Source organism: Amphiura filiformis, chromosome 18 (assembly GCF_039555335.1).
Source record: "Amphiura filiformis chromosome 18, Afil_fr2py, whole genome shotgun sequence".
Lineage (NCBI taxonomy): Eukaryota > Metazoa > Echinodermata > Ophiuroidea > Amphilepidida > Amphiuridae > Amphiura > Amphiura filiformis.
In genome coordinates this window covers 31,937,001-32,009,089 of record NC_092645.1, presented here as the reverse complement: position 1 = coordinate 32,009,089, position 72,089 = coordinate 31,937,001, and the positions used below count along the sequence as shown (strand labels likewise).

At 37.7% G+C, this 72,089-nt stretch overlaps 3 protein-coding genes across 3 annotated transcripts; 1 reads left to right on the top strand and 2 right to left on the bottom strand.

Annotated features, from left to right (window-relative positions):
• Positions 1–8,185: 8,185 nt before the first annotated feature.
• On the bottom strand, positions 8,186–13,042 carry LOC140140126 (uncharacterized). Its single transcript, XM_072161963.1, has 3 exons — positions 12,953–13,042; positions 12,334–12,533; positions 8,186–11,430 (listed from the first exon to the last, which is right to left on the bottom strand). The coding sequence occupies exons 2-3, from the start codon at positions 12,425–12,427 to the stop codon at positions 10,346–10,348; spliced, it is 1,179 nt and encodes a 392-aa protein (XP_072018064.1). The 5' UTR covers positions 12,428–12,533; positions 12,953–13,042; the 3' UTR covers positions 8,186–10,345.
• Positions 13,043–21,457: 8,415 nt separating this feature from the next.
• On the bottom strand, positions 21,458–37,657 carry LOC140139097 (uncharacterized). The gene is made up of 6 exons (XM_072160878.1): positions 37,409–37,657; positions 28,430–28,615; positions 27,148–27,391; positions 25,389–25,603; positions 24,319–24,435; positions 21,458–21,567 (listed from the first exon to the last, which is right to left on the bottom strand). Exons 1-6 carry the CDS (start codon positions 37,530–37,532, stop codon positions 21,458–21,460), a joined length of 996 nt encoding a protein of 331 aa, XP_072016979.1. The 5' UTR covers positions 37,533–37,657.
• Positions 37,658–37,742: 85 nt separating this feature from the next.
• Positions 37,743–63,464, top strand: LOC140139096 (ribonucleases P/MRP protein subunit POP1-like). The gene is made up of 10 exons (XM_072160877.1): positions 37,743–37,838; positions 44,213–44,372; positions 45,257–45,450; positions 46,269–46,498; positions 46,848–46,963; positions 47,513–47,749; positions 50,308–50,480; positions 53,095–53,272; positions 54,695–56,115; positions 62,414–63,464. The coding sequence occupies exons 2-10, from the start codon at positions 44,249–44,251 to the stop codon at positions 63,113–63,115; spliced, it is 3,375 nt and encodes a 1,124-aa protein (XP_072016978.1). The 5' UTR covers positions 37,743–37,838; positions 44,213–44,248; the 3' UTR covers positions 63,116–63,464.
• The last annotated feature ends 8,625 nt before the right edge of the window (positions 63,465–72,089 follow it).

Below are 72,089 nucleotides of genomic sequence, written 5' to 3'. Positions count from 1 at the left end.
TCAAAATTGAAGAGCGATATCAATGCTTTTTAATACTTGGAGATATCTCGCTAGTTTTGCCATCAATTTTAGAACAGTTCTCAATATTGGCTATCTGTTGATTACAGGGCTGACATTGTAATAAGTCTGCTTTACAACAGGCTGACATTTGGTATCATATGAAGTAAGTCTGCCATTTCTACAAGGCTTCATAATTTTCTTGAGATGCATATACTATGGTTACTTGTCTACATAAGCTCAGCTTCTTGCCACCTTTGCTACTGTTGCCATTTTTATATCTACACGCATGGCTTACTGCATATTTTTTTTGTTTTCTCAAAAGAAAGAAATGTTACATACAAACATAACTAATACTAGTATGGCACAGGAATTAATCCAAGACAGAATGAATCACAATCGGGAACAAAATAAATACATAAAAGGCATAAAATTCAACTCTAAAAATTCCTCGTCAAATTATTCCGTACTACATTTTACGAAAAAACAAACATATACAAATCCAATGACTTTGTACACTTTTTCGCCTGAATACATTACAATATGGACACCGATTCACTTGGTGCGTATGGTTCCCTGTGTCTCTAAACTTGTAAGTCTGAGCTTCTTTGGAGCTACAAGGCACAAGGTACCACCTTGCTCACTGGCAGTGCTGTGACAACTATGTACCCACGAGCTCTAACTAAGAGTATGTATATTTATGCTATTTCGATACTCAGAAAGTGGTATTTGAAACCTTCATTCATCTACATGTAATGTTACAGTTTTCAAATCACCATGAAATTGACATCTTCTCCGTTTATTTCAGACCAAAAATAAATTGGGCGCAAGTTTCCTATACTCTTAGCTAGCATACCCTGAGCTGTCTACATACTACATGATGCAACAAGTACATTTCACAATGGCATTAATTGTAATTGGTGTTGATTGTGCCAGCATTTGTTTAAAAACAAATCACAGTACCTGAAAACCTTGGAAGTACAGTCTACATGAATAAACTTGTACAACCTGAATTAACAATGCTTGATTTTCACCCGGGGGGGTACTCAAGTTTGGTTTTGGTAGGGACGTGCCGCTGAGATTTTGGAAGAGGACCCATAAATATACCAATTTTTCAAGAAAATTAGTTTTTACAAATTTTCCCAAAATTTTGGGAAAATTTTGAAAATTTTGGCTATATTAAGGAAAAATTGGGCTGTTTTCCAAAAAAATTGAGAAAATTTTGAAAAAAGGACCCATTCATATACCAAAATAGGCTTTGAAAAAGGGGTCATTGATACACCAGAAGGCTGAAAATGCTACCCATGTTTGCGGCACGTCCCGTATGGTCATTCGTGCGAGTACCCCGGATTTTCACTGACATACAATCAATCTTTCACCTCATGTGCGAGGGATATGAATATCAACCTGATACAGAAATTTGTATTAAAAATACACAGTTTCCACTACCATAAAATTTGGGATATTCCAGTTGAAATCCACACCCCCTATGGAAGACATGACCTTAATCTCCCACACAAGGGGTGTACAAATGTAGATTTCAAATGGAAGTCACCCATTAAGGTAACATTCTCATTCCCTGTGTGAAAGATCAAGGTTGTTTCTTCCATAGGGGGTATGGATTTTGACTGGAAAAGCCAATTGATCCTAAACCTCGTGTGAGAGGATTATAAAGAATACCAACCCATGATTTTCACTTTGAATATCACGCAAGACTTTTCAGACCATATCGACAAACCAATACCATTTGATTAATGTTACGACATGTACTCACATTCTATACATCACTTCCAATTAAAAACTAATTAAGAAAAAACCTTGAGTGAAGGAATCTGAGTGGATTATAAGACATAGGATTTGACTTTGGTTGCTACAGCTTGGTCACAATCATTGTGCGATTTATGTACAAACATTTCATTTAACACTTGATGCACGAATAGCCATGTGAATGTAAGAAGGACATATAAAACTAGTGAACATGTTGTGTGGTTGGAATATATTCTGTGCATTTTGGGGTAGTGGAATGCAAGGCATGCTGCACCCAAATCTATAGCTGATGGTTTCACTGGCTCAGGGTCGTAGCCAACTAGCCATTGAAGGAAACATGTGGCCACATCCTCTGCAGCCGTAGGATAAGGCGCAGGATGAGTATGTTGAATATGGTTAATAATCACAGAAAAACATATTTTTTCAAAAAAGGAGGAACCCAGGAAAAAGTGAACCCATCTTTGAATCAAACCCTGGACCTCATGTTTGCAAGACCTGCATTAAAAAAACATAAGGCCTGAACAACCGACCCTACTTGAAAGGTCTGTCCACCATAGAACATGTTTTTTTTTTGTCACCTTAGTAATTTCCTTTTTTTTTCCGTTCATTGCCAGAGATCAATAAATGTGACTTTCAAATTCTTATTTATGAAAGAAACAGTGTGACATGGAAAACAAGGGATCAATTTCACTATTATTTCACCCATTGTATCTAAAGCAACTTATTATTGTTCAGTTATTAGCACCCGTCACCAATCAAAACTTTACGGGATGGCTACGATGCATAGTTGCATACCAATTGTAATTTTCGTAAATGCAACTTACAACATCATAACTTCTTATGCATCGTAAAAATGAGAAGAAACGCCCCATTTGCACAGCATACCAGAGTTAAGACCCATGACCTTTGTTCACCTTTACAACACACCATATGACCTTGTTGCAATCACATGGCATTCTGTCCCTTGCATTGACAACACACAAGGCAATTTGTATACCAAATATGAGGTAGGATATATCTCCTGAATAAAATGTCTCATCACCACAAGACAGCCAGCTCATTACATTAAATTATTGTCTTAAAATTGAAGAGAGATCTACTAATTGCAAATCAAATGAACACTACACTTACAAACTATAGAGAGTGTACTTATAAAATGCATCCATATATAGTCAAAATTGATTAATCAAAGCTGATTTTGCAGACGCTTCAACTACAAAAATGTTGCACATCTCACTAAAATAAAACATATGCCCTTCAAATTATGTAGATAAGCTGCTTGGTCTACAATGTATGTGAGCAACAGTTCTGTGGTTACTTGATCATGTTCCTTTACATCGTTGTTGTGCAGGAAAAACCTCCTATGTGCTTGTGGCCCTGAACATGTTTAAAACAAAAACTGCCAACCAGTTGCATAGGAGGTTTTGCTTTAAACATGTTCAGGGGCCAATGACACATTAAGTTTATCCTGCCAAACGACGAAGTGTTGTTCTATCAAAGCTGAGCTTATCCAAGGAGTATTAAAGGTAATGATTCTCAGAAATCTACACTATTGATTTCATTCTGATTATTTGACCATGGCTCAACTTCAAAGCAAAGTAGCATGAGCAAAAAGAACTGGCAGCAGCGAGAAGTGATACACTTCAATTATGAATTACTCTTATAAACATCAGATTCTATTGTTTCCATAGCAACAAATTGAAATGACTAAAAATAGCCTACACAGATTTGCAATTAGTAAGTCCCTCTCCACAATTCCAAAACACAACACCTCGTTAAATGTTGCATGAAGTCCACCGATAATACTACTAATAAATACAACACAATGTACTGGCTTATCTTGACTCCATCTAGGCTACATTAGTAATGATACACTCTACAAAAAATGATGTGGCAAAATCCTGATTACGATACAATTACACAACATAAAATTTACACCAAGGGTTATAGGCCATATATAAAGATCCCTTTTCCTGATGCTTCGTTTTGCCATTTAAATAGTCAAACCACTGACAAATTGTTTGTTGCAATTATCACAATTATATCTACCTGAAAACGAGTCCTGAATACAATAGTAAATTAGATCTAAAAATATTGCTGGTACTTTTAAAAACAAATGGAGAATTTGTGGAAATTCAACAAGCGCTATCATACAATTTGAAAACAGCAAAAGCCAAGGCTACAATGTAGTTTAAATAGGCAAGCAACATAAAACCACCTTTTTACTGATTTTTTTTGGCAAACCCTGCTTATTTCACACTTTTTGAAAACAGGGATCTCCACTTTTTAATGAATCACAACAACTAATTTAGATTAAAATTTCTTAATGTCATGATCAAAAATAGTAGCCTGTTCATAATATACATGTAGGTCGTAACGACCACAGCAATAGCGTGGATCCCCAGGGGGGCCACTCATATAAAAAGTTGTAAGCATGCGTGTGAACAAAAACGCGGAATATGGGCGGTTTTTTCTACTGCAACACGGGCCCGCACGGGCCCGTGTTAAGGGTCTCAAAATCATTGATTATAGCAAATAAGGGTGTCATTTTTGACACCATGTGTCCGTGCTAAGGGTAGTTAAATCTAATCACATTCCTACCCCTACAATCGTCATAATAAAATATACTGCCCTAATAATGCAGGCGATAATTATGTTGAATAATGATAACTGAGTAGGCCTAAGCCTACTAAATCCAGTTAGGAAGTATCCAACATAGAGTATAATAATAAAGGAAATAAGAAACCTTGAAAGTTGATGTCTTTTACTTTTTTCTTCAAAATTGATCATGCATCCTTGCTAAGGGTTGGATTTAATACCCGGATTTAATCCACTTGTAACTTTGTCCTTGTTAAGGGTATGGTTAACAAACTATTATCCTTGTTAAGGGTCATTTTGAAGACACAATGGTTGTCCTTGTTAAGGGTGCTTTTCTGAAGTGCATTCACACGCATGCTTACAACTTTTATATATGAGTGGCCCCCCTGGGCGTGGATCCTCATAAGTTGCGTTTATGCAACCTTAGCAGCCACTTTAATGCTACACCATGATGCGCAAATTAAGTAAGCTTACGGGCCATACAATAAATATATATCAAAATATATATAGTTAACACTATGGCAAAAAGTTAAGCATTTTTACAGGGTAAATATTCAATAATGCTTGCCATAAAAAATTTGATCGTCATCTTTTTTTACTACAGAGATTACACATAATGAGGTCTTCTAATTAAGCAATTTACAAAATGTTGTAATCAAATACAGATACAGTAAGCCGTAAAGAAAACAGGTCTTTGTTATTTCTTAAAGTAAATGTGATGTGCACACACTGGTATTATATATCAAGTATTGGTTTCTACATTTATATACCATTCACACTTCACAGACCATGAGTTCAAGGTTTGTCAGCTACATACACGTAGTCGCAACTAATTGTCATAGCCGCACATTTTGACTATGACCATCTGGTGACTGAATATTTTTTGACAGAGACGTCAAAGTTGCAAAAACATTCTGAACTATTCAAGAATTGAAATTTACTGTTTCTTATACTTTTATACAAGCGAGAACAGACAAAAACTCCAAATCAAGGTTAATTTCTTGAAAGTTGGCAAATTTTGCAAACAAATCAATTAGAAGACCTCACTTTTTGATCACCCTGTACAGTTTAAAACCACAACCAGCTTACAACATTATATGCAATGCAAGCAGGTTCCTTATAGGTCTACAGATACTAAAACATTACTGTCTTCATTTAGAGCTTGAATTAGCATTTTTTTCTTACGCATATCAACATGAATATTTCAGAGAAGGAACACACTGCTCTACAGTGATTTATACTCAACCTTTTTGCAGATACAATATTATTACAATTATCAACAAAGTCATCTTTTTGTCTTTGTTCATTCAAAGAACAATGCCAGCTCTTTGCGTTTCATTCACAACTATAGCAATTGAGTTTCTGTATAGCTATCCATATTTTTGATTAAAGGGAATAACATATTTATTCAAATTTTAAATAAAGTTACTTTTTCAAAGTCTTTGTAGCCTGCGATGCCATTGCAGCATTTTAAATCAGCGTTATGTTAAGGGAAGGGGTATGAACGTTTGGACAGTATTTATTGTGGGACATTAGAGCACATCAGACATATCGAATTGCATTCTGAATACAAAGAATGTCCTTCTGATATCAAATAAATTTTGATTTTTGAAATTCGCAATGTAATACACATTTTATGGCAAATCATTAAAAATTGATATTTTTGATATTTAACAGTACTTGAAGTAAACTTTATAAATCTGATGATTTATACTTAAAGTGTATGTAGGTGGGATGAAAAGTTGACGATCAATTGAAAATTTGACCTTTCGTATTGAAGATATGGATTTTTTTCACAAAACACCAAAAAAAAAAAGGTCTTTTTGTGAAAAAAATCCATATCTTCAATATAAAAGGTCAAAATTTTCAATTGATCGTCGGCTTTTCCTCCCAGCTACATACACTTTTTAAAGAATATATCATTAGATTTATAAAATTTATTTCGAGGATTGTTATATGTCAAAAATTTGAAAAATATCAAATTTTAATAATTTGTCATAAAATTTGTATTATATTGTGAATTATTTGATATCAGAAAGACATGCTTCGTATTCAGAATGCAATTCGATATGTCTGAGGTGCTCTCATGTCCCACAAAAAATACTGTCGAAACGCCATAAACGCTCATTCTAGATCCCTTAATGCACATCAAAGACTCTGAAAAGGTAACTCTATGTGAATGTCAAAAGACAGAGTCCAACAGTCAACACACTGATCATTTAAAGTTGGCAATTTACCCAGTTATATTGGCCATTGAATACTGATATTGTAGCAAGGATTATGACTTGTTGTTTTAAAAGCAATATTGTTTGTTTTTAGTTTCACTTAATATCAAATTTTAAAATATCATTATAGACACATTTTAATCTACATGTACCATTTGTGCATGGTATTAACCACAACCTAAGTGGGGAGCAAAATCTCAAAATTACACAATAAATTAAAAATGAGTTTTTGGTTGGGTTTTGTTACCCCATTTTACAATGTATGGTATTTCTTATTACTTATAATTACCAAAAAACGATTGCTTGAATGTAAAAGAAGAAGTATATTAATAAAAAAGAAGAATTTGGATTTATAACATGTGAATCATCCAATAACTGGATCTCAATATAAAGGCTTTGTTGCAGAATATAATTTAATTCAGATTTACTTTAAACTCACTATGGAGAACTGGATGTACCAGACAATAATCAAAGTTTACCTGGGGAAAAAGGCAGTAAAATATGAATAACTTAACTGAAGTCAATTGCTATAGATAGGAATAGTTTCAATAACTACATTAACACATTTGAGATGTTTAAATCTTTGCAAGCTGGGCAGAGGATTTTTATGCTGTTATTTTTGAAAATGGTTTCACTGATGAATTTTGAGAATGGACGTGTGGAGATAACAATACACACTTATATGCATGTAATTTATAGTATATAGAGTTACGTTCATGTAGCTAGGTTCAGTGAAATAAACAACTTGCCAACATTTCTTAAAACATGTCTGTTAGTGTACACGCCAAAAACATCGTATACTGTAACACTTCTTTATCTCTTGGCTGAATAACTACATGTATACTTGAATACAGCAAAACACACTTTATAATTACTATCATTTCAATTATATTTCTTTTAAAAATATCCCCTTTTAGGTATAGTTTTATAACATAACTGTAGTTATGAACAAGTTTGACCAATCCAATTTCTTTGACAAGTGAAAGCTTTTGAGTTAGGCTTTTACAACCCCTTGAATTATGCAAGATATTTCACATAAAATTGGTGCTATATTAAGGTTTAATAAGTTTTCTGTGCCAAGTGCTATGTGGAGTACTTTATCATCTGATGACTCTTAGTATACAGACTATTCATGCTATATGCTGAAGTTACAGCACCAGGAACTTGCTCCCAATTTACCGTATAGTAAGCATCTGATTTCACTACTTTACGATTTGAATAGGACTCCTCATAGCCCTGCACACAGAAACCTCTATGTTGTACAACACATGCACAGGATGTGTTGTTTGTAATGGTGTAACCATCTGTTCCAAAACATAATACACATAGAATACATACAAAGCTGCAATGTTGTGGTAAGCTAGCTAAACACATCAAAAGAAATAAGTCCCCCTCTGAACATGTCGTCATAACATTGTAAAGTTTCGTTTTGTACCATTAAAACTAACTTTGAAATAATTATATGACTGTTTACTAAGTGATGTGTGAAAATGAGAGATTTCCATGACTTCAGGGCTGAATGAGCCTAAATTGAAGGCAAAAACTGCCCTTTTCAAAAGTCACAAAGTAGGCCTATGCTTGTCACAAAAGTTGATTCATGGCTTGTTACTAATGGAAAACCCCATGTGTTTGAGTGCAGTTTAAAATCCTCACCAAGTGAACATTTACTGTAATGTGTATCGATTCTTGATCATTCAGCCATGCAAATCCCCTTGGTGCAGAGTTCAGCACAGCACTTTGTGACTTTTGGAAAGAGCAGTTTTTGTCTTCAATTTGGGTTAATTCAGCCATGAAGTCATGGACATCTTTCATTTTCACAAAACACTTAGTAAACAATCATAGTTTTATTGGTACAAAGTTTTACTTTACGATGTTATGACGAAATTTTCAGAGGGGGACTTATTTCTTTTGAGGTGTCTATAAGGGTGAGGCCATATCTTTCACACTGTATGCATGTTTCTGCATCTTGAGATTAGCAAAGGCGCAACAGTAGAAGGATCTGATAAAATAAACGCCTTATTTTCCTTCTGTTTTTATATATATGTCTTTGTACACATTATGTCCCAACATCGCAAGCAGGCATTGCTTCAATCTAAAACTTATGCAGTACTATTATGTAAGCGATTCTTGAAGCGATTTGTTCAGTATGTTTGATTTACAAGTTGTGAATGAACACAATATACAGTAGAAAATTGAGGTAGATTTCAACAAACTATACATATGCAATGTAAATGCCCGCTTCATTCTGAGTAGTAGTTAGTAATTTCTAATAAGTTTGCTTATGGTTGTTGATGCTGTCATAATTTGCTGTGCCCAAGTACCAAGATCCACAAACAATATATGGCCTACACACAAAGCATGTTATTGTTTTATAATTGGCATAACCAAAAAAAACTACAACAATGCTTTCTTTAATACGCCATATCTACATGTACAGCCCACAGACTGGTTAAAATATAATGGCATCTACTATAAGCATTGTCAAATTTGCAAAATTACAATTTAGCAAAAAACAGGTTCATAGAAGGGGCTCAGATGCGATACAGCAATATATGCATCTAAGCCTTTCACATGTTATGGTACATATTCCCCATCCAATGAGCAGCAATTGCGCTTGCATTACATTATCTTTATTTGCCTATCTATAGCATTTTTGCAAGCGGAATAATTACAGCGCTTTGTTTCTTCAATCAATACATTTCATGGCGTTTTCATGGCAAGTGTAGCTGTATTCAAACTTCTACTCAAAATATTATCCACCATGGCTTATGTTATTATAGATTCTAGTTGATTGTGTGGCACTTTTGTGAAATGTTTTGAACTTTGAACCATGACCATGACCTAAACGAGTCATTGTGGTTCTCATACATTGATCAGATTAGTTTTCCTATGTGGATGCATTAGGTGACATCAATTTGATATCATTTAATGGCTCTGGTAACAATGTTTGCACAACGACATAACATCATGCATTCCCATAACACGTCCACACACGAAAAGCTAACCTTGCATTAAGTGGCTACACATTAAAAGAAGGGACCATCCCACATATACATCCCAAATATTATGAGCCCTTTATGCAACCACTGAAAAGTATTCCACAATTAATTAGAATGTATAATAAACTTTTGTAAACTTCTTTCATTGGCATTGCCAAATCATCAATTACCCATGGCATGACATTATCACACAAACGTGGTGTTCAAGTACAAGCTTCACATAAGTAGATTTAACACTTTCCCATTACAAGGGGATTGCAAACAGTATTACAATCCAATCCGGCATACATTTGTACTTTCATAACAGTTGATCGAAAAGGCCATGGATGTTTCGCCAAAGCAGAGGTAATGATGGGTATTATAGCCACCGAAACCAGTCAGCCACATAATCATTGCTCCCATACTCTGCAGGCATATGAAATACCAGCACATGTAATAAACTAGGTTTGCAGAGTTTAAACTCCATGATACCCAGGGCCTTTTTTTTGGCTTGTATTAACTTCTTTTGAACTTCGTGCATTTTGATGCAATATCACATGTACCTACAATGAAGCACATGACATGGCGAACCAACTCGATTCATGGATTCATTACCTTTGTAAAATCAGACCACAAACCTTTCTTTCCGTGCCAGATTGGATTGCAAAAAGCAGGATTTTTTTACGCAGAAATATAAAAACAAGCAACAAATTTGCGGTACACAAATACTTTTTGCCACCATTTTTAAACCAATTTCATTACATACCTGATTTTTTTTAATTACTCATCTACACTCCGCCGTTGCTGGATTTTTTTCATCATCATCAACTTCTCCGTAATACTGCTAATATTCCTACGCTTCTTCCCCGAGTTCCCCGTCGTTTCCTCGGACTTTGTCGCGGCTACCCTGAGGTCCAACGAGCCGTCGTCGTCTCCCATCAGCTCCTGATCCTGAAGACCCCCGTTTTCTGGTGACAGAGGTGCGGCCGCTGTCAAATGCACAGGCAATGGCGAGGTTGGTTGCGGTTGCACTGTTAAAGTGTCGCCGTTTTCTATCAGCTGTTGCTGGTTTACTTGGATCCCGTTTTCTGGCATGATGGTTTGCACTCCTGCTGCTGTCAACTGCACAGGCAAGGGCGACGTTGGCTGAGGCTGTATGGTTATGGTGTTCAGAGCATCACTGGCACCGACACCAGGACTTAATATGAACTGATTGTCTTTCAGGCTGAGATTGGTGGCATTTTGATCAATCTGATCCATACCACCGGCCGGATTGACGACGATCCTCTGCATCAGATTGGATTGCGCGAACGTGGTGATCGGCTGCGAGATGATGGCGCCCGGATTGAAGTTGTACGCTAACGACACTTGCGGCTGCGATACCATGTTGATCAGTCCTGCAGCCGAATTGGGCGGGTTTTGCTGAAGCACAAAACATGTCTTGCCTCCCGGTACCCCCTGCAATATGTTCAGTGGCTGCGTGATGATACCTGCGGTGTTCTGCGGCATATTTTTAAGCAAGGACCACGATTTAACAATCAGAGGCATCCCAGAACTCCCTTTGGCATTTGTGACGCCTCCGTTGTCAAGTAATGGCTGCTGCATGTTGATGATGTTGTTCGCTGCAGCTGTGATATTATTACCCTGTGCGTTTGTGAAATTTGGCGTGAACTTGTACGCTGCGACCGGCACTGCTGATGTGACCACTTGTGAGGCTATAGGAATGGACTGAGAGATGGCGGCTTGTTGCCTGATCGATTGAGTGACCACTTTTGGAACTTTGATCTTTTCCTTCTTGATTTGCCTGGCTAGGACTATCTTGTTCTTGTCCAAGAAGTTGTGATGGTGTTTCATTGTGCCCTTAGCTGATTGGGGAAAAAATAAAACAGTGGAAAGTGTCAATAACTTCAACAGGAATAATATCAAACATATTTTATGTAAACTTACTCCTGACAAGATGATGTCTTGTAGGTTGATTCTCAAATTTATCTAACTCACTTGGTGGATACTGATGACAGGGACTGCCTTTTCAGGAGTGTCAGAGCAATCGCTCTCTAAAGTACTGCTCTCCTTAAATCTGATATAGGAGAGTGATTTTTAGCTCTCCTTAGTTGATCATTCTCTCCTTACATTCAATTGTAAATGCTCCTTGAAGGCTCCAGAAGAGCAATTTAATGCTCTCCAGCAAATTCAAAAGACAGTCTGTGATGTGGCAATTTATAATGCAATTAATTTTAAATAACACAAGTTGGGTGTTGGCAAACTTCTAATTTTGAGATACAATATGCAATCTCACTTGTTCTGTTATTAAAGCGACCAAAAGTGTTCATATTTCAGAAACTACTGCACTAAATTTCCAACACAGTTCAGTACCAGGTGAACCCTCACACTACTGTAAAGTGGAAATTTTCATATGATTAATTTTGTCGCACTTTGCCAATTTTGAACCGTTTCCGTTGTTTTTAAATTCCTGATTCTAAGTTTCCCTACATTGACCTAAACACAGAAGGAATATATTTGTGTGTTGTTATTTTCACGGTAGCAGCTTGGAACGTGAAAAGCCTGAAAATAAATGTAGCATAAAAATTTCCACTTTTACAATATGTGTCTATTATTTTCAATTTTATAAAGTTTTGTCCACAAATCACTGATTGGTAGGTTCTCTGCCTCTTCTGTGTTTGCGATACCGAACACAGCCCTAGAATCCGCAACTAACTTCCTTTATGGAAAAAAATGATATTAAAGCAAATGAGAAACAAGTGGATTACCTCTGATTTGATCATTAAGTGCGGCTGCTTTTTTGTGCACCCTGTTTGCCCATGTAGCGCTGATATCCTTGATGTGCGGACCAAAGCGTATCATCTGCGGGTGTGGCGGAGGATGGGTATGTCTCCCCTGTGTTACAATCACTCGACCCGTATCAATTAAGACAACCGCCCTCGCTCTACATGATGCGCGGAATTGACACCTGATGACAAAATAAATATATATAAAGACATGAAAAAATGATATAATTTATTAACACATAAAATTAATATTGATATACCCAATCCTAAAAATCAACAGAGGTTATCTGTGTTCTACATTGTACAAGCTGCATATCCTATCAGCGACTGCTATAACTTGTTTAGGACTTTCAAAAGAAGAACCTGCATGTGCAACCATGACTGTTTCAAAATAGCCCGCCAAAGTCATGCAGGTAACTCCGAGGTCGTGCATCAAATTGGTTTGAATGAGGAATACTACGGAAACCAGCGCCTTTTGTTAGAAGTCACATATGAGTAAAGTAGATAATAGACATTATGGTTTTAAGGTATTTCTTTGTCATACACCTCCCTCACCCCTGCAATAACACCCTCTATATGTACACCAGCAATTCAGACTTACCTGAGAAATATTTTACCATTGCAGTCCCTATTCTTAATATAGATGTACTCCCTAATGTAATACCCATTGCCTCGTCTCAATCCGACTTCTTTGTATTATACAGTACACCACCCTCACCCCTGCAATAACACCCTCTATGTACACCAGCAATTCAGACTTACCTGAGAAATATTTTACCATTGCAGTCCCTATTCTTAATATAGATGTACTCCCTAATGTAATACCCATTGCCTCGTCTCAATCCGACTTCTTTGTATTATACAGTACACCTCCCTCATCCCTGCAATAACACCCTCTATATGTACACCAGTAATTCAGACTTACCTGAGAAATATTTTACCATTGCAGTCCCTATACTTGATATAGATGTACTCTCTTCTGTAATACCCATTGCCTCGTCTCAATCCGACTTCTTTGTATTCGACCGTACACCACCCTCACCCCTGCAATAACACCCTCTATATGTACACCAGCAATTCAGACTTACCTGAGAAATATTTTACCATTGCAGTCCCTATTCTTAATATAGATGTACTCCCTAATGTAATACCCATTGCCTCGTCTCAATCCGACTTCTTTGTATTATACAGTACACCTCCCTCAGTCCCTATACTTGATATAGATGTACTCTCTTCTGTAATACCCATTGCCTCGTCTCAATCCGACTTCTTTGTATTCGACCGTACACCACCCTCACCCCTGCAATAACACCCTCTATATGTACACCAGCAATTCAGACTTACCTGAGAAATATTTTACCATTGCAGTCTCTATTCTTGATATAGATATAGATGTACTCCCTAATGTAATACCCATTGCCTCGTCAATCCGACTTCTTTGTATTCTACCATACACCACCCCTCATCCCTGCAACACCCCCCCTATATGTACACCAGCAATTCAGACTTACCTGAGAAATATTTTACCATTGCAGTCTCTATTCTTGATATAGATGTACTCCCTAATGTAATACCCATTGTCTCGTCTCAATTCAACTTCTTTGTATTCTACCGTACACCTATCTCACCCCTGCAATAACACCCTCTATATGTACACCAGTAATTCAGACTTACCTGAGAAATATTTTACCATTGCAGTCCCTATACTTGATATAGATGTACTCCCTAATGCAATAACCATTGCCTCGTCGCAATCCGACTTCTTTGTATTCTATCATTCACCACCCTCACCCCTGCAATAACAACCTCTAAATGTACACCAACAATTCAGACTTACCTGAGAAATATTTTAACATTGCAGTCCCTATACTTGATATAGATGTACTCCCTAATGTAATACCCATTGCCTCGTCTCAAATCCGACTCCTTTGTATTCTGCCGTACACCACCCTCACCCCTGCAATAACACCCTCTATATGTACACCAGCAATTCAGACTTACCTGAGAAATATTTTACCATTGCAGTCCCTATTCTTAATATAGATGTACTCCCTAATGTAATACCCATTGCCTCGTCTCAATCCGACTTCTTTGTATTATACAGTACACCTCCCTCATCCCTGCAATAACACCCTCTATATGTACACCAGTAATTCAGACTTACCTGAGAAATATTTTACCATTGCAGTCCCTATACTTGATATAGATGTACTCTCTTCTGTAATACCCATTGCCTCGCCTCAATCCGACTTCTTTGTATTCACCGTACACCACCCTCACCCCTGCAATAACACCCTCTATATGTACACCAGCAATTCAGACTTACCTGAGAAATATTTTACCATTGCAGTCTCTATTCTTGATATAGATATAGATGTACTCCCTAATGTAATACCCATTGCCTCGTCGCAATCCGACTTCTTTGTATTCTACCATACACCACCCTCATCCCTGCAACACCCCCCCCCCTATATGTACACCAGCAATTCAGACTTACCTGAGAAATATTTTACCATTGCAGTCTCTATTCTTGATATAGATGTACTCCCTAATGTAATACCCATTGCCTCGTCTCAATTCAACTTCTTTGTATTCTACCGTACACCTATCTCACCCCTGCAATAACACCCTCTATATGTACACCAGTAATTCAGACTTACCTGAGAAATATTTTACCATTGCAGTCCCTATACTTGATATAGATGTACTCCCTAATGCAATAACCATTGCCTCGTCTCAATCCGACTTCTTTGTATTCTATCATTCACCACCCTCACCCCTGCAATAACAACCTCTAAATGTACACCAACAATTCAGACTTACCTGAGAAATATTTTACCATTGCAGTCCCTATACTTGATATAGATGTACTCCCTAATGTAATACCCATTGCCTCGTCTCAAATCCGACTTCTTTGTATTCGACCGCACACCACCCTCACCCCTGCAATAACACCTCTCTATATGTACACCAGTAATTCAGACTTACCTGAGAAATATTTTACCATTGCAGTCTCTATTCTTGATATAGATGTACTCCCTAATGTAATACCCATTGCCTCGTCGCAATCCGACTTCTTTGTATTCGACCGTACACCACCCTCACCCCTGCAATAACACCCTCTATATGTACACCAGTAATTCAGACTTACCTGAGAAATATTTTACCATTGCAGTCTCTATTCTTGATATAGATGTACTCCCTAATGTAATACCCATTGCCTCGTCGCAATCCGACTTCTTTGTATTCGACCGTACACCACCCTCACCCCTGCAATAACACCCTCTATATGTACACCAGTAATTCAGACTTACCTGAGAAATATTTTACCATTGCAGTCTCTATTCTTGATATAGATGTACTCCCTAATGTAATACCCATTGCCTCGTCTCAATCTCACTTCTTTGTATTCAGCTGTAAGAGGTAGTTCGTCCTTAGTTATGGAGGATGACGTTATCGTCGATGGAGAACTTGGGGGTGCTGGGAGTAAATAATATTATAAAGTAAACAATAAGTAATTCTATAGTAATTGCCTAAAGATTCTTTTTCACTTGGGACAACAAGAAAGTACCAACATGTACTATTTATGCTAATAATACAGTACTACAGGCAACAAAGAAAAGATGCTAAGCTGTATTTATTTAATGCAACTTGTATAAATATGAGAAGAAAGTTGCATAATTGTGTTAAAGTACAATATCAGCAAGGTATTGCATTCATATAAGTTATGGGCAAAAAACCAACATTGAGTCTTTGTACATGCAGTACCAAGACCAAGTTCAAAATAATCAATGGCCATCATGCTATATAAATGATCAATGGCTGCCATGCTAAGGGTGTGTGTCGTACCCACCAGGATAAATCACTATACTTTTACCTTTGCTTGACTTATCACTGTTACACATTTGCTTGCATCCTTTTGTGTTTATTTGTTAATAATAATTTTGATTTATCTGATTTTTATTGCACATTATTGATCCGGTATTTGAATCTCGTCGACCAATCAGGTCGTCCATCGATCAGATAGAAGGATCAAATTCAGAGGGACCTGGAAATGACCACACAGGAAGCAGATACACTAACAGCAGACAGAAATGAATGGAGGACACAATTGTCTTATCCAGCCAAGTCAATTTGAATTCATGCTTCCGGCTGCATGCAGCCAGATTATGGAGGAACTGGTCCATCCAAAAGACAAGCGAGACCCTCAAAACACCACTCAGGCAGTGTATAAAATACCCTGCAAGAACTGTAACTTGTCTTATATTGGTGAAACAGGAAGAAAATTTGGCACACGCTTGGAAGAACACAAAAGTGAAGTGGAGAAAGTCAGCAACACAGTGGTCACTAGAGCAGGGAGAAAAGAGTCGTTAACTGCCACACATAAGTCGGCTATAACAGATCACGTTGTTGACAAGAATCACATCATTGGGTGGGGGGACGCTAAGGTAATTGGCATGGAGCAAGATAGATTCAAACGCTGGATTAAGGAAGCTGTAGAAATTAGAAAGACAGGCCGTACGACTATGAACAGAGACGAGGGGGCAGTACCAGCTTTCTCACATTTTCGATGAGTTTCTGCAGCAGGGACCAAGAAAATCCCGAAAAGGAAAACCAACTGGCAACCCAAAAATCACGCTGGAAATCCTCTAGCGTCGGTTGTCAGTAACTGCAGTAATTCCTCATCAAGTGTTGACAAAGGCAACAGTGGTTGTTGAAACGTTCACAAGTAAGTGTATAATTGGATCAGATACAAGGAACTTTATTTACTGAGTTTACTCTACGTACCTATCCTGATGAATTTGTTCAATCATTTTGTTCAATCATATGGAGGACAATGGTATACCATGGACAAGTACATTTGAACAGTCTATTGCATCAATCGATGTGGTCAAGCTAAATAAAATGTTATGCAAAATGGACACTGATATCAAAACATGTTTTGATGGCTTATCGCGTCAGCTAGATGTGATGTACAGGAGGAAATTAAAACAATAAAACATGATGTATAGGAACTTGATAGAAGATTGAAATATTCATATGAGTATATAACAGAGCTGAATAAAGATACCGTGTCCAAGATAAAAAAAGAACTGATGGAGAAGATCAATGAATTGCATAAATGTAGACTTGACACAAAACTGTACAGTATATTAAAGCAAATCTACTGTTCTTCAACATCCTACAGATAACAAAGTCAGAGGATGCTGAGCAAGTCCCCGGTGAGATGTATTGTCCAAAACCGATATCCCATTCCCCAGGCAACAAGAGAGTCATCTTTTAATGTTCACTGACTACCAACTTGAGCTCGCGATACTAACAACAGCAAACCCATAATTGCCAAGTTTGTACAGATTTGAGACTGTGACATGGTTCTGAATAGAATAACGCAAGTTGATGTCACCACCATGCAAAGGGGAAAGGTAATTCTGCCCCCACCTTCCAGCACCTATGCAGCAGGAAAGAAAGCACCTGATGCCCATTCATTAGAATCTAAAGCGCAGTTCTGGGCAATCATGGCAAGATATGTGTGACCAGGACAAAGATACAAGGAGGATAAAGGGAGCACGGTGGCCGAGCGGAACGGGCTAGGACTCATAATTGGAAGGTTGCGGGTTCGAGCCCCGGCGACCCCATCGTGTTGTGCCCTTGAGTAAGGCACTTTATCTCGATTTACTCCTCTCCACCCAGGTGTGAATTGGGGAGCTGTTATGAATACTGTCCATTGAGCGCCGCCCAAAGGTATGAGCATGCCTTGGGCATTGTCTGGCAGCTGACATATTCTAATGACGGCGGAATAAATGTAAAGCGCTTTGGTACATGTTCACATGTGAAAGGCGCTGTATAAATACCAACATTTATTTTTATTTATTTATACTCATCTTGTGAATAGAACATCATTCACAACGTGTATGCTTCACTTGCAAGTTGTATGGTGTATCCAGCTTTCTTTTATCCCAATATTTTTAATGTTGTATTATTCTTTGAAGAAAAACAACATTATGTGTGTATCTATCGTTTTTATACACTCCAATTCATTCAGCTCCCATTTGTCCTTACAATTTTAATTTTTTAGGACTTTGAAAATTGCAGAATTACAGGTATTAGTTAGTTACCTTCATATAAGCATTCAAAGTTAGCCTACATGTAGCATATCACAGGGATTATACAGATTAGACAGGGATTATACTGCTTACGGAATAAAGCTGTCTAATCCCTCAATAATTCTTGACAATAGGCTAATTTTGTGTATGTTTACATCGAGGAAGAATCATGTAAATTGCTTCACTCCATTGCTCACTTTATCAACAGCTGGTTAGCAGTGTTGCCAGACTTACTATTTGGTAGCCCAATTGGGGCAAATTTTGAAGATTTTCCCAACAACGTTTGACAATTTCCTATCCCATAGAAACCAATGATTATAAAGAAAAAAAATGGGTGAATTTTCAACGCTAGCTCCCGCAAGTTCTATGCCCTGGAAAAGTTCTGTTTCATGACGCAGCAAGTACCATCCAATTAAAAGAATTTGATGCGCTGCGGTCAGCGATATCTCCTGGAACACTGTATTCATCACAGATACACACTACAATGACTTCTGCATGTGAGTGAGTATACGTAATGTGTTGTGATAACCTGAGACGAAATTCGTCTCAGGTGATAACGGACACTCCCACACGATGCTATTGTGCTTCTAGGATAGACTAAACATGGAATGCCATTTTTTAATAGTTGAAAATGTCAGATATGGCTGTTATGAATGACAACAATAACTTTGCACCATCTATTTCAATTTCATTTTGTGAGATTGTCGGGTATTGTTTTGGGTCTTGACAAAATACCTCTGCCCAAAACGAAGCTCTCTCTGATTCCACCCAATGACCTCAAAAATAGGTTGTGCGCAATATTGTCTAATCACTGCATACAGTCCAGTACCGGTCCCACAGCAGCTAGAGGAGTATCCCATCATGCACTACAGTCTATCTGCTTGCTCCATAGCAAATACATACAAAATACAAGTAAGAGCCGCTTAAATATTGAGAGCTATGGATAGTTTCACAATACTTTAGAGATCAAATTTTTTCAAACAAAAGTCTAAGCTCCCCTGATTATAAGCAAGTAATTGAACGTTAAAGTGAGGGATTTTGTGTACACTTTCTATGGCATTATGGTACTGCAGAGCATGATGGGATACACCTATCAGCTGCTGTGGTCCAGTACTTTCCCAATTGAACTTGACTGCACAACCAGGATTGATTGGTGTACGCCTCACCCAAAATTTTCATTTGTACCAACTCTTGACGCATTATTTTAGTGTAAAGGATACTGCATTATTACCATTTATTTCTTAAATACCCTATGCAGGAATAAGATAGCCCATAATAAATACACAATATTAGTTTTATTGGTACAAACAGAAATAAGCAAAGTTTGGGATACATAACAAATACAGCACAAAAAAATGTAGGTTTAGTTCATGTACATAGAGTTAAAATATTGATTGTTAATGACAATGACAGCTGCAATGTGAATGCAAACAAAGAAACAATGCACATTTACATACATGAGTTAACACTTAACACATGATTAAACATTACATAAATATGCCTGGATCTCATCAGACCAAAATGCAAGCTGCCTATAAGGCGGGTAAGTGTGAAATTGAGGTCCAGTTAAAAATTGTGAGCAAAGCACACAAAAATACAAAATCAACTTGGCATTGTAAAAGCTCACCAAAGTATGACAGCTAGGATTTAGGCCAAAAAAAAAAGATGTTTGCTTGCCCTCAACCGATCGACCCTAATTTTGGAAATCGGAAAAAAAAATTTTTTTCTTCTATTTACTGTACAAAAGAACACCGACCCTATTTTTGGAAATTTCTTAAAAAGTTTTTTTTTCTTTTCAAATTTTTGCATTCTGAAGATGTAAAAAAAATGCAGGAAAGAAAATGTTAAGACCACAAACTGAAATTGATCAGTTATGCAACAAGAAAAGGAAAAAAAACTGTTCTAAGGGCCCAACTGGCACAAATTTTAAGAAATTTGGCCAAAAAGTTTTCTTGTACAGATGAATGCCAACCCATTTTTTTTTTTTTTTTCAAAATAATTACAGATTTTCAAGGTCATTTCCAAAAAAACCCCAACCAACGGACCCTACCTGAACCGTCTGCCCAGCGGTAGAACATGTTTCCTTTTTTCACAGCCTTAGGCTATTGAGCCTTAAATTTGGCAGTGTATCAATAGCACGCTTTCACTCTGCTTGGTTAACCAAGCATAGCCATATGACTATTCTAGCTACACAAATAATGCCTAAATATATTGTAACATCCATTTGGATAAAAATCTAAAGAGTATTTATCAACAAAATGTGCTGCAAAGGGATAAAAAAAAAGCAAAAACATTAAACCAACTTGTCAATATTTGTTGTGATTTGCAATAGCTGACCTGGTACTGAGTTTGACTTGAACTGTTTTCACATACATCAACTGCTCAGTGAAAGTAGTAGGTAGTGCAATAGCTCCCCAGACCAATGGACAATTTACACACAGTAAATTGTACTCATCTACACATGGCAGCTATTGCACTCACCCACTTCTTGCATTGAGCAGTTGACAGAGTAAAATAGAGCACTCTTGAATAAACAGGGTAACCCCTTAAATGGACAGAACTTGGAGTTTCTAATATGTTTAACTCAAAGTTTGTGAAATCTAAAGCTCTTGTGCATGAACACTGTCTTTAGGTAACAGTTGTTAGACTATCAGACACTAGGACACAGTCTCCATTCAGTGTAATCCCGAAGCGGACAGAACTTGGGGTTTCTATGTTTAACTCCAAGTCGGTGAAATCTAAAGCTCTTGTGCATGTGTGAACACTGTCTTTAGGTAACAGTTGTTAGACTATCAGATGCTAGGACACAGTCTCCATTCAGTGTAATCCATGAAAGCAGACAGAACTTGGAGTTTCTATGTTTAACTCCAAGTCTGTGAAATCTAAAGCTCTTGTGCATCATGTGAACACTGTCTTTAGGTAACAGTTGTTAGACTATCAGACGCTATAGGACACAGTCTCCATTCAGTGTAATCCATGAAAGCAGACAGAACTTGGTGTTTCTATGTTTTACTCCAAGTTTTTGAAATCTCAAGCTGCTGTGCTTGTGTGAACACTGTGTTTTTCATGGTAGACTGATTATCAAAAGCTAGGATATATCTGACAAATCGCCCTGTGAATGCACACAGGATATTATTTTGTAAAGAGTCAAAATATTTTGCTGGTGGTTTATTATCCTTTCATTGACAACCCAAACTGATGAGGGCAAGGCCGTAATTTTTACAGGAATTCTATTATTCATTTCCATAAAGAGGGTCAAGAAACTTATTTGGAAATTTTGAAAAAATATAAAAAAATATTATGACTATAATGGTTCTCATGGAATACACCAATCCGAGAAGCGTTTACTGTATTTGGCCCTCTATTGACGGCAACACAGATGTACCAGAGCGGGAGATTTAATTCGTAATTCAATACTCATGATTGTGTATTGAATATCACTGTTGTGTACAATTCCCGGGTACAATTCTGTATAGCACACAATAAATAATGGATGGAACCCCGACCTCGGGACACCGTAGTTTTACATCGGGACACCGCAGTAATGGCGAAGTCGGATAGGTGTATAGATATGGATTATGGAAACAAAAAAATTGTGGCTAGTTGTTTAGCCATTAGATGACATTTAAAGTGATAAGGGTTTTGTTTTGTTCTGGTAAAGATGTGTGGTGCAAGAGAATGTTTAATTCTTGACTATCAGTATCTACCCATGTTTAGCCAGTCTATTCTCAACATGAACACAAAGGGAACCTGTACAAAGTAATGGGAATGTCATTTGATGAAATGAGGTGATGTACCATACAGCAAAGGATTCTGGGAAGGGTAAGTCACCTTCTCTGAGGAGTGAGTGCAATAAGCCTTATCTGCAATAGCTGTATTAAATATTTGTCAATTTCAGCATTCTATTTCGTACCCCGGATTTCGTACACATCTAAAAATAAGACACCTGGCAGCTACAGTAAGTCAAAAAATTAAGGTACCAGTTAAGTTCACCCCTGTATATCCTAAACAAAGACAGATATGTCGTAATTGGAACCAACCAGCCAATAGCTGCATCCTTTAGCTCGAATTTAAGAACTCATTTGTTGAAATTGTTCTAGAAATAAAAACACAACAATCCAAATACCCAAGGAAGATGCCAATTTTAAAATTGCAGTTTGCTCCATTGCAAGCCCTATTGATGTGTACACAAAGCATTCGCGAACAAGAGAACTAGCGCCGCGCTTCCATTGATTAGCATGTTATAACGAGCGTTGTGCTTTCATTGATTAGAACACAGAAGTGCAACTTTTGATTTTGTTTCTTCATTAGGTTTTAGATCACCGTTTCTTTAATTCTCAACCAATTTCAACAAATGAGGTCTTAAATCAGAGCTAAAGAGCACAGATATTGGCTCCTTTTTAAAATTTTGACACACTTGTCTTTATTTAGAATATATACAGGGGTGAACACAACTGGTACCTTAAGTTTTTGGCTTACTGTATTGCAGAATCTCTCAAAAGGTTGATTAAAGTTAAGATAAAGGTTGTGTTGGAGAGCAGTGTGACCCAGCAGTTTAGTTTAGTTCAATTCCAAGCAGAGGCTAAAAATACCCACACTCCATTAATACGTTGAATTGTGGATGCAGATGCAATGGATGACAAAGATCTCACAGCCAGTTCCGCTTGCCTACCCAAAAAAGACCCCACTAGAAAGAATCTTTGCATATAATTCTTTCTTGGGTTTTCCTCAACAACAAGGTCTGAACAACCGAAAAAAAGATGTGACACATCCAGTTTGCAGATAACATATTTTGGTAAATACATACATACATACCACAGCAGCAGATAGGTGTATCCCATCATGCTCTGCAGTACCACAGTAGAACTGCACATGCCATAGAGAGTGTACACAAAATCCCTCACTTCAACTTTCAATTACTCGCTTATATCAGGGGAGTTAAGACTTTTGTTTGAAAAAATATGATCTCCAAAGTATTGTGAAACTATCCATAGCTCTCAATATCTAAGCGGCTCTTACTTATGTTTTGCATGTATTTGCTATGGAGCAAGCAGATGCATGATGGGATACTCCCTTCAGCTGCTGTGCATACATACATAAAGATATTTATGAAGCGCCTTTAAAATTTATCAAAGCCCTGAACAAGGAGAGAAAGGATGGTATAATAATGTTAGTGTTGGCGTAACTAAATAAATAAGGTAGTCAGTAAGCTGCAGTAAGTCTGGTTTAGCTAAAACATGATAATATTAATACAGCAAAGTTTGGGCTTGAGAGGAATGTTAATGCTAATACAGAACATTAGTTAGGAAAAAGATGAAAATATAAAATACATTGACATAATAACGAACTATGCTTATATAGTACATACCACAAGATTCGCCTAAAATGGCGCATATTATGGGCTCCCTTGACATAACTGGAATTTTAGTCACATACTAAAAAATCCTTCTAGTAAAAATCCCATCAGCAAATAAGTTTATCAGGAGCCCTGTAAGAAGGCATAGAGTGCCCATGGGGCTAAGTTCTAAAAGCTCTATTTTGATTGGTTACACAGATGATGATATCACAAAATTAACGAATCAGGGGCCCTGTAAGTAAGGCATTGCCATGGGGTTGAGTTCTAAAGCTCTATTTTGATTGGTTACACAGATGATTATATCATGTAATTAACCAATCAGGGGCACTGTAAGAAAGGCATTAGTGCACATGGGGTTGTAATCAGGATGAAAGACAACATATGGTAGTTAGTACAAAATAAAGCTCTCAGTTAGTAGCCATATAACCGATGAACTGCTGCTATAGCTGCCGTTAATAAATATGGTCCGCTTTGGGCCAACAGAGTGGTAGGGATGTTTGTACTTACTGTGAATATTGGGGAATGGATAACCCATCATACGTGTAGTAAGATCGATGGGCATGTTATTAGATTGACTAATAGCAGCTTGGGGATACAGCTCATGCAACCTGTTGTTAAAGAAACCTGAAAACAAAAAGGGGTCAAATGGTTACTTGGGGATCTGAGTGACGGATCAGCGTCCGTATGTTTCGAACCCTTGTTGAGTCTTATTTTTGAATCATAGATATATTTGTCCCTATGCAGAATCACTACAATATAAATGGGTCATTTAAAGGTTGGTCTTAGACCTGGAATTATGGAAATTTTCGGGCCTCATAACTGTTAAATTGTTGGCCTAAAGCAGCCGACCAGTGTGGTTGACCCTTGAAATGTATAGTCACCATAGCAAGCCAAGGTGTATTTGCCCCTCAAACAGAATATGATTTTGGCCCAGAGGGGTACTCAGTACAAATGAACAGAGGTAGCATTTTCAGCCTTTTCAATATGAGCCCTTTTTCTTCAATAAATTTTGGTATATGGATGGGTCAAGCTTTTCAAACTTTTCTCAATTTTCTCGAAAAATGGTCTAATTTTGCCTCAATCTAGCCAAAATTTGAAATTTCACCAAAATTTAGGGGAAATTTTATAAAACCTAAGACAATTTACATTAAATTTGGCAGAAAATTTTGTCTTCTGGTATATCGATGGGTCCCAAATTTGGTTCATGCATATATTGATGGGTCCACTTTCAAATACTCAGTGGTACACCCCTACCAAAACCAAACTTTTGGTCCTCTGTGACCTATGAGCAAATATAGTTGAGAACCCCTGTCTAAAGTATTGAAACAAAAATACAAATTAGCAGTTATAAGGCCTAATAGTTCCATAATTCCAGGGTCAAAACCAACAGCACTGAAAATTACAAGCCTTTCAAGTCAAATCTCACACAAGGGAAAATATTGACACAATATGTTTGTGCACCTTGTACTTCCAAAATCCAGAAGACTTTCCTTTCAATTCGTAACAACTAATCATCTTAATAACAGCATCAAGCTGAAGTCTTTTAAAATGAGCTGACTGTGTAAGAGACTACTTACTTGATGCTAGTTCTAACACCTTGGAATCTTCTGTAGCCGGTGTAGGCTTTTCCTCCATCGGTTCAAATGCTACTGTTTCATTGACATTGTTTTCTTCAACTTTGACTGCTTCGGTAGAGTCTAGCAGTGGATTTTCATTAACTTTGATGTCTGCTTCGCCAATGTCCTCAAGCCCTGTTGCATCCATATCTTGACTCTGTGTTTGTCCATCAATTCTATAAAGAAAGAAATTTGGAATGTATCAATCAATGTGAAAAACAGTGTTGCCAAAACTTTTCAGCTTCAAGGCGCGGCGCATTGACTCGCCAGGCCGCGGTAAAGGATTCTCAAGTAGCCCAATTTTCTAAGCTTCCAAAAAGCGCCTAATACCGCATATTTGGGCGGATTTACCCGAATTTAGAACGCAAAACACCCAATTGGGCGGAAAAACACTTTGAAACTTCCGGTACTTACTGGAAAGTTACTGACCGATCAATAAATGGTCACAAAACCCATTGTAATTTCAATTTGGAGCTTCAAAGACTCAAAACCTTTATAAATCGGCTAAATTGAAAGGAAAATACATCAAATTAGTACCGCGGCCTGAGACTGGCAAAAGTAGCCCAATTTTAGACAAGTAGCGGCATGCTTTTTTGAGTAGCGGCAAGTGATCGCCAAGTAGCCCAATTGTGCGCCTAAGGCGCGGCGTTGGCATCACTGGTGAAAAAGAGGCATCTCCTTCAATCAAGCTAGCTATTCCTTCTTTCCAGTTGGGATGTAAATACTCAAAAAGTCCTGAGATTGATAAAATTACCCTAAGAAAAATCCCCTACTACAATTGGGAATTATCTCTTCAATCTTTTATGCCTCACTTCAAGTTAGGTCACTAAAGAATTAAAGTTAGGGCACTTCTCAGGACATCCACTTCAAATAATATTGAAACCACTTCACGGGAAATCCACTTGAAGTGAAGTGGGCATCCTAAAAAATGAAGTGATTGCCTTTAAGTGAGATAAGTGCCCTAATTTCAATTCTTGAAGTGAAGTGGGCATCATAAAAATGAAGTGATTGCCTTTAAGAGAGTGGGTGTCCTAATTATAAGTGCCCTAACTTCAATTCTTTAGTGACCTAAGTTGAAGTGAGGCACAAAGGATGGAAGAGGTAATTCCCTATTGTAGTAAAGAATTTATCTTAGGTTGATTTTTCCATCTTGGCACTTTTTGAGTTAGCAGTGAAATCTGTGCACACTATACAACTCGCCTGGAGGCCAAGTGACACGCAAAGTACATTTAATATCATATTATAAAGTAGTTTCTCTTGTTTTGATTGGATAAATGCCATAATTTACTGACTAGATATACATGTATTTCATATCATGTCAGTGCTAAAAAGTTGCACAGCAACAAAACCCAGAATCAGTCTACGATTTTGCGTAATCTCAGTGCGAAGTCAACCGTTTTTTTTCAACAATAGTGAGTTCTGACAAAATTCCATTATATAATTTTACCTGAATGTATAAAAGGTCCTTCGAGTTGATCTAATTTTATACTTCGGAATCTAAATTTATATTTCTGAATCAGTGAAAGATGATTTCAAGCACCAATTGGGCGTCACAAGACTTAATCAACATCCAAGAACCCCAAGCATTCAAGAATCAGCTAAAAGATCCTTTCACCATTCAAAGCAAAACTCACGCACACCATACCTGATTCATCTTAACACAGGGGTGTTGAGTTGAACCCAACCAGAACATTTCACTAAATTAAATTGTCACACTTACTCTGACGAAGAAACCCATTGTTCTTTGCCGTCAATATCGTGTTCCTTATGTCCGTTTTCCCCATTGGCAATTGCCATGATCGTCTCCTCTTCTTGCACTTTTTCTTCATATTTTTCTTCCTCCTCCTCCTCCTCCTTATCCTCATCTTCCTGGTTCATGACTGATTCCACATACATGGAAGTGTTTCTGTGAGGCGACGTAGCTTTTCTAGGCCGCCCTCTTGATCTTCCTGGTGAACTTGGGTCTGTAGTGAGATGGGATGAGAAAAGAGAATATTTGCAATGGCAGTTAAGAGAAAATGTTCTGTGCGAAAATATTATATGATACCTTCATGTTTATGCACCAGTACATTCTGGCATGCACATCTGTCCCCTTGCGCTTTACTATACTGCAACAGGATGTCCCGCAAATACATGTATACTGACATCCCTCTCTGAAGTTAAACAGTGATACAAATACTTACTTCTACGTCTCTAGATTCTGCCAACAGTAGTATTTCCCTCTGTGAAGTAGTGCCGCCTTCATACATCCTGGTACATCTTATTATCAAATTAAACAATGATATTACTTTAATCTTATGGACTTGTACTTCTACATGTAGGACTTGTGTTCCCCCTTGACTGCTTTAGATCCATGCCCGTATAAATGTACCTCCCTGCTGTTACACAATGATACTTACTCTGTGGACTTGTTCTTCTAGGACTTGTGCTGCTTGTCTGTCCCTAGATCCATGCCCCTAGATGTACCACTCTGATGTTTTAAAAACAATGATACTTACTTTATGGACTTGTGCTTTTAGGACTTGTGCTCCCCTTGAATTGACTGCTCTAGATCCATGCCCCTATGTACGCATTCTCTCTGACGTTAAACAATAATACTTACTTTGTGTACTTGTATTTCTAGGACTTGTGCTCCCTTTGTCAGCTCTAGATCCATGCCCTTATGTAAGTACCTCTCTGATGATCAATGTTAAACAATGACACTAGGACTTGTACTTCTTGGACTTGTGCTCCCTCTTGGTCTGCCCAGGGTCAGAACGGTGAAATTGGAGAATCCATTCTCGTAAAGATTCTCATCAAGAAAATTGCCAGAATCTATATGGATTCTCGTAAATATTTCAGTTTATCATACAAAGTTATGGCAAGAATCCATGGATTCTTGCCAAATTCCACCGGGAGAATCTTGGATTCTCGTACTTGGTTGCAAATTTCTGACCCTGTTGCCCATAGACCCATGCCCCTATGTATGTTCCTCGCTAATGATGTTAAACAATGAAACTTACTTCTAGGACTTGTACTTCTAGGACTTGTGCTGCCCCTTGGTCTGCCCCTAGGTCTGTTCACTGTAGTATTTTCCTGAGTATCTATGGTGCCTTCATACATTCTGGCACATCCCTGTCCGTTGCAGGCTAGTGAGTGTACTTCAAGTAGATGCTTGATCCACTGTTGTTGACATGTTGGTCCAAAACCTGAAAAGTAACAGAACGAGAAAAGTTCATTGAGAAAAGCTTTTGCTTTTTAAAATGTACAATAGTTTTGATAACTTGGTTCTTTGCAATATAATCCTTTTTAATTCTTGGAGGAAAGGCTAAATACATTTTAAAATCAGTTATAATCTGCACACACACCTAAAAAACAACAACAACAAAAAACACAATAAAAAATAAGATACACTGTAGAAAGGGAATCTCAAATAGAAAACTAAAGATATCCCTTACATTAAAACTGCATAAAACTATCATACGAAATGCATGTCAAAAATACAATAAAATTAAAAGCAATGGTGCATTGCACCTGGGCCCAAGATGGACATTGTACACTCTGCATAGAACACATAGAGGTAAAGGCACTGGTATGGAATGAAAGTTACATTACGATCTTCATTTAGACACTAAAAACACAAGATTTTTTTTTGTCATTGTCATCGTTTTCTAAAGTGGCTCGACAAAATGTTTTCATTAATTTGATACCTGTTACTGTTAGGTTTAAATAAGTGCATATACCTAATAACGGGTCTATGAACTTACACTGCTCTTCATACACACAATACATACATACATACACAATCAAAAGTTTCCATGTACAAACTTAGCATTGACAAGTTACATAAGTTATGGATGATCCATACTAAAGAATCTGATTCTTGGTATTTGATACAATGTATCAGGTTTCCCAACAAACAAACAAACAAACAAACAAACATGGATGTCAAATTGTCAATATTTCTCAATGCCTACCTTCAGTATCTTCCAATATTACAGCGCCCTGCATTTTTTCATAACACAACAATTTGTTACCATGTTTCTGTACAACAAACTTCTGTACTTCACAGTTCAGTAGACCTAAAAAAATGCTTACATATATTTTCAGCCTATTGAAATGATGGTTCCCAGTGACTTTAGGTGTTTGTGCAATCAACCACTATAAATTTTTTCATACTAGGGAGGTGCTGCTAGCCACCCATTGTTTACCCTGCATTTTTTACTGAAAATCTATTGTTGTATGTCACTATTTTTTATGAACTTGTGCTTAGAGTGACGCTGCAACTTGGAACGCCTAAAACTATTCAGTCATTCATTCATTGATCCTAGCATTTAGGGCTGTTGTACATGTATGTGATGCAGTGTAACACAAACTAGTGAATTCTGTACGGTTTTGGGAAAAGGCACATTTGAAAGTTTTACAAAACATGTTTACAAGCCCAATACTGCAAAATGGAAAACCATCCCTTATTCACCATCTTGCTACCAAAATGAGACCCTTCTTCCTGCAACGCATGCACAAAAAGCACTTTTTATTTATCTCGCTTCTTAGCAACGTGCTAGAAGGCTTTTACAAATCTTTTGCAAATCTACACAGTAGTTAGAGCACACGTTTAAGGGGGTACTACACCCTTGCCCAATTCTGCGCTATTTTTGCATTTTTCTCAAAATTATAGCGCATTGGGGACAAGTAAGATATGTATATTATAGGGGCAAGGACTACAACTACTGCACTGGAAATTTTATTTCAGCACAGACAATAGTTGTGGAGTTACAGTCAAAAATGAGGGAAAACCAATATTTGATCAATAAATCAATAACTACTTGTTTTGAGTTGCTGAATTTTCAGTACAGTAGTTGCAGTCCTTGCCCCTATAATATACATATCTTACTTGTCACCAATGTGCTATAATGTTTGAGTAAAATGCAAAAATAGGCACAAAATTGGCCAGGGGTGTAGTACCCCCTTAACTCATGCTGACAGGCGTACCCCCGTACGCACACACAACGCGCACTTTGCGGGTAGAACCTCAATATTGTACCCCTATGACACGGTCAAGTAAAAATGCATCATTTGTTCACATATTGATTTTGAGATGCTGTTTGCCATCACAAATTATATAGCTTATAAAAATGGTTTTTTTCTGCATATTTTCATTTAAATGCAAAAATTTTTTCCTCTATAGTCCCAATTTTTTCAGAATCTTAATCATTCAAATAATATGTTTTTCCACAATATGTGTGTACATGCAAAACAACAACATTGTTCAACCCTGCTGTGTGCTACAAAATTATCCTTGTCCATGTGCACATACACAAAGAAAGAAAAGACTAATAAATTTATTTGTTCATACTGAGGGTGATCATTAAACCTTGGGTGGGTCTACTGTTCACAACAAAACAATACATGACCTGCACATTGTCTACTTTAACACAATGTACATGACTGGCTGGCTGGCCATAAAGTGCAAACACGCTTTGTTTTTATAGGCCTAACCAGTGTTGCCACAAGGACACATTATCCGCCCAATTTAGGCAACTTTCAAATCTCCTACCATGGCTCAGAAACTTCGGCTAATCGTTCTACAGTCCATTGGGCTAATTGTGCAAGTAAGACAAAGTGATTTTCAAAATTGGCAATATTCCTAGAACAATTTAGTTAGTTTTCACAACTTTTGTGTCTGTTTAAAACAAAAATATTGCCCTTTTCAACCAAGTATTTTATGGTCATTGGTCGAGCACTGTAAAATCAATCAATTGGTCCATTTGGGCAATTTTGTTGGGCTCCCAAAATTGAGGAGTTTGGGTGCCTTATGCCTTGTAATTGGGCTACTTGATCGCCACCCACCTCTACATTGAAGCTGTGCTTGCCGGTACTTTTGGTCTCAGAAATTGTGGCAACTCTTGGACCTAACGCTTGAACACTTGCGATTAGGAGACACAGACTGTGAGTCCTTTGTGGTAGTCTTTGTTAGGCCTATTCAGGTGGAGAGCTAAGACTACATGTACATTATATCTGGGTGCAAGGAGGCAGAAAATGAGTCCATTTAGTACTTTTATTTTTGTTTATTTCGTAGCGTGGGAATAGATATTTATTTGGTTATGAACTTCTTCCAGTAATTCATTTTCATTTAAAATTGACAAATTATATAGGGGCCTAATTAATCCCTTTACAAATAACAAGAAATTGCAAGCCCTTGGAAAGCTAGTAAATTTGAATGTTTGGCACAACTAACTGGGTGCGAAATATTGGCATTTATTGGTAAATACCACCAATGACATTACTAGAAAATACTCAAAATTTTCATGTCGAAAGCTGAATTGGAAAATGTGTGCTAAATAGGTCTACATTTAATTCATACTTGTAACAAACGGCTCAATTGAAATCACATCCTCTGAGTTTTACAACAATCCAACAATCTATATCGATAACCTTAAGAATGTTTGCTGCTTTTTTTAATTAAGGGATTTCATATCAACCAAATCTTATGTTAGAGTTTTAAAAAAATGTTTGTACTTGTACTTGTAGTTGTAGTTGTGCTATGAAAAGATTAAAACTTCATTAAAAGGACTAAATTTGAAATTATAAGTACCTCAAATTGGGCTATTACAGTTGAAACTCATTTTTTATGTGTACCCCCTAGTACAAGTATCATACATGTATATGTATGGAAGACATTACACGCAGGTTGTCATAGTTGGCACTTGGACCCCCACTCTTTTTATTTTATTCCACCAATTTTTAAGGCACCCTTGTTTAGGCATTGCTTGAAAGCGGGTTCTCCGCCAAAAAGCATGTGAAAACTACTGCCCCGCCGATATGCAGGGCCTGTCACATTTTGTTACCAAAGTCAGTAGGCCTATTTTATTAAGACGGACTCCATGCTGGCTTAATAATTTATACACAAAACTTGTCCACGAACATGGCTTCAATTGGGCCATCTTTTTCAAACTAATATTTTACACAATAATAGTGACAAAATGGTCCACCAAATGCCTTCAATTGGGTCTTCATTTTCCAAAAGTTTCTAAGTTTAAACCCAACACTTTTATTGTGTTTCCGAACTTCAAAGTGGCATGCTTTTTTAAAAGAGTGGACTGCCAACAATATGCGGTGTAGATTCACAATGGAATCCCCCATACCAGCATCTTTGAAATTGAGCAGCACCTGTGACCAAGGGCAAGTCTAAGGTAAGGACAGGGAAAATGCGCGATATGCAAAAAGCCCTGAAATTTGTGCATTTTGGGTATAATCGCGTATTATATAGATATCCAACTGCAAAATTTAAGATTTTCCCAAAATAACCATTTTCAAGTACTCATTTTCCAAAAACTTGGAAGTTTTCACTGAGAATTCATAATGATCTGCAACACCATCCATGCTGAAAAAATAAAGAAAATAGGCCATCACAAAATATTCTAAGATATTATAGAAGAAAAAAAGTAAAATTAAAAAAAATTTGCAAATCTAAACTTTTGTGGAGAAAATTCAAGCAGTTTTGGAAAAAAAAGCACAAATTGTGCATTTTCGAAAACTGGCGAATGCATTTTGCTCTCAAAAATCATGCATTTTCCCTATGCTTATACATGTATCTCTGTGAATTTTGAGGCCTTCAAATGGAGTAAAAGTAGTTAGGCCTACATCAATACTTGAAAAACCAATTCTAATTCAGAACCTCAAAAGTGCAGTGTCAGTGACAAACTTACTTAATTTTCCCTGAATAAAGATCATATATAATTGATTTGTTTGAATTATCCAAATTCACTGATGCAATCATGCCTATCAGGTTGTTGAGCTTTACAGGTATTAGTGTTGTCACGGCAAACAAAAATTGCAGAAAGTGTGTCTCTACTTAACTGCAAATGAAAAAGTTTGTACTGAAGTTATGAGCTTTTTACATATTTCGACCGGTATGGACCCCCCTCCTAATTCAGTGTCTTTTTCAACCAACGGTAATAATTAAGGGCTCTTTATTTGCATTGTGGGACCCGAGAGCACATCCGACACCCCAGAATGCAAGTTGGTGTGTCCGATGTGCTCTCAGCTTCCACACAAAATACTATGCCAAAATTGGTGACAGATCCCAAGATGTCAAACTGCTTTGGAGGATGAACCACTTCAAATGAGACCTGTAAATAAGATTTTGAAACATGTCCATTTTATAGCTCAAAAATTTAAAACACACCAAAAGGAAAAAATTTGTTTGATGGGTAAACACAGAGCAAGCATGAGCTTTTCTGCAAAAGTGATCGAGTATAATCAGCTTTACAAAGATCAACTTCCTTATCTTGTAAAATTATTGTAACTTCTGCAAGTTTAGACTTCAAAACTAGGAGAGATACAAAATCCTGATATTATAACCTTCTATTAGTTATACTGATGTTTATTAGAATTAATAATATTCTATTAGTTGCGGGTTTTAATTTGGTTGCATTCAGCTGAATGGTAAAATTTTGGTAGCTACTACATACATTTTTGTAGCTATAGTAGTAATCTACCTACAGTCCTACATGTATTGTTGTATTTTTGTAGGCTTGGCTGTAAGTTTCTCTTTAGACCTGATGAACTACTAATATAATATACGGTAAGTGATATGCCTCAGTAATTTCCATTTTGAGAGTGAAAATTACAGTCTAGGCGGTCCAACAAAATCTATTGTGATTGGTTGGCCAAATGGAAAGTTATGTAGTCTCAACAACCCCATGTATATATTTCAGGTCACGTTAGGCCGTATAAAATTAATGTTTTGGTTCTCGTCCCCTCCCTCCTCAATTTCTGGGATTTGTCAGATTTTTTTTAATAGATTTTTCAATTATTTTAGACTTTGGAATGATTTATGAATTTTTCATACATAAATAAGTTTATTAGAGAACAAGGACCACTTCCAAGTCTTTTTGTGGTGCTCTAGGGGTTTATACCTCAGAATCTCACATTTGAAAAAAAAAAAAGTGCCTCATCGTTTCCTAGAGCACTGTTGGAAAAGACCGAAAACTACAGACAATGCTGATTTTACACTGAAAAAAAAAAAAAAAAAGACACCTCCCTCCCTCATCAATTCATGACAATCCTCTGGACGAGAACCAAAATATTAATTTTATACGGCCTTATATAGTCCCTAACATTTTAGAACTTAGTTGAACTTGAGGAATGTACAACAATCACAAATCTGAAATCAAACAAAAAGAGATTTTTTTTTAAAGAGGGTGGAGAAACTTTTTAATAATTGGATTAAAATATCTCAAGCAATAATTTTTGATTGGGGGCCAAAATACTTCCACTGTTGTACTATAGGCGACGGGGAAAAACCCTTGCTCTACGGGCTGATGGACCTTTCAAGTTGGGTTGGTCAGTCAGTCGGGCATTTTGTTTAATTCTTTTTTTTTAGCAAATGACTAGAGCTAAATTTAACCAAAAATGTTTTTTCCTTGTTTTGCAAATGGCTGACTTTCCATTAAAAAAAAAAATAATGTACCGGTACTGTACATTCACTATTGACTAAGTACAGTTAGGCCAGCTAGGCCTACTACATGTACCCAGTACCGACTTGTTTCTGATTTGGAAACAGATAATGGTAAGTATTGGTAAGTACAAATGTAAATATACTACCACCGGGGTACCTGTACACACTTCTTTTTAAGTTCTGTCTGTTGGACAAGTGCACCGCTCATGGCTGTCTGAGATAATATTTGGACAAGCATAATTGGGGACATTTGTGTGGTACGGTACTATACATTGTATTTCAAATGTCCCACCACACACTGGCCTGCATACATGTAAATCAAATTAATTGAACAAAACTTTTTGAAGTACGGTATTTAAAATCCTACATGTATCTTTTATGTAGAGCTGTTAGCCTTTCAATTCATTAGTAGAATATCCTAGTGCTCGATCAACAAAATGTATTTGTGAATGATATTATCAAGTCCCTTAATGCTTCTCCTGCAATGAGAAAATTTCTTAGAAAACCTTTGAAATTTGCGAAAAAATAAATCTGTGAAATTGGTCTTGAATGAAATTGTGTGATAAGATTGTTATGAGGTTCCGTTCTCATTCCCCAGAATGCAAATTGATGCATGCAGGGTTGTACATTGCTACAGTCCGGCACATATTTTGCAAATTTTACCTAATCACATTTAAAGAGCACCCAGGAATAGTTTGGTTACATTCTGAATATATACATGTACTGTATTTAGGGGCTAGTGTAAAATGTGTTCACATGCCATGGGTGGTCAATTTTCAAAATGGTGAAATATATGGCTCGCTCCTCCCTCCCCCCAAAAGATAAAAGTTTGCCTCCCACATATTTACACAATTAATACAAAATGTATGCCATAATTTGAGGAACCAAGATTTACATTTAATTAGCCTTGTCATGGAAGCGAGCAGAAAATTTTGCATTGAAACGTTTTCCTACATACATACTGTACAGTATACATTAATTGTAGGTACCAGTAGGCCTACTTTCAAATTAATGGTGCAAAAAATATCAAAAAGTCAAAATGAAAATTTAAATCACTTTTTCCCTCCCTTTTCTCCTGTCAAAAATATTTCCAGGGCTAAATTCACCCAGCCCTGGGTACACATTTATTGGACCACCCCTTAACGCATCAGTGTTTCGTCAAATAAACGCCCTGGGGCGTTACATTTTCCCAAGGGGGGGGTTTAATATTCAAGGTCAATTTTAGAACGATAATTCCCATTAAAATAATTAGGTACCGTACCGTATTTACTAAAAACACACGCTAAAATGACGAACTATGAACTAGACACTGACTTCTGGCTCACTTCCGGGCTTCTGATCCAGATTTTCGCCAATTATTGACGCTATTTAATATCGACCATGTGCGCAACTTGGTAAGCTTACTACACAAGATAGCATGGAAATATCGGCATTTTTGAAACATCTTGGTTGAAAAAAAGTGGTGGGGGCCTTTATTTGAGGGGGGGCGACTATTTGACGAAATACGGTCATGTAAAAATATAGACAGTTCACATTGATAGGTCGATCAATGGTCACTCAAGAAATGGCTGGCGAATTTGTTTTAAATATCAGGGTATATTTTTATTATTTTGCAATTTGATTTACATTTGTACAACATATTAAAATTAAATGACATTTCTTTTGAAATAAAAAAAAAAGGAAAAGATAACTCACAAATAAATAATAAAAATAAATTAAAATAATGAACACATACATGCAAAAAAATATAACATAATATATCGCCATACTTAAAAATTAAAATTAAATGAATTGTGGAATCAATCTAGATGATAATAAATGTAAATTTTGAAAAACATTGCATAAAAATTAACTAATTTATTTTCATGTCATAAACTAAAATTTACAGAAAAGAATGCCCAGCATAAAATTAAAACACAATGATAAATTAAATTGGTTTAAAATTAAATTCAAAGCAATTTTATAATTTCATCAATAATTATTCAGTCTAAAAAATATTACCGGTACGCTATTTTATAAAATTTCATATCATTAGGTCTAAATACAATTTATACAATGTACACTCGACCATTAATTGCTACTGCTGAATACACACCACGGCATTGAATACTACAAGCAAGCAATTATCACCAAGGTCAACGATTGAGACGAAGGCGAAGCTAGCGTGGCATGAACTCGCTTGATCCCAACGCATGTTTACAAAGCATCGGCACTACTTTGCCCTCCAAATATTCTCTTTTCTTCATATTAACCGACCCTTACAAAAAGGCCTACACAGCACATTGAACAGTGAAAAGAAATCACACAAATCTTGGCACTGCTCAAAGCAATTTGAAGGTCAGTGTCTGAGCACTGGACCATGCAACTATAATGAATTGCCTCTTTTTTTTTAGTCTGTAGACCGAGCGAATAGGCTTCATAATATGCTCATTTCTTAACGCCTATCCTTAACTAACCATTAGAGAAATTATCAGAAATATTAAAAATGTAATATTTGATGAAATAATAAAATAAAAGCATGTAAAAAATGTGCACTTACCGCCAGCGCTTCGCTGTGCCTCCCATTCTGTAAACATAGGCCCTAACGTGATTTTTGTCATCGATGGCGAGATCTTCGCCCCGTATTTTTCCATTTCTTGTACATGCTGCTTTCTTCTCGGCATTCTATTTTGACTTCTAAGAATGGTAGGCCCTATTACTGTAGGCCTAGGCCTTCCGGCGATGGCATGAGTGCTATATTTACACGTTTATTTTTGACATCTTGCGCAGCATAATGTGGAAAAATCTGTCAAAACGGCCTTTGTCACATTAGGCGTAGCTCGTCTCCCTGTGTTCTGATTGGCCGAGGCGCTGTTTTTTGTTGATCTAATAGCGCGTATGCCAACATGTCTGCCACTACAGTGTGGCTTTCGGCGTGCACTTTGGTGAAATAATTTTAAGGTTTATTGTCACATTATACAGTATTACAGGTATTGCTTGTAGTTTTAGGTTTTCGGTGTATTTCGTGAACGCTTCATTTGGACTTTTAGGTTCAAACCCGTCAATGTAATCTCGAAATATGAAATCTCATATCGTCTTCCGCATGAACATGCATGCATGATGAACGTACATCATGACATGCGTGCGTGCATTGGCTTGCCTGCATACACCAGACAGGGTCTAATTCTGCATAAAACCGGGCAAAGTTATTTCTATAGATCTGCTGCGCATTCAAATTGCATTGTATTGCATCGTAATTTCATTTGTGTCTATGCTAATTATGTTTACACAACATGAACTCAAGCAAATTTGCCGATAATAGGTGATCAAAAGCGATCGGAATGTTACAAAAGTACAGATCGCATTCAGCTTACTTCATATGAGATGATCTTTGGAAAAATACGGCATAATTTGTCTTGGTGTTTGCGGAATGCCATGCAGTAAAATATTAAATATATTGCGGCAATTCATGATTGACAACTAACAATCGGTGTGTCCTTCGTATCCTCCACTGTCAATTTCTTATCCACTCACTAATCCTCACAAAACAAAAGCTTTGTGTTGATTACGTAATGTGTGGAGGCAAATTGCAATAAGTACAATGAAATAATGAGTAGGGCGGGCTCCGAGGCGGGTTTCTTCTTCATCTTACGTAACAGTATTGTTCTCCAAAAAAACCCGGAAGCTTGTCGTTGCAGCAAGATAATGTAAGATAGTAAAATAATGTAAACCTGTATTTTAGCTAGAGTATCTCGAGCTAGCATACACTGCAGTGAATTTGTATTGCGCGATGATTGATTCGATGTGAATTGATGATTGCACTGAGTCTGCAGGCAGTATCTCATGTCATCACAGCCCAGGCATAATTTATTAAATCCACAATTAACAAGTATACTAAAATATCATACTGCAGTGATGTGCTTCCATTTCACTTTCAGATTTCTTTAATGACAATACAATGTCAATTGTCATGTTTGTTTTAATGTCAAATGAAGTTGGCGAAATGTGGACAACTTGTCTACCCTACCGACGACAACCGAAACTGTTCTAATAATAATTGGGCCTCTGGGATAGTCGCAACGCAAACTTTAAGTTACCGGGCATTTGCTCTACATGTATTTAAGTTTGCACTGACTGCCATCTCAGTTTGTAGGTATGCTAGGTGAATTCAAATTTGCCATCAAACAGCATCATTTTATATATCAAATTAAAGCCCTTGAGTAAACAAAGCCAAAACTGAAAACCCTTTTTTCATAGCACTTTCCGTAGCAAAGTTACATCTTGTCAAAGATTGACTTTCATCAAAAAGATTCAGCTAGCAAAATTCCCCAAAACGGCAGTTCGGGGGTGTTTCTAGATCTTAGTCTCATTATGATAGCAGCTGTTTTAATGGGACTGCTATCAAAATCCTCTAAAATTCCATGTGCGAGAGACTTATCACCATAAAAAATCATATATTTGGGTCAAGTGAAGTATAGAAAACATTTATGTAGGTTTCCTTCTTCGGCCAGTTGTTTTAAATTTCTATGTAAATTTGCATTGACATTTTCGGTGAATTTGGCTGACTAGCAAATGTGTTAACTAAGGTTTGCCTGGGATACCTACAGTTTGGGTGACGTGCACAGATTTGGATGATGTACTAACATGAGGGCGAGGTGGTCTAAGGCGCTGGACCATTGGCATTAGGGAGCTCTAATAAAGCGAGGGGTCCGTGGTTCGAAACCCCATCCTGCCCGATCCTTGTTGCTCACTCTAAATAGTTCCAATAAGCCCTTTCGCAATTTCAGATCATGGTGCATCATGGGTAGGCCTAATATTTGCCGATAGAATTGGAGATAAAAACGATGAGGCTACTGTACACTTCCAATGCGGTGAACTGTGCCGTTTGCATAAAAACATCTTGTACTGGGATTTTGCCAATTATTTTGTCTTTATTTCTTCATGATATCAATATATTTAATCAAATACAATGTATCATGAAGAAATAAAGACAAAATAATCGGCATAATTCCAGTACAAGATGTTTTTATGCAAACGGCACAGTTCACTGCATTGGAAATGCACTGCAGCCTCCTCGTGTTTATCTCTCGTTGAAATACTGTGTGACGATGTCTGAGCATGCGCAGTTGCAATTTTCCCAAATTACGAAAGGGCTTATAGGTCGGCAATATCATAATCATAGTCTCTTCAGTCTAGTAGAATATAATTGTGATATTTCTCCTCGCTCCCATCCACCGTGTAGAATGTGCAGGTGTACACGGTGGGTGCCCGGCGTCTTGTGGTTCGAATGGTCACGTAAAATGGCGGTTCCGTGTGTCAGACGAGTCAAACCTGAGCATGTAAAAAGTTGCAGGCCTTATCGAAATGAGTAGGGGGATCATCCCCGGGCTTATTACCTGCACCCTCCCTAGGTCCCAGGGCAGTAGTACCGGTAGTTGTATAGGCCCTACAGTGATTGTAGTAGATTATAGTTGTGTCAGTGTACATGTAATGTTGTGAAATGGTGATATAGATAGTACACTGCTTTCTCAGTGGTGCGCCTGAAAATAGGCGGGAATTCCCAAATACAATACAATACATGGCAATGAATTTTTATTTATTATGGATAAATATATGGAGTATTAAATCGAGTTTCAAGAAGCTGTATTATTATTATGACAAACATGCCACTATTTAGGCTACAGGAGCCTTGTATTTTTAGTACAAACTCTAATGGAAATCATGCAATTGTGTTGCACTATCATCAATCATGACTATACACTTTATCCCATACCATTGTTAAAGGCTTAATGTACGATTTCCTTTCAATTTTAAATTTGTCATTATATACTCAAAATGCTGAAATAATACTAGTAATAATTATCGGGAATGGTTTCTGTCCATTTTGAGCTGAAATAACGAGGTAAAGTGAAAGAAACACTGCTTGTTATTTTGATCGCTTAACACGCAGTTCTATGGGAGGACATAAAGTCATAATTCTTTGAATTATGACTTTATGTCGAACTTTGCTCTGTTTACCTACAAACACAACAAATTTGGCTGATTCCATTCAGGTGCAAGTTGTGAGTGTGTGACATGTGTAAACATTACAAATATGCCAAAAAATCAGGTTTGAAAAAAATTAACCAACTTCATAAAGATCGTACATTATGACTTTAATCAATCAGCTGCTCTCCCCACCCCACCCACCCAACTTATTTCAACTTTTATGTTGCAAACTTGGTAGCAGTAGATTACTCGAGAACTCATGTAGCTTCGAATTTGCACACAATAGTTACGCATTCGATGCTAGAGTGCGTTTCTATGGTTTTTTGGTCGGGCAGCGGTGCAATTTTTTGCACCGGAGGTTTATATATTCTGTAAAATGTTGAAATTTGGATGAAAGTTATTTTGATGAGTCAACTGTATCTTTTGAGCAAGATTTGCCTAATTTGGACAGTTTAATATTTTGCTGTTCAGAAAGTGTCATTTTCTAGCAACATTTTTGATGCAATCGCCTGTCGTGATCGGCTGTGTTTACTTCTGAACTTCCATTGCTTTTACACGGTGTCATGCTTCAGTGAATCCGACTCGATTTTGAATGCAATGGTCTCAAGCCTAGAATGTGAAGCTATCGGTGAGCAAATTCTTGGCTAGACTTCTTGAGCAAGCAGTAGACTGAGTATTTACATGATTTAGGCACTTCACACTTGATATCGAGTTCAGCGTCCTTTTTTTCAGCTCATGACATAGTCCTAATGAGACAACTATTTCATTTATTAAACTATTTTCAAGGTTTCATTATACCGGTAGGCGGTCGTTAACCAATGCTTATGCACTTTTGTTCAAGGGCTTCTAAAGGCAGCCAGCCGTGTAGGGAGTGTTTTACCAGAGAAGATGTAATAAAGAGGAGGGTCAACGGAATTATATCCTTGAGATAATCCCGTAGGTAATCCTGTCGCATCTATTCATAGTCCTTTATTCTCAAGTAGTTAGACATCCACTTGAAATATCCTATGATGTTATGTGTGTGACCGCCCATGGTCGACCAATTTTCACTTCAGAATTGAAAATATTTCCAATGTTTCTATAGAGAATTTGTTAAAAAGTATGAAACGCGTGTGTTAAGGACCTGCTGCTTGGATGGGATACCACATGTTGATAATACAAGAAAGAAATCGAGTGCTGTAAAATTTTCCCCCAAATCCATGGTTTTTGTAAATATATAAATTTCTAAAGAAGAAATTTTTAGGATTTTTTAGAGAGGTGATGATTGTTGATCATTTCTATTTTATTGTTTTATGTATTTTCCTGTCATTTCCTGCCAACCTAATAAAGATATTCTGATAATTGATAACATTCTTTATCATAAATAATAGAGTCTGAAAGTGGCAACAAGTAGCAAAAAGTACAATTTGGAACTTCAGTCATATTTTATCTGAAATCTGACAAGATGACAGGGTCTACATGCATGGTGTGTAGGCCTATGGCATGATGAGTGGATGACATGCACACACTGACCTATCCCTAAAAGCAGTTAGCTGCAACTTGTGTATCACACCCATCCCGGGTTCAAACCCTATTGTGGTATTTTATTGTAAGGCCACATAAAAAAATAAATTTGTTTCAAGGTCCACCTGGTTTTTGAAAAGTGAGGCGGGTTTTTCTTTTTTTTTCCTTCAAGTTGAACTATGTCTTTTCGGATGATAACCAATTTTGGGCACCTGGCTGCACGCCAATAATTAGGCTACTAGCCCATGAAAAAAACGAGTACATCAATCATTTAGTCAAAAAAGAAATAGGTAGATCGAACATGTTTTACACATTGCATTGCACAGACTATAAAAAAGCTACCTATCACTCTACACACCCCTTTAAAAGGTTTTTTATGAACAAACTACGAACACAACACATAGCTGCCGAGTTCTGTCCCCAAAAGAATAGGCCGGCGGCCTTTCCGCTTCTTTTGCTCAATACATTTATCGGTAGGTCTATACTACAAAATATTAATACTGCAAATCAATGATACATACTAAATACATTTTAAATTTTCAGCCTGAACCAGTCATCACTTAGTGCTAAATGTTTAATTCTATGCATGCGGACTGCACGGCACTTTGATTTATGTTTGTTTTCGTATTTTTCAGTATTTTATCGTACTTTTGGAAAAAAATAAAAAATAAAAATAAATCCATGCGGGCCCAAAACCCAGGCGAGCGGTGGATGCGAAACGAATAATTAATTTTATGTGGCCTAAAGCAGCTAAATAGGGTGATTCATCATTTACTTTGAGTGAGCGGTCTCACACATGAGGATAGCTTGATCAACCTCCTCTTTATGACATCTTCTCTGGTTTTACACACCAAAATTGTAAAAATATACACCCAGTTTTTGCCCACATGGCCTATACTTTGTACACAAATCTTAAATTTACACACCCAGTTTTTTAAATTTACACAACCAAACCTTCAAATCCTGCCTAAGACCCTGCTTTTGGGTATCGCCCAGTCCCAATATAATATCACGAATGCACATAGACGTAAACCTTTATAAAAGTATAATTAGGGAGTGTTCATTTACTTCGGTGGGGGCTTGGCATTGCGGAGGGGGTGTCAAGGGGGCCAAAAAGTTTGACTCCTTGGAAATGGAACGTACCGGTACCATGACGGTCTTTAATTTCAAACTCGTTTGGACTTGGGATCTGGATGGCTCAGCCTGTTATGATACTTTGAAGTTTGCACAAGGGCACTTTTCATCAAAACATTGGATTTGCTGATTTTGTGCACCATCAAGATCCCAACTTTTTTTCTTGGCTTTTGTAATGTGACCATTTGGTACGTCAAAAAAATGCAAAAAGCAGGTTGGGATGATGATATGGCGCACATAAGGCTCAGAGATGCTGAAATTTCCAGGGCTTCAACAACTACTTGTCTTGAGTCACTGAAATTCCAGTGTAGTAACTGGATTCCTTGCCCCTATAATATAAACTTTTGTTACCAGTGTTTTATTAGTTTTTGAGAAAAATGCAAAAATAGTCACAAATTTACCACAGGGGTGTAGTACCCTGTGAAAATGTACCATACATAAAAGGGAGACTGGCTCTTAACATTGATATTGCTAGAGTTCAACAGAAGCAAAAGTACGGTAATTAAAACATCTAGGGAAATACGCTATTTTTGAGAGCAAAATGCGTGTGCCAGTTTTTGAAAATGCACAATTTGCGCATTTTCTTACCAAAAAGTCCAAAGCAATATTTAAAAAAAAATTACTGTTTTTCTTCTATATTTTCTTGCAAATTTTTGCAACATTTTTTTTAACATGGATTGCGTTGCTGATCATTATGTGGATTCTTTGATTTTAGTGAAATTTTTGTATTATATTACAGTTTTGAGAGTGGAATGTGACTGTCAGATAAATCAGCATGGCTAAGAGTAACACTTGGACCAAGGAAGCTAATCGGGGACGGGGAGGCTCAGGAAACATGCAGCAATCCAAAGGTGAAGTGACAAAGAGGAAAGATGATGTCATGAGTATTGAAGCTAGAGGTAAGAAGATGCAGGCCTACACTTAAATCCCATTGTTTTGATTCCTGTTTTCATCACTTGTGTTTGTACTGTTTTCCTGACAATTCTATGAGCTCTGGGATTGGTAATGTTTGGCCATCAATCGAGCTTTGTCTGTTTTTGTGCCTATTGTTGTTTGGTTTATCATGTCTGCTTAGGTGCATAGAGATGTTCATAAAGTTCCAGCACACTTAGATTATCGTGCGATTCACTAACACAAGCATTGAAAGTGAAGAGGTCAGCACTAGAGTTGGGTGACTATCACTTTTTCCTAGTCGACTACTCTGCAGCAAATAGTCACGACTACGACTACATGTATAATAGTCGCGACTATCTGTGGTCAAAATTGGACCAGACAATTGGGTCTAAGATTAGTGCAAAATAACTGCAACAGGGGTGTGAGAGTTACTATTTCAGCTGATTTCCTTGTTTTTTGTTGCCAAAATATTCGCTTTTTCTTGTATTATCAGCCCATATTTGGCATTTTAACCCTGATTTTACGCTGTTTTTCAGCGTTTTTAGTGATTTTCCTCATTTTTTGTTTGTGGCCTCTCACACCCCTGCAACAAGTCAACAACACCAATTTTAATGATGATTTATGTACTTTATGATTACTTCTTGATAGTGTTATTGGTAAGACAATGACTAATGTTTTTTTTAACACATTTTTCGCAGTTTATGTGTTAGTTGGTTGGGCGGATATGTGGCGCTTTGAACATGTTTTTAACATAAAAATATAGTTGCGTTTGTCGACTTTTGGTTTTCAATAGTCGTAGTCGCGACTAACAACTTATTCGCGACTTAGTCGCCCAAGCCTAGGCAGCACTCTTACTTACCACAGTATTTATTTTGAATCCATCTCACAGCCATTAATGTTGGGGAATTTGCCAAGGCCAGGTCAGCAGAGATCAACACATTGATGAAGAAAGTAAATGTCTTTAAAGGTGGTACCGGTAGGAGGAGGTCACATCAGCAACTCCCCCGTCACATGAGACGCAGGGCCAGTAGCCATAATGTCAAGAGATTACCTAGAAGACTTAGAGACCAGTTTGCTCAAGAGGTAGGTAAATCGAGGGTTGAGAACCAGAAATCGTTAACTCACAATGACCTGCTCTCTCTAAATGAGCATAAAGTTGGCGAAATAACTTTTTGAGATATTCCAGATTTGAAATCCATATTTTATACCCTTTAAAATCATACCAAACATATTAGGATGGCTCCTTGCTTTGATCTTCAAAAAGATTCAAAGATTTTGATTCCCACTGTTCTCATCACAATATGTGCTTGCCATCTTCCTGGGCCATCTCCTCCCAGTCATGGGCATAATCAGGGAGAAGTATGGGATGGGCAGACCACACCCTCTCAAAATATATGGGGTTAAAATCAGGAGGAAAATAATGAAAATCAATATTAAATCAACTCTCTTTTGCTCTTGGGCAGTTCCCTGCTGACCGAGACAAAGTTCTACCAACATCAGTCTTTGCCCCCCCCACATGTCCATGTCTAGTCACCTGTTTTCACAATGTAACAAGGTTTTGTTTAATCCCATGGGCACTACAGCCTCTTTTCTTACAGCGCTTCTGATTGGTGTATAATATGGTTTAATCGTCCGAGTAACCAATAAAAATAAAGCTTTGATATCGCTCAGCAATTTAAAGCTTAATTCCCTTCTGTCAATTCTTTACCACATCTCTGATTGGCTCAATGCATGAAATAGCCCTTATTGTAACCAATCAAAATAATTCTTAGAAGCCGATAATTTGGCGGGTAGTGCCATGGGGTTAAAGTACAAAAAAAGTAAGACAGACTGTTATTTTCCATTCAAGTTTTCATTCTTGCATCAAGAATGTTTAATTTTCTTCAAACATCTAATTTCAGAAAGACAAAGTGGAAGCTCCTCAAAAAGATGAAGCCAAAGCAAGGCCAAAGCGATCAAGACGTCACCGTCGTCGTCATAGCAACTTGAGACAAGAATTTGAGCGAAGACAGCGCCAACATGCGTGGCTGGAAACCCATTTGTGGCATGCGAAGAGATTCAAGATGGCTGACTTGTGGGGCATGCGCATCCCAGTGCAACCGTCTGACAAGAGCGCCCGAGCTACGTACAGGTATAAACTTCAAGCCGAGGGGCTCAACTTTAGAAGTGACGGTGTGTGCCTGTCATTACTCTCCTTTTGTTGAAGTCGATATATTCAATAACCCCCTAACCAATAAAACCACCTGTTTTTATGTTCTACCCAATAACCTCTGATTGAAATGTCATAACATAATGTAGAAACTTTCAAATTCTCTTATTTCAGCAAATTTGTATGGACAATAATAGGATTTGGCTCAATTTTTAACTAATTTGCAAATGCTGGCATACTAGAAAAAGAAGAAACCCAATGTGTAGAATCAAAGGTCCACATAATACACTTTTTCTCATCACATGCACGTTTGTTTGTTTATTCCATGCAGGGCTGTAGCTAAGCATTGTTTAATACAAGACATTTCGTACCATGGTGTAATTGAAGTAAAGGGTCCACAGGACAGTGTACTAGAGGCTCTGTCTCATCTTACAAGCCAGCAAACTGGTAAGCAATCTTCATGAGTTTATTTGTCATTCATATATGCCGTGCCTCCCTAATAGGCTCTTCCTGTTGAAATCCTTACACCCCCTGTTAGGGCGGAGGTGGGAAACACATGCATATAAAGCACCTCCGATCTATCGACTCTGAGGACCGTTAAGGTGATAGATCAAATGTAGAAAGGGGTTAGTTGTGTGGTTGGGGCACAGGTACATGTAAATAAATTCCATTTGGGCATAGTTTTGGCCTGGTTTTGAAGAATATTTTAGCCCAAAATCAAGGTGAAGTTTGGTGTTTATTGTGTCCATTTGCAACTTTACACTATTTTATCCCAACATCAAGGAGCTTACTGGTCAAAAAAGAATATTCACAAAGCAATTCTGGTCAAATTTTGCCTGGTAGATTGCCTGGTAGATGCAGCTGGCCAGTTTTGGGCACTCTGCCCCACTTCCTGATATGCTACTCAAGTCTGATTGTATTCAAATGAAAATTAATCCATTAATGCATCCTAAACCAATTTTTCTTTGTTTTGTCATTTGTAATTCTGTATAATAGGTTTGACATTTGGTTCAAAGGTGTACATATCAGGCTCGCATCACGGAGAACTTACACTATACCGTAAAGACAAGTACCCCCACTCTGCTCTATGTCCTGTCGATTTCCTATGGAGGGCGCTGCCCAGCGAGGAGCAGGAGAAACAGGAGAGCAGGGTAGAGAGACAACTGTGGATCTGGGTGCACCCGGCTTGTTGTGACACAGTTCTGACGGAAATAACAGATGTGTGTCGGCAAGGTAAACAGAGGCCAAAGGTCATTAATGCTGAATACTAGAAACACCAGGGGCCACCAACAGAAATTTGTTGAATAGACCTTTTTCGGTAAATCCCATAAGTCTTTGCGGGTAGACCTGTGATGTCGTCACGTCAATGTGCACATTGTTACTGCACACTTCATGTCTTTGAAATGCGCAGTAGCGATGTTCACAGCATGACATCAAATGACAGCATCTCGGGTCTACTAGCCAAGGCTTATGGGATTTACCGAAAAGGTAAAATACCGGGCTAGTCTCCTCCGCAGCCAGTTTGGTTACACTCCCTCCACACAAACAGTCTGCCAATGGCCACTTATAACGCCGTTTCTGGTTGGCTACACGTATGTACACATAGAGCTGTACATACAGGAACTTGATTGACCTCAGTCAGCTAGCGAGATGGCGGGTCAAAATTGCTCATGAATAATGAAGTAGCCGTCTAGCCGATCGACCAATTGAAAGCTTTGTTTGACGTCAAGCTGGATGACGTCGTCAGAAAACCGTTAGCCAATCAAAAAGAACTCTTTCGTTATCATTGGCAGACTGTTTGTGTGGAGGGAGCGTAACCAAACTGGCTGCCGTGGAGACTAATACCGGGCCACCAAAGAAGTGTACAAGAACTCCTTCTTCCCCAAGACAATAGCTGAATGGAACAAAATGCCAGCTTTTGTGATTAACTCTAAGACAGTGGAAGCCTTCAAAGTCAACGCAACAAAGCATTTCTCAAACCACTAAATCTTCATGCGAGTCACCAGGTCATTTCAGTTGGTGTGATATGTGCATAGTGCACTTTAGTTACTGACTTAATCAAAAGAAGGAGAATGCCAGAGGATAATTGTAATAGAGTTAGCAAGTAAGAAAAGAGCCCCGAGTTCATGCAGTTTTGCTCCGTACAAGTTGGTTCAACTCTGTTTGTTTTTGAATACCACCAATGCATATACATGTATGTGATGCGATCAAGCTTATGAGTCCCGGTGGCTATCAAAATCAAATTTCGGTTTTCAATTTCATCACATGAGCCATTCTCAGAGCTTGATTTTGCTGAAAACCCAATCATAATTAGACTTGCGGTTTCAGAGATATGGTCATTTTAATGTTGCTCAGAACAGTAAAATAAAGGGCCCTTAATATTAAGGGCCCAAACCTATTTACCAATGTGCAGGCTTCCCCAGCCAAGCTGCAACCATAATGCTTAAGCTCAAATGAGGGATTCCCCAGCCAAGCTGGGGAAAGTTGCACACAGGTATTAAGATATGGGCCTAAAGGGGTATCTTGTGATTTTAGCATCTCATTTGTGACCGTACAGCACGAATGAGCCGTAAATTCCCTAAATTGTATTCAGAGTTACAGTGTAAAATATGTATGAAGGTCGTTTTCATCGGTAACTCAAGCTGGCCCGACATCTATCTCATTTTGATAGTCAAACACCAATCAATAATCCTATTCTTGAAGTGGATAATAAGCTTCTACCTTAGATGACTGTAGAATGTTTAATAGCTTTGGGTCTTTGTTTGCTTTGGCTAAACCCTGTTCAAGTGGTGGATTACCAGGCATTTTGTATAATGTATAACCAACAATTAACAATGAGAGAACTTTCTTAAACCTCGTTGACTTGGGGATGATTTGAAATGATCGCCAATTATGACTGTTTGATATTTATTGCTAGCAATGTGGAAAAAGAGACACACGTAGAAACAAAAAAAGCTACCATTTTGTTGAAAGAGCAAAGTTTAACAAACCATAAGGGCTCATATTGAAATTCCCTTACACAGGAAGGTGTGCGCCATCCTGCAGCTTTCCTGTGCTCGCCTTCTTTTGTTAAAATCCTGTGTGATTATAACACTGCAATTAGCCACTTAAATTAGCAGCGTGTTTCCTGGGTTGTGCGATGAGCCGATTAGTTCAATTAGTTCAACAATCAATAAAATTGCCAGTCTTTGATAAACTTTTATTATAATCCTTGTCACCAGACCACTTCAAAAGGCAGGGTGTATCACTGATGCATATAATCCATCCGTTTTATGACCGGAGCTTTCCTGAGGCGCTCGCTTAGCGAGGGGAATCCTGCATTCTTTCTGTGTGAAAACGTGGTAGGGTATTTCAATATGAGCCCCGCTTCTGGATATCGTTTGAAGTCAAATGATATACCATTTTAAAGCTTATGATGAATATTTTCTAAACACGAAATAAAACAAAATTGCCCGGGTAGGTATTTACGTATCATTCGCTGTGTACGGTCACATTTTATAGTATACTTATGGTTCAACAGATGTCCATGAAAAATACTTGTTTCCCAAATTTCTGTTAATTTGGAAATTGAATTTGTAACTAGCTCATAATTTTACATATTCTAGTGCCCCATAGCACTGTAATGTAAATTTGACAGCCTGAAAAATCTACAAGAAAGCTTATACACAGACATTATGTAGTCATAGGTTTCTAATGGTATAATAATCTCCACTTTTTGGAGCGAGTTTGGGGATGGTTACTGTTAATACTTTGATGACTACCAAATATTTTCCCCATCTTTGCATACCCAGACACAGGTATAAGAGTCCATGGGCTCAAGGATGAACTGGTTAGATTTCGTCTGAGAGGACCATTGTCTCATCCCATCCTCCTTGATGCCTTGCAAGCAGCTGATGTTGTCTCCATGCCAACTGACTCATCCTCATCCACATCAGATGAGACATGGTGGGAAAAATTCTACTCTGTAAGTATAGAGGCCGTCAGCCTTTTCCACGGGATCCGCCATCTTGTGGGTACTGCCATTCTGCATTTCATGCGTTGGACATTCCGCCCCCGATTACGCGGAAATTGCAGCGTATGATGCACCTCTTCAGTCAAGCGTCAACGCGGTGGATCTTAGCAACAAGGCACTCCGTACCCACAAGATGGTAGTGTTGATGTCACAATGACTACCTCTATTGGAATGCTCATCAATATCTTCATATTGGTCGGCAATATGACTGCCTATACAGAATACACATGCGTCCATGGACGCACCTGTCCTGATACCCCCTTGCCACTATACAGTAAGCCAAAAAATTAAGGTACCAATTATATTCACCCCCTGTACATCCTAAACACAGACAGATATGTCATAATTGGAACCAGCAGCCAATAGCTGCATCTTTAGCTCGAATTTAAGACCTCATTTGTTGAGATTGTTCTAGAAATAAAACCACAACGATCCAAATACCCAAGAAAGATGCCAATTTAAAAGTTGCAGTTTGCTCCATTGCAAGCCCTATTGATTTGTACACAAAGCATTCACGAAGAAGAGAACTAACGTGGTGCTTCCATTGATTAGCACGTTAAAACGAGCGCCGTGCATTCATTGATTAGAACACAAAAGTGCAACTTTTGATTTTGTTTCTTCCTTTGGTTTTAGATCACTATTTCTTTAATTCTCAACCAATTTCAACAAATTAAGTCTTAAATCAGAGCTAAAGAGTACAGGAATTGGCTGCTTTTTTAAATTTTAACATACTTGTCTTTATTCAGGATATGCAGGGGTGAACACAACTGGTACCATAATTTTTTGGCTTACTGTAGTGGCCCCTCCCCCGGGCTTGTCAGTGTCTCCTATTCTCTGTCCCTTTTTGAAGTTGGTCCTGGTTAGATGTTTTAGTAACCGTTTATCTTAATTATCCATAATACAAGTCATTATAATGTTTCCAAAGAACCAGGGTCCTTTCATTTTTTTCTACCCTAATGCTAGACCAGTCCAAGCTAAATTTTATGCCTGAATATCTGATAGTAAGGAATTCTGGGTTCGATCCCTGGAGGAGGTCCCTGCTGCTATAATTGCCTCTTGCTGGTTGCATTCCTTACAGTTCAGAGTTGAGACATACAGGGTGGCTTTAGTCTAGAGGCCCATGTGAATTTTCTCTTCATGAAAATGCAATAGGGTGTTCAAAATAGGTGACAAAATAGAGTCAACTTAATTTCTTTGTCACAAACTGAGTAAAATTCAAAAGATTCAAAATTCATCAGACAAAAAAAATTCTTGGGTGATTCAGCATTTGATTCCTTGTTAGAGGTTCCTCACCAACCAACCCCCTTTGGGCCTGAGTTAACATCTTTGTGAGAGGGGGTGTGGGTGTGGGGTATGTGGGTGTTTTTCTCTGTAGCCTTTCTATTTATGTGTTGTTGACTTTTTCAACAAATTTAAAGGGAGGGAGTAGATGGCATGTATTGGCATACATAACACAGTGGCACATGCACCATATTGACTTGGTGGACCAAACTGACTTTCCATAATTTTCAGCAAAGATGTATCAAATGATATGGTATCTCAAATTACAAATGTTTGTGAATCGAGCACTAAGCTTGTGTGTTTGGCTCCATTTTAATGGGTTGTAGGCCAGTGATGTGCCTACTAAAATCAAGTTAACTCAGTATATTATAGTATACCAGATATACTATTATGACACGATTGATTCAACAGACCAAAGTCAGCAATAATGTAATTGGGATATAGGCTAAAATAAATAGCTGACCAGTCACTTTTAATGTGGCAAATTTCATATTTTTGAAGACATATATTTCTCTCAAAATATTGTTGACTGTCATACCATTATCGCGATCGCGATAAGACCAAAGAAAAAAAGGTTTGTCTCAAAGTTTGTGCACGCATTTGTAAAATCGCGAGATTTGAAAAAAAAAAGAAATGCAGAATTTTTCAAAAATAGAATAATTTTTAAGTTTTTCCGGAAAAATTAAGCGAAAATCAGATTTTTTTCTCAAAATACCATTAAAAAAGTTGGGAATGAAAAAAAAAAATTACATTTTGCATTTGTTTTCGAACCACTTGTGAGCTTTGAGACAAACCTTTTTTTCTTTGGCCTAATGAAAACTTAAAGCCATATTATAACATTTGCTGATTTTCAAATTCTTTTTTTAACACGATTATATTGTACTTTATTAAACCAATATACCTTGCAAAATCAAGACTCTAGGTGCTGTAGTTTTGTCAAAATCCGAGATTTTGAATAAAACGCTGTGATGTTCATAACACGCAGTACGTACACGGCGTGCGGGATGCTGATATACACAACAAAGGGTCGTACCATAACATGACCGAAGGAGTGGTACGTATTGGCGACATGTGTGCTGGTAGTAAATTCCAATTTTCTTTGCTTTGCCGTAAGGGGATATATCTGACAGTAAAAGCTAACATTTTATGGCAAAGAAATGCTAATCTATTTTGTTTGAAAATGTTATAATATGGCTTTAATGCAATAAACAATAATATATTATCATGAAATGCCTATATAACAAGTCCACTTGCTTGCTAAAAACTAGGTTTTTTATACCCACAGAAAGCAGAAAATACTGAGTCCCACAAGGAGCAGCAATCCACATGGCAGAAGCTACAAGCTGTGCAGTCTAGTTCAGAGCTCAATCCACGCTGCGTGATGGCCCTAACAGTCCGAGATCCAAGGATCCTGATACCGCAGAAGAGAACCAAGGTTATGGTTGATCCGGCAAAGGTTAAAGGTGAGGTGTGATCACTCATTGAACTGAAATTCCTATTGTTCAAAATATTATTTCCCTTCGAATTGTGAATGTGTAATTGTTGCATTTCAGCCATAGTACACCCAGTTGCTCTAATCTCAGTCCCAGCCGATTTGTGCTCCTTCGTCACTAAACAAACCATCTGGCGACAACCCCATAGTACGTCTTTTTTGATTGGCTGAACATCAACTCCCAAAATACTGGCGTTAAATTTTGCTGTCAATCAACGCTGGGCGTCAGCGTGTGCAGCAGTTGATGGACAGCTATGCGGCTACATAAATCCACACAATGTACGTGAGTACGCGCTGCAAGTCGCGTACATGAAAGGCGATATCAGACGATTGGGCGCCTCAGTGGTTGCTAAAGCTAGCGTACATGTTTCGTTCACGGTATCTACAAAGTGGAGGGCATAATGATGTTTATAGTGTCACTTACACAAGTCACGTCCTATAGCCAATTGAAAACAGTTTTATTTAGAAAATCATTAACCAATCAGCGATCGTCATTTCGGGGTTGTCGCCAGACGGTTTGTTTAGTGACGGAGGAACACAAACCGGCTGGGACCGAGACAACAGTTGCTCATGAGGTAGCATAAGCCTGTCTATCATAAATATATTTGTGACATGATCTGGTCCATTAGCCTTTTCGAACCATGGCATACACAATAGGAGGGCAGTATTCAGTATGGGTAAAACCCGCCAAATTCAAAAGCCTTTACCCATTTCGTGCAACGCCATCCTATTGTGTCCGCCATACCTCTAAAAGGCTAATGGAGGCCAAAGGTGGTAAATTTGAAATTTGAGAAAAACACAAAAATATGGAGTAAAAACAATAAAATACATCAGAAAATAGGCATTGCAAATTTCATAACTTTAGAACCAAGTATGATTGCGAGACCTTTGGTGTTTTTAGTAGGCCAATATGATAGCATAATGTTTGTATAAGGTAATTACAGTTACTCATTTTTCAAAAATGCCTCCTTTGGCCTCCACGGACAGACCATGTCACATTTATGGTAAGAGCAGTTGGCCAAAAAGGACTAGCTTAATATGACTTTTCTTATATACATTTTAGCCTGAAAATGTTTTATACAGGTGAGCTATCTGAAAGCCACTGTAAAGTAAAAGTAGTAAGCCCACTATATTGAAGTAATGTGTTACCTGCAAAGGTAATTCGATAGAGCTGAAAAGTCTCGTACAAAATAATTTATAAGAGGTCAAAAAAGTACTGTTATTCAAATGCAGTAAATAAAGCAATTTGTTTCTTCCCGACACATAGTGACGTAAGAAAATTGACATTTCGCAAGTCTTTTATGCACTTCCGTTGATATGTTGTGTTCATCTGTATTTGAAGATCTGAATATGAAGCAATTTGAGCATTTTTTCCATTCTTTCTCATCTGTAGTTCCCCCTTCATCAAGTACCAGCAGCAGTGCATTCAACTCTTTGTCACCTCTTTGGGATGCAGATGTATGTGAGGCAGTGAAAACTACACAAGTGGTCCAACACCAACTCAACCAGGAGAGAGCCAAGCTTCTAGTACCAGGCACTGAGCCTAACCTAGGCAGACAGGAATCAAGGATACCTGTGCTACTCCTTCATAATCCTGGGGTCAAAGGTCAAGGCAGCAGGCAAGGCATTATGGGATATGGCACTGGTTGGGATGTCGTTTTACCCGGTGGGTGGGCAATGGGGTTTTGGATCGCTTTGATATATCGAGGAGCACGCGCAGGTGGGGTGAGGGAATCGCGAAGTTGTTCTCTTCAGCAAGGATTGCCACATTTTCCAGAAGATTCCATTGATACGGAAGCTGGGAAGGCGCAAGCTGAAATGCAGCGGAAAGAGATGGAAAGAATCCAAGGGAGAAAGCCTCCTGCGAAGAGACCCAACTATGCAAAATTGGGTATTCCTTCTCCGTTTAATTTGGAATGGGTCAAGTTGGTTGATGATTGGAGGAAAGAAATTGAGAACAAACAAACAAATGAACACTCCAATGCCGATTCATCAGTAGTAGTTGTGAGAGACCATGTGAAGCTGCAGAGTTTGAACGCAGTAATGAATCATGCTGATAGGATGGCAAAGAATGTGAAAGGAAGGAAGGAGCTTATGGAAAGATACAAGGCAGAAGTAGTTGCTGTGAGTGGCAAGGGGAAGTCGCGTAAGAGGTGTGCTTCTGGCTCAGAAATGGAATTGACATCATTGAAGAAGCTCAAAACAGGTGACGCAGAGGATGTTGGAAGTAAAGAGCTGAAACCAGAAACAGATTCTTTGGAACAAGCTGCACCCTCTCGAAGTGACACATCATCTGAAGATACAGACCCATTAGCAAGTGTAGGACTAGCCGATCCCTATATGTATGTATGTGTACAACTGAGCCTTATCAACAAAGGTGCCCCTGGTCCGAACAGTATCATTTGCCTCCCATCTGCAGCTGACTTAACCCAACTAGAAAACAACCCACACTATGGAGGGCCTATGGAACCAGTACACAAAGAATATGTGTTGCCAAGGAAACCAAAGAAAAACAATACCAAAAGTGCTGATGATGAGAAAACTGATGAAACCAAAGGAAAGATCATAACCGATAAGCTAGGGGTGCCGAATTTGGAAGACGTAAATCTAGTCAAGTTCTGTGCACGGAAGGTGATTGGGTATCTCACCAACGGAGTGCATGCATTGAGTACAGGGAAAGGGTATGGTGTAGGGTACTGTTGTGTGTTGGGGTTACGAGAATTGGTTAGAGGGAAGCTTAAGGACAGACCAGCTGTAGTGTTGGTGAGGGACACTAAGTCATTACAGTATAGGTTTGCTAGCATCAATGTTCAGGTCTAATGTGCTATTCTATTTGAAATACATACACTCCCTTTTACACGGGGGTGTGGCAATCCTGTAAACTCCCATAGTTACTGATTGCTAGAAGTTTGACTGATATAGCATATTATTCAACATAGGAATTATTTAACAACATTGAATTATACTTGCAGATTCCTATTGCTGGCACCACAGAGGTATACTGCCGCGTAGCTACTTCATTGGCACTTAGTGGGTACTCTAGAGTAACACATCAGAGCTACTTCATTGGTACCTGTGTGGGTTCTCTTGAGTTACACAAATCAGAATCATAGATACAGTGCCCGTAGTGGCATATCCTGCACTGGCACTGCACTGGTACTCTAGTTAGCCACAAAGTAGCTGAGCTGCAGTGCAGCTATGAGGGTGGCATCAATAGAAATCTGGTACTAGTATAATTGACATCATAGAATATTGAAATTCTTATGTCCACCCCCCCCAACCCCACCCCTAAGTTTTGAAAAGCAGTCAAGGCTTAACTAGCTGTATTGTGCGCATATCTATTTGTGTACAAAAACTGCATAATATTATGCATTATTATCATAATGGAGGCAACTTATATGTGCCTTGGAATTATTTCGCTATGCGGCCTGGTAAACTTTGATTCAAAGTGTCTAAAGCATTTTTCACCCTGATGTGGCACTGCGTCTTTAAGTGTGTGCGTGTGTACGCCAACACTTTGAGCGAACTCTAGCGATTTGATGTCACTGCCACATCAGTCTGGGGAATGCTCATGACTTGAAGGTTTATGCACCAAATTAAGTTTGCACTGTCTGCACTTGACCAAATGCACTATAGCAGAGAGGTGTAGCCAGGACCAGTAGGGGGTAAAGGGGGCAACAAGGCAACTTTCAAATTGTTAAAAATGGGAGAGATGGGGGCAAGAGTTTTCACAATTGAGCCATCCCCCCTTTCCCCCACACCTTGGCTACACCACTGCTATAGCATAATCATCATCCTTCCTCATAATCAGTGATACAGGAAGGTCACATGTGTGGCTTTTAACAAAAGGCGCCACTTTTCCCATAGTATTCCTCGTTCAAACCAATTCAATGCACGACCTCTGAGTTACTTGCATGACTTTGGCAGGCTATTTTGAAACTGTCATGGTTGCACATGCAGGTGGTACTTTTGAAAATCCTAAACAAGGTATAGTAGTCGCTAATAGGATATGAAGCTTAATATAGAACACGGATAACCTCTATTACATTCTACCAATTTTAGACAAAATTGAAACAAATGGTTATCTCAGAAATCTACTCAGTTGGGCTATTCCAGTTGAACATGATGCGCTGCTGAAATAACAAGATACAATATTTAAAATTTGACCGCATTGGTGCAAACATAATTTACTTTAGGCCAAAAAAATTGTCTTAGAGACCCGCATGCATTAGCATGTGAAATTGGATTTGCCGCAAAGCCCTACAGCCTACCCAATCATCTTATTTTCCATTGTCAAAAATATCAACGGGCAGTAAAGCGGCAAAAAAAATAATCAAATAAAAAAAACCAAAACTGCATAGCACATAGCTTTCTGACCAAATATTTCTGAGACAATCATTTTTTTCGTCTAAAATTGGTAGTAATGTAATAGAGGTTATCCGTGTTCTATAGCTGCGTATGGAAGACATAACATGACCTTAATCTACCACACAGGGGGTGTACATTTCAAATGGGGGTCACCAATTTGGGTAACCCCATTTGAAATTCACACTCCTGTGTATGTGAAGATTAAGTCTTCCACAGGGTGTATGGCTTCCATAGAGTACGGGAATGCAGAATGGCGCGTTTGAAACTGACCCTTAAAAATAGAGCATTTGACACAAGAATGCTGATTCTGGAATTAACTTAAAATTTTCTGTCCACATGTGGATATGTGGTTAATATTTAGGCCTATATTAATTTTATGAATTATCAGCATGTGGTAATATATTTATTTTATTTCAGAATTAATTAAAATATGTTCTAAATGCCCAAGTGTTCCTTTTCATGTTATGAAAATGTAACAGAAAAAAATAAACATTTTGTTAAATTGATTGAACACTAGTGTTAAGTTTAATTGTTCTCAATTTGTGTGAGTCTTACAATTAATGGGCTATTCCAATTAAAATCCCCCTCCCCATGGAAGACATGACCTGAAACTTCAACACAGGGAGTGTGAATTTCAAATGGGGTTACATGAATGGGTGACTCAATTTAAAATCTACACCCCCTGTGTGGGAGATTAAGGTCATGTCTGCCATACAGTAGCGTAGCCAGCGGTGGGGGCGTAGAGTGCCCCCCTGACAATAAATGAAAGAGAAAATCAGGAGGGCAAAGGAAAAGAAAAAGGGCACTGAGGCACTGAGCCCTTTTCTACCCAAATTCAGCCCGATCGTGGGCCAAAATAGTGTAAAATACAAAATTTTTGCGTGCTATATGTGCACATTGTAAAATTAAAGCCCTTTCCATCCTGATAATAGGCGAAAATAGTGTAAAATCGTCCCAATAAAGCCTTTTTGGAAGCTCAAAGACGTACAGTATGTATTGTATGATGCAACTGTAATTTTTTCGTCTGTGCCCCCAAAATTTTATTTTGCCCCATCTGACCAAAAAAGCTGGCTACGCCCTGCTTCCATAACGGGTTTTGGATTACAAGTGGAATAGTAGAATACAAGCTTGTGTTACTCTTTCAATGCATTTTGTGTGTCTCATCATGAAGCCATTGGAATTCACCTCATCTTCAATTCTAAGCTATTAGCAATGAGGCGCCGCCCAGCGGATTTGCGATGTAATCGTGATGTATCATGGGAAAAGGTCGACATCCAAGTCCATAATCTGAATATTACCATGCTATTACATAGGAACACGTAACAATATTTTTAGTTTGTCAATATAGCGGTATTACATAAATCGATAGAGAAAAATTAATTGTGCACATTTCAAATCACATTATTAAGTATTATTGAGTATCGATTCGCGTGTAACACCTTTATTTTGACAAACTAAAAATATTGTCACATGTTCCTATGTAATAGCATGGTAATATTCGTATTGCGCGGACTTGGATGTCGACCTTTTCCCATGATACATCACAATTACATCGCAAACCGCTGGCGGCGCCCCTATTGCGAATAGCGAGAATTTGTTGCACTCCAGGTCCAATACCACTAATTAGATTTTTCGAAAAATTGCTGATTTCTGGCAAAATTTTCTCATAGTTAAAACTCTCTCAGTTAAATGCCAACAATACCAGATAGTAGAGGAAAAACCTATTATCTGGTGACCAAATCTTTTTTTTTATACCAAATATGAAAACAAAAAATACAACCCTATTTTTTCAGATTTTAGGGTGAGTAAAAAGGCAATACAAATCTTTTTTTTAGTCCTAATGAGAGAAAATATACGATTTCAAAGCATCAAAACCCAATTTTTTTTGCTATAAAACTTTGGTTAATTTCAGTGATTTTGAAGCAGCCTTTTCAGATTGCCAGCAAGCAAACAACTCTTTGTCATATTTTCATGCATTGCCCAGACCTATTGGTGGTATAAGCTGCCCTCCTATGGCAAAAGGGCATAATTAACACTTTTGTCAAAATTGAGTTAAGACCACTGGTAGGTCCAGGAACCTAATATCTACACACAGAATATCCAAAATGCCCCAATTTTAATTCCAAAACCAGCAGTTTAACCCTTCCGAAATTGGTTTACATGTACAAGTCTATGGGAGCAATCAACAGTTTTTGTCAATTATCTCGAAAAGATCAATATGTTAGTTATGCCCTTTAATAACCCCAGCAGTGATGCATTCAATTAACTTGGTTTATTTGAAAACATGATTATGTTTTGAAAATGTCAAGAAATAAAGTTATCACTAAACCTAACAGGTTTTAAATTTGAATACATCACTTTTCGGCTAGACTATGCCATCATGAGTCGAATTTTGAGAAATTTAGATGTAGGCATTCTAAATGATTTGTGTCCGCCTTACTTTAAACAATAATAATTGTGTTTTTTAATATTTTTTGAAAGAGGGCTCCTTCATGCCTACCAGTGATTTTCTAGCAGTCTGTTTTATTTTTGGAGAATTGCTCACGTTACTCACTTGGGTATCAAGCTAACAGAGGGCGTACGGTGACTGAATAGATCAGGAAAATCTATCAATTGTGCACACAATCGGAGTTTTAAATGCAAAGGTAATTATGAGTATGCACAATGGCAAGTGGACTATGGAGAAGTCTACTTTTCAGCCGAATTGAGCTTTTTGCCTAAATCATGTCTCTATTAGTATGTGCACCTTCAGTAATGTGTTATTGACCAATTTTAAGGAGATTTTGGTGTGAGTTAGACAATTTTTTGCTGTGACAAATAGTGAATTTGGCATTATAAACTCAGAATATTTGTCTAACTCTGCTGTTAGTCTGAAAATTTGCTCTGCTTTTTGCCATGGTCACTGCAAGTCACACGCATCAGTTAAGTCACCAATCCTTTCTGATTAATCATTTTAATTTGTCTCATCATTTGTTTTGTCCAAAGATAAGTGAATGACTATGTCTATATACATGCTTGAACCACATTTTGTACTTTAGGCGACGAAAAAAAGGAAACCCTGTTCTACGGACCTGACCGATCCAGATTTTGAACAAATTGGGAAAAAAAATTTCCTGTACAAATGAATGACGACCCAAATTTCGGAAATTTCAGGAACAATTTTGTATTTTCTCTAATTGCAAATTATTTACAGATTTTGGTGATTTTGGGGTGATTTAAAAAAAAAAAAGAAGCCCTACCGACCGACCCTACTTGAAAGGTCCGTCCGCCCGTAGAACAACAGTGTATCATCAGTAAATAGCATCTAATTCTATTAGTGCTATCATCAGTAGGTGGCATCTAATTCTAACAGTGCTATCATCAGTAGGTAGCATCTGATTCTAACAGTGCTATCATCAGTAGATAGCATCTGATTCTAACAGTGCTATCATCAGTAGATAGCATCTGATTCTAACAATGCTATCATCAGTAGATAGCATCTGATTCTAACAGTGCTATCATCAGTAGATAGTATCTGATTCTAACAGTGTTATCATCAGTAGATAGCATCTGATTCTAACAGTGCTATCATCAGTAGATAGCATCTGATTCTAACAGTGCTATCATCAGTAGGTAGCATCTGATTCTAACAGTGATATCATCAGTAGATAGCATCTGATTCTATCAGTGCTATCATCAGTAGATAGCATCTGATTCTAACAGTGCTATCATCAGTAGATAACATCTGATTCTAACAATGCTATCATCAGTAGATAGCATCTGATTCTATCAGTGCTATCATCAGTAGATAGCATCTGATTCTAACAGTGCTATCATCAGTAGATAGCATCTGATTCTACAGTGCTATCATCAGTAGATAGCATCTGATTCTATCAGGGCTATCATCAGTAGATAGCATCTGATTCTATCAGTGCTATCATCAGTAGATAGCATCTGATTCTAACAATGCTATCATCAGTAGATAGCATCTGATTCTATCAGGGCTATTATCAGTAGATAGCATCTGATTCTAACAATGCTATCATCAGTAGATAGCATCTGATTCTAACAATGCTATCATCAGTAGATAACATCTGATTCTAACAGGGCTATCATCAGTAGATAGCATCTGATTCTAACAATGCTATCATCAGTAGATAGCATCTGATTCTAACAATGCTGTCATCAGTAGATAGCATCTGATTCTAACAATGTTATCATCAGTAGATAGCATCTGATTCTAACAATGCTATCATCAGTAGATAACATCTAGTTCTAACAATGCTATCATCAGTAGATAGCATCTGATTCTAACAGTGCTATCATCAGTAGATCACGGTTGTTTGATGATAAAGAATTGGCTTCATTATTAACTAAATGCAAACTGTAGATGGCGCTATTTACCCTAAATCATATTTCTTCATTTGCAAGGGGTAGGTGATTAATACTGCCATTAAAACATCTGGAATAGGTGAAACAAGCAACAAGGAAATTTTATAAACATATTTTATCAAACAATAAAAGGAATTATTTGTATTAATTAATTTCCAGTAACTAAATAGCGCCACCAATATTGTCATTAATAGATACATTTTATATCCGAAAAAGCTATAAAAATGCTATAAAAGTGAATAATTTTGTAAAAGAGGGGAAATTAAAAGTTCAGAATGACTCAAAAGCATCTGTATACATTAGCATGATATCACATTTAGCTGTTTAAGCCTAAAATTTGGTTGTACATGATGTTTTGTTTAAATGTTGCGAGTTTGTTGCGAGTGGCAAGGGGAAGTCCCGTAAGAGGTGTGCTTCTGGCTCAGAAATGGAATTAACACCCTGGAAGAAGCTCAAAACAGATGATGCAGAGGATGTTGGAAGTAAAGAGCTGAAACCAGAAACAGATTCTTTGGAACAAGCAGCACCCTCTCGAAGTGACACATCATCTGAAGATACAGACCCATTAGCAAGTGTAGGACTAGCCGATCCCTATATGTATGTATGTGTACAACTGAGCCTTATCAACAAAGGTGCCCCTGGTCCGAACAGTGTCATTTGCCTCCCATCTGCAGTTGACTTAACCCAACTAGAAAACAACCCACACTATGGAGGGCCAATGGAACCAGTACACAAAGAGTATGTGTTGCCAAGGAAACCAAAGAAAAACAATACCAAAAGTGCTGATGATGAGAAAACCGATGAAACCAAAGGAAAGGTCACAACAGATAAGATAGGAGTGCTGAATTTGGAAGACATAAATCTAGTCAAGTTCTGTGCACGTAAGGTGATTGGGTATCTCACCAACGGAGTGCATGCATTGAGTACGGGGAAAGGGTATGGTGTAGGGTACTGTTGTGTGTTGGGGTTACGAGAATTGGTTAGAGGGAAGCTTAAGGACAGACCAGCTGTAGTGTTGGTGAGGGACACTAAGTCTTTACAGTATAGGTTTGCTAGCATCAATGTTCAGGTCTAATGTGCTATTCTATTTGAAATCCATATACTCCCTTTTACACGGGGGTGTGACAACTGTAAATTCCCATAGTTACTGATATAGCATATTATTCAACATAGGAATTATTTAACAACATTGAATTATACTTGCAGATTCCTATTGCTGGCACCACAGAGGTATACTGCCGCGTAGCTACTTCATTGGCACTTAGTGGGTACTCTAGAGTAACACATCAGAGCTACTTCATTGGTACCTGTGTGGGTTCTCTTGAGTTACACACATCAGAATCATAGATACAGTGCCCGTAGTGGCATATCCTGCACTGGCACTGCACTGGTACTCTAGTTAGCCACAAAGTAGCTGAGCTGCAGTGCAGCTCCCGGGGTGCAGCTATGAGGGTGGCATCAATAGAAATCTGGTACTAGTATAATTGACATCATAGAATATTGAAATTCTTAAGTCCACCCCCCCCCCCCAACCCCACCCCTAAGTTTTGAAAAGCAGTCAAGGCTTAACTAGCTGTATTGTGCGCATATCTATTTGTGTACAAAAACTGCATAATATTATGCATTATTATCATAATGGAGGCAACTTATATGTGCCTTGGAATTATTTCGCTATGCGGCCTGGTAAACTTTGATTCAAAGTGTCTAAAGCATTTTCCACCCTGATGTGGCACTGCGTCTTTAAGTGTGTGCGTGTGTACGCCAACACTTTGAGCGAACTCTAGCGATTTGATGTCACTGCCACATCAGTCTGGGGAATGCTCATGACTTGAAGGTTTATGCACCAAATTAAGTTTGCACTGTCTGCACTTGACCAAATGCACTATAGCAGAGAGGTGTAGCCAGGACCAGTAGGGGGTAAAGGGGGCAACAAGGCAACTTTCAAATTGTTAAAAATGGGGAGAGATGGGGGCAAGACTTCTCACAATTGAGCCATCCCCCCTTTCCCCACGCTTTGGCTACACCACTGCTATAGCACAATCATCATAGTAGTTTCCTTCCTCATAATCAATGTTACAGAAAGGTCACATGTGTGACTTTTAACAAAAGGCGCCACGGTTCCCATAGTATTCCTCGTTCAAACCAATTCAATGCACGACCTCTGAGTTACCATGACTTTGGCAGGCTATCTTGAAACAGTCATGGTTGCACATGCAGGTGGTACTTTTGAAAATCCTAAACAAGGTATAGTAGTCGCTAATAGGATATGAAGCTTAATATAGAACACGGATAACCTCTAACATTCTACCAATTTTAGACAAAATTGAAACAAATGAATAAGGCAAAAATTAAATGATTGTCTCAGAAATCTACTCAGTTGGGCCATTCCAGTTGAACATGATGCACTGCTGAAATAACAAGATACAATATACTTTTAAAATTTGACCTCATTGGTGCAAACATAATTTACTTTAGGCCAAAAAAATTGTCTTAGAGACCCGCATGCATTAGCATGTGAAATTGGATTTGCCGCAAAGCCCTACAGCCTACCCAATCATCTTTTTTTCCATTGTCAAAAATATCAACGGGCAGTAAAGCGGCAAAAAAAATAATCAAATTAAAAAAACCAAAACTGCATAGCACATAGCTTTCTGACCAAATATTTCTGAGACAATCATTTTTTTCGTCTAAAATTGGTAGTAATGTAATAGAGGTTATCCGTGTTCTATAGCTGCGTATGGAAGACATAACATGACCTTAATCTACCACACAGGGGGTGTAAATTTCAAATGGGGTCACCAATTTGGGTAACCCCATTTGAAATTCACACTCCCTGTGTATGTGTGGAAGATTAAGTCTTCCACAGGGGGTATGGCTTCCATAGAGTGTATGGGTTCCAATTGGAATGCAGAATGGCGCGTTTGAAACTGACCCTTAAAAATAGAGCATTTGACACAAGAATGCTGATTCTGGAATTAACTTAAAATTTTCTGTCCACATGTGGATATGTGGTTAATATTTAGGCCTATATTAATTTTATGAATTATCAGCATGTGGTAATATATTTATTTTATTTCAGAATTAATTAAAATATGTTCTAAATGCCCAAGTGTTCCTTTTCATGTTATGAAAATGTAACAGAAAAAAATAAACATTTTGTTCAATTGATTGAACACTAGTGTTAAGTTTAATTGTTCTCAATTTGTGTGAGTCTTACAATTAATGGGCTATTCGAATTAAAATCCCCCTCCCCATGGAAGACATGACCTGAAACTTCAACACAGGGAGTGTTAATTTCAAATGGGGTTACATGAATGGGTGACTCAATTTAAAATCTACACCCCCTGTGTGGGAGATTAAGGTCATGTCTTCCATACAGTAGCGTAGCCAGCGGTGGGGGCGTAGAGTGCCCCCCTGACAATAAATGAAAGAGAAAATCAGGAGGGCAAAGGAAAAGAAAAAGGGCACTGAGGCACTGAGCCCCTTTTCTACCCAAATTCAGCCCGATCGTGGGCCAAAATAGTGTAAAATACAAAATTTTTGCGTGCTATGTGTGCACATTGTAAAATTAAAGCCCTTTCCATCCTGATAATAGGCGAAAATAGTGTAAAATCGTCCCAATAAATCCTTTTTGGAAGCTCAAAGACATACAGTATGTATTGTATGATGCAACTGTAATTTTTTCGTCTGTGCCCCCGAAATTTTATTTTGCCCCATCTGACCAAAAAAGCTGGCTACGCCCTGCTTCCATAAGGGGTTATGGATTACAAGTGGAATAGTAGAATACAGGCTTGTGTTACTCTTTCAATGCATTTTGTGTGTCTCATCATGAAGCCATTGGAATTCACCTCATCTTCAATTCTCGCTATTCGCAATAGGGGCGCCGCCAGCGGTTTGCGATGTAATCGTGATGTATCATGGGAAAAGGTCGACATCCAAGTCCGCGCAATACGAGTGTTACCATGCTATTACATGTACATAGGAACACGTAACAATATTTTTTAGTTTGTCAATATAACGGTATTACACGCAAATCGATAGAGAAAAAATTAATTGTGCACATTTCAAATCACATTATTAAGTATTATTGAGTATCGATTCTTCTTCTTCTTCTTCTTTCCGTTACTGTGCATAAACCTCCTAGGAGTATACTCGCACAAATTCGTGTGTAACACCTTTATTTTGACAAACTAAAAAAATATTGTCACATGTTCCTATGTAATAGCATGGTAATATTCGTATTGCGCGGACTTGATGTCAACCTTTTCCATGATACATCACGATTACATCGCAAACCACTGGCGGCGCCCCTATTGCGAATAGAATATAGAGAATTTGTTGCACTCCAGGTCCAATACCACTAATTAGATTTTTCGAAAAATTGCTGATTTCTGGCAAAATTTTCTCATAGTTAAAACTCTCTCAGTTAAATGCCAACAATACCAGATAGTAGAGGACAAACCTATTATCTGGTGACCAAATCTTTTTTTTTATACCAAATATGAAAACAAAAAATACAACCCTATTTTTTCAGATTTTAGGGTGAGTAAAAAGGCAATACAAATCTTTTTTTTTAGTCCTAATGAGAGAAAATATACGATTTCAAAGCATCAAAACCCAATTTTTTTTGCTATAAAACTTTGGTTAATTTCAGTGATTTTGAAGCAGCCTTTTCAGATTGCCAGCAAGCAAACAACTCTTTGTCATATTTTCATGCATTGCCCAGACCTATTGGTGGTATATGCTGCCCTCCTATGGCAAAAGGGCATAATTAACACTTTTGTCAAAATTGAGTTAAGACCACTGGTAGGACCAGGAACCTAATATCTACACACAGAATATCCAAAATGCCCCAATTTTAATTCCAAAACCAGCAGTTTAACCCTTCCGAAATTGGTTTACATGTACAAGTCTATGGGAGCAATCAACAGTTTTTGTCAATTATCTCGAAAAGATCAATATGTTAGTTATGCCCTTTAATAACCCCAGCAGTGATGCATTCAATTAACTTGGTTTATTTGAAAACATGATTATGTTTTGAAAATGTCAAGAAATAAAGTTATCACTAAACCTAACAGGTTTTAAATTTGAATACATCACTTTTCGGCTAGACTATGCCATCATGTGTCGAATTTTGAGAAATTTAGATGTAGGCATTCTAAATGATTTGTGTCCTGCCTTACTTTAAACAATAATAATTGTGTTTTTTAATATTTTTTGAAAGAGGGCTCCCTTCATGCCTACCAGTGATTTTCTAGCAGTCTGTTTTATTTTGGAGAATTGCTCACGTTACTCACTTGGGTATCAAGCTAACAGAGGGCGTACGGTGACTGAATAGATCAGGAAAATCTATCAATTGTGCACACAATCGGAGTTTTAAATGCAAAGGTAATTATGAGTATGCACAATGGCAAGTGGACTACGGAGAAGTCTACTTTTCAGCCGAATTGAGCTTTTTGCCTAAATCATGTCTCTATTAGTAGGGATGACCAATGAACCATCAACATGATTAGAACGCTCCCATAGACATGCAGGGAGCTCAACTGTGCACTGCTTGCACAGACATTTCTAAATTGATCTCATTCTTTTATTTGTCCATATTTTTCTGTACAAATTGGGGAAGTGAATACCAATTATATTTTGTAACTATCTTGCAAATTACAGCAACACAACTTATTTCATTTTCCTGTAAGTGCGAGTCAAAATTGTTCCATCGCCACATTATGCCAATTTTCCTCATTAACTTCATCAATATATTGGCAAAAACAATAGAATACAAAGAAACTAAAAACATGTATATCTTGACAACCGTATGTCCGATTTCCTTCAAACAAAAACTATTTTGTTCAGTGTATTTAGCTTAACTTATTCAATCTATTCAAATGGTTCTAAATTCAGTTTCTGTTTTCCAGAAACATCGTTTCGAACCCCCTTAAACATGGCCTCTCCGAAGATATATGATATTGCATTTATGAACATCAACAAGGCTTTCAATTTCAAAAAAGTGTTTCGTAATAAATTATGTCTTTATACTGTGATGGGCCCTGAGTAATTTAATTTGATTATTTATCTTTGTTTACAACATTACATGAGTGATGACATTTGGGGGGAATTCCCCTCTCAAATTGAGCAAAACAAGTTGAATCAAATTTGGAATATTTGGAAACCCCCCTGAGGTTGTAAAGTGAAGATGACATCACGGGATTCCCCTCATTATGTCATGTGAAAGGTTAATGTTATAATTAAGGCTTGGGAATTTCCAAGATCACATTTAGCTATTAATATTTGGGATTTCCCACTGCTTGATATATAAGAAAATGTAAACACAATTATTCACAGTTTATAGTGTTGATCTGGGCTAGCTAGCTAATATGCTTACAGTTCAATTCCTTCAAAGAAAGGAAATTGCTAACCAGAAATATTTTACGTAGTCAATGCACTACTGCCTGCCAGTGTTATCGGAGAAGATCTAGAATACGTCAAAGAACGTACTTCTTCCAAGAAAGGCAAATATATTCTTCTGCCGATTTGCTGAAGTCTGGTTAAAGGAGCAACACAACAGTCAATATAAGTGGGGACAACTGCATCGCAGTCCTGCTTCCTGAAGATATAAAGCAACGTCATTTTTGTGTGAGGATTTCATACGCAAGGATATTTATAAACGCAAGTGTTCACTGGACTTCGCTGATTTTCGCAGGACAAGTGAATAAGGATATATTACATCAGTTGTCCAGAACATTGCAAGAACTTTATAATAATAATAATAATAATAGCGACAAGGCACATATCCACTCAATTAAGAGCGCTCAAGGCACTAAAACAAAACAAACAAACAAAAACTAACAAGACAAAGAAAACTGGAACTAAATTAAGAAACATAACTTAAGAATTACAGAATGTACGTCTCTGACATAAGATGAGTTTTTAACAACTTTTTAAACACAGTTACATTTTTAGCAGTTCTGATATAAATAGGCAGTTCATTCCATAGACGTGGAGCTGCGGTTGCAAATGATCTGTCACCCCATGTGCGGTTGGATTTTCTTTCTTGAAGAAGTTGCATGTTTCCAGATCGAAGCGTACGGGTGGGAACATAATGTAAAATGAGTTCAGATAAATATAACGGAGCAATATCATTAATACATTTATATACAATCAACATAAGTTTAAAAACAATTCTTTGTGTGACAGGAAGCCAATGCAGTTCCTTTAGGATTGGCGTGATATGGCAATATTTTCTGGTGAAAGTAAGAATTCGAGCGGCAGTGTTTTGAATTTTCTGAAGGCGATAGAGTTGGTTTGCTGGTAATCCATAAAGAAGTGCATTGTTGTTATCCAAACGAGAAGAGATGAATGAGTGAATAATTTGTTCAGTAGCATCGCGACTTAGGTATTTGCGGATCCGGCTGATGTTACGTAGTTGAAGCGCTGAACAACGAATGACATTAGAGATATGAGGTTGCATGGTCATGTGAGTGTCAAAAAATGCACCTAAATTGCGTGCTTTGGAAGATAAGGCAATTGCAGAGTCACCAATGCAAACATTTTCAATGTTGATTTTAGAGAGCTGTTGGTGGGATCCAAACAGAAGAAATTCTGTTTTATCATCATTTAATTTCAAGAAGTTTGATTTCATCCAATTACGGATTTCACTGATACAAATTTCAAGAGAAGCAATTGCAGAATTAGCACTATGTTGAGAAGATTCAAATGATAAATAAAGTTGCGTGTCGTCCGCATAAACATGATAATTCAATTGATGGCGAAGAATGATATTCCGTACAGGGTAGGTGTAAATGGTAAACCACTGAGGTCCAAGTACAGAGCCTTGAGGCACAGAATAATCAAGAATGGTAGAATGAGAAGTAGCATTGCCAATGCGAACATATTACGGCCTATTTGTAAGGTATGATTTACACCAGTCCAGGGCAAGATCTTGAATGCCAAGATAATAGTGAAGACGGGAAAGAAGAATATTGTGGTCAACAGTGTCAAATGCAGCACTTAAATCGAGAAGAATCAAAGCTGTGATTTGGCCATTGTCAAGTGATGTGAGAATGTCATTATTAACTCGAAGAAGAGCAGCTGAAGAGCAGTTTCTGTTCCATGGTAGTGTTTATAAGCTGATTGATAGGGATCTGATAGGGAAAATTTATTGATATGGTTTGAAATTCTGTTAGAAACAATTCTTTCAATTGTCTTTCCAAGAAATTTGAGATTGGATATAGGTCGGTAGTTTTTGAAGATTTCTTTATCCAAAGTAGGTTTTTTTATAAGAGGACGAACATAAGCAGTTTTTTGACTTTGTGGAAAAATTCCTGTAAGAAGCGATTTGTTGACAATGTCAGTAATATATGGCACAAAAATATCAATGTTGTCCTTAATTAGAGATGTAGGTAGAGGATCTAATTCACATGATTTCGATGGTGATTTCATGATGACTTTTCTAACCTCATCACAATCAGTGGGTGCGAAAGAATTCAATTTTGGTACAGACGAGCATGGATTTGATGTAGCACAGATAGGTTTGATAATGAATGTTTTCCGAATGGTTTCTATCTTCTCACGGAAAAAATCAGCAAATTTAATTGCAAGTGATTCATCAGAATCAGAAGACGGTAGCACAGTTATTTTAGATTTTTGAAGAAGTCTGTCAATGACATTGAACAGTTTCTTTTGATCACCCGCACTGTCACTAACTTGTGAAGAATAATATTCCACTTTTGCATTTTGGATCATATTTTTCACCAGGGCACGTTGATTTTGATATTCCAGCCTGTAAACTTCAAGTTTCCCATTATTTCGCCACTTTCGTTCAAGCTGACGCCGTTTCTTCCTGGCTGCGCGAATATCATCATTAAACCATGGAGATTCAGTGCAAAGTTTGACGGCACGGGTTTTAGCAGGAGCATGTTTGTTAAGTGTTGATTGAAGCGCATTTTCATAACTTTCCACACAATAATCAATATCATTATTTGAAAAATCGGTGTTTGAAAGACTGTTAACAATATCGCTACAGAATTTTTCAGAATCAATATTTTTGAGACGCCGGGTTGTTATTTTCACTTTAGGCACAGACGGTCTCTTCAAGTGGAAATTGGCAAGTATAGAAAAATGGTCAGAAAAACCGGGATTCACGATAATATTGGAAACAAATGGTGTAGGAATATCACGAGTAATAACAAAATCAATACAATGACCTAAACGATGTGTTGGCTCATTTACATGTTGAATAAGCGCATATGAAGATAGTAGTTCTTTAAACCTAGTTGAGTAGCTGTCCGATTTTTCAAAATGAATGTTGAAATCACCAGTGAGTACAATTTCAGATGGGTGAACTAAATAATTGGAAATGAGGGTTTCAAATTCCTCAAGAAACAGTGAGAAAGTTACACGATGTCCATTTGAGTCTAACTCAGGTCGATAGATAACAATCAGCCGAATTGATTTTGAGTTGCTTGAGATTTCTGCATGCAGAGATTCAAATGTATTATATTCCTTATGATTGTCTTTAATGTTCACAGATAGAGTTGATTTATACAGAAGTCCCACTCCACCGCCCTTTTTTACCTGCCTTCGGACATGGTGGAGGGTGTATCCTGGGGGAGTACACTCGCGTTCAATAAGTTCATCCCCTGGCATGAACCAGGTTTCAGTGATGGCTACTAGGTGGAGATCTTGTTGTAAAACATAATCACTAAATTCATCCGTTTTATTTCTTATAGATTGCATGTTGAGACAACAAAAGTTAAATCCAGAGTCATTACGAACATGAAGAGATTTCAGATTTTCAAATGAAATGCTTGACGGTTTCTGTTTATTAAGTTGATAATTGATATTATGACCAGAGTCTTTGCTGTAATCGGGTATTTGCTGAATTGAGTTAGAATTTTCCAACAAGGAGTGGTTATTGGCGAGCCCTTTTTTGCGCCGACCACCTCTTTTTCCACGGCGTTTAGGAGGAAAACGGCATACACCAAGAGTGACAATGTTATTCCAGACATTTGCAGCTAATCGTGGAAGAGTTTGATTGTAGTTTGAAGTGTTTA

What these genes read in the sequence shown, in the direction of transcription:
- LOC140140126 (XM_072161963.1), bottom strand. Translation starts at nt 12,427, where the DNA reads ATGATACGCTTTGGTCCGCACATCAAGGATATCAGCGCTACATGGGCA. An exon ending in ACTTAATGATCAAATCAGAG is followed by an intron (nt 11,431 to 12,333) that starts GTAATCCACTTG and finishes TTCCCCAATCAG; the next exon opens with CTAAGGGCACAATGAAACAC.
- LOC140139096 (XM_072160877.1), top strand. Translation starts at nt 44,249, where the DNA reads ATGGCTAAGAGTAACACTTGGACCAAGGAAGCTAATCGGGGACGGGGA. An exon ending in GAGACCAGTTTGCTCAAGAG is followed by an intron (nt 45,451 to 46,268) that starts GTAGGTAAATCG and finishes ATCTAATTTCAG; the next exon opens with AAAGACAAAGTGGAAGCTCC. An exon ending in GGTGGGAAAAATTCTACTCT is followed by an intron (nt 50,481 to 53,094) that starts GTAAGTATAGAG and finishes TTATACCCACAG; the next exon opens with AAAGCAGAAAATACTGAGTC.
- LOC140139097 (XM_072160878.1), bottom strand. Translation starts at nt 37,532, where the DNA reads ATGCCGAGAAGAAAGCAGCATGTACAAGAAATGGAAAAATACGGGGCG. An exon ending in GGCACAGCGAAGCGCTGGCG is followed by an intron (nt 28,616 to 37,408) that starts GTAAGTGCACAT and finishes GTTACTTTTCAG; the next exon opens with GTTTTGGACCAACATGTCAA. An exon ending in TCCATTCCCCAATATTCACA is followed by an intron (nt 21,568 to 24,318) that starts GTAAGTACAAAC and finishes GTGCATTCACAG; the next exon opens with GGCGATTTGTCAGATATATC.